Source organism: Primulina eburnea, chromosome 4 (genome assembly GCF_022965805.1).
Source record: "Primulina eburnea isolate SZY01 chromosome 4, ASM2296580v1, whole genome shotgun sequence".
NCBI classification, from domain to species: domain Eukaryota; kingdom Viridiplantae; phylum Streptophyta; class Magnoliopsida; order Lamiales; family Gesneriaceae; genus Primulina; species Primulina eburnea.
This window is the reverse complement of record NC_133104.1, coordinates 35,502,335-35,574,423: the sequence shown is the minus strand read 5'-3', so window position 1 is coordinate 35,574,423 and position 72,089 is coordinate 35,502,335. Positions and strand designations below refer to the sequence as shown.

The 72,089-nt window shown below is 36.1% G+C and overlaps 2 protein-coding genes and 1 long non-coding RNA gene across 7 annotated transcripts; all 3 read left to right on the top strand.

Annotated features, from left to right (window-relative positions):
* Positions 1 to 4,618: 4,618 nt before the first annotated feature.
* Positions 4,619 to 6,856, top strand: LOC140829830 (uncharacterized). The gene is made up of 3 exons (XR_012117554.1): positions 4,619 to 4,766; positions 5,877 to 5,959; positions 6,556 to 6,856. It is a non-coding gene; the product is annotated as an uncharacterized lncRNA (long non-coding RNA).
* Positions 6,857 to 38,071: 31,215 nt separating this feature from the next.
* Positions 38,072 to 41,365, top strand: LOC140831006 (protein KINASE OF THE OUTER CHLOROPLAST MEMBRANE 1-like). Of its 5 annotated transcripts, none has more exons than XM_073194658.1 (6): positions 38,083 to 38,202; positions 38,396 to 38,480; positions 38,829 to 39,195; positions 39,280 to 39,371; positions 39,465 to 39,938; positions 40,225 to 41,365. In XM_073194658.1, exons 3-6 carry the CDS (start codon positions 38,833 to 38,835, stop codon positions 41,153 to 41,155), a joined length of 1,860 nt encoding a protein of 619 aa, XP_073050759.1. In that variant the 5' UTR covers positions 38,083 to 38,202; positions 38,396 to 38,480; positions 38,829 to 38,832; the 3' UTR covers positions 41,156 to 41,365. The 5 variants fall into 5 exon arrangements, with proteins under 5 accessions (XP_073050761.1, XP_073050762.1, XP_073050758.1 ...); XM_073194659.1 differs by having other exon boundaries at positions 38,084 to 38,202; positions 38,407 to 38,480; XM_073194660.1 differs by lacking the exon at positions 38,396 to 38,480 and having other exon boundaries at positions 38,072 to 38,202.
* Positions 41,366 to 52,361: 10,996 nt separating this feature from the next.
* LOC140830238 (uncharacterized) lies at positions 52,362 to 55,349 on the top strand. The gene is made up of 7 exons (XM_073193521.1): positions 52,362 to 52,897; positions 53,048 to 53,144; positions 53,274 to 53,348; positions 53,412 to 53,651; positions 53,796 to 53,867; positions 54,681 to 54,899; positions 54,999 to 55,349. The coding sequence occupies exons 1-7, from the start codon at positions 52,362 to 52,364 to the stop codon at positions 55,347 to 55,349; spliced, it is 1,590 nt and encodes a 529-aa protein (XP_073049622.1).
* Positions 55,350 to 72,089: the final 16,740 nt, after the last annotated feature.

Genomic DNA, 72,089 nt, shown 5'->3' with positions numbered 1-72,089 from the left:
TAAAATTTTCTGTACATTTTCAGCTATTCTCTTATCAAGCCTTCATTGTACCATCCGAACTCTACCCGCCCTAAGCTCACACCAGCTTGGACCTGCCACGAGCCCAACCACTTAGGACCTAGACCAGACCCTAAGGACCTGTTAGATAGATATTACCCTGGATATGTTGGATGTCTTGAAACACGAGCAAAGCGCATGAACTTGAATCACGAACACAACGCAGCAACAATAAGAGCAAGTCGAGGCAAGGAAGATCCTTTCTCCGCAAGACGAATTGCCTGTATAAAGTGCTATACGTTGCAGGCAATCGTCCCCAAGATACAACGACTTCAAGTCGAGAGTTTGCAGCACTACAAATCTCGAAACCAGCGAACAAACTTATGCTTGAACTTGCAAGTATTTCGACAATCAAAAGATGCAGCAATATGTGAAGAAGAAGTGCAGTGAAAAAATCAGCAGCCTTGGAAATGGTTGGAGGGATTATTTATAGATGATCATCGGTTGCGTTGAGGAGACACGTTTCTCTAGACCGGATGCTTCGAATAAACACCATTCTAGTCAAGGGATACATTGGTTGGGCGAAAAATTGATTCCATTATAGCCAAAAGACGTGCATGTTTTCAGAAACAGCGCAGCGCGCGCAGCCGCACGCAAGGTACTGTATTTGCGTGCTGCGCGCACAGTAAGGCACGCGTGCCCGCACGCCTTGCTCTGTGTTCGTGAAGTAGGGCGTGCGCGCCCGCACGAGAAGCGGCACGGTGTCGCCCTGTTCTAGGCGATGCCTTCGAAAGTCAACAACAATTGCGCATCCGCGTGGGATGTGGCGCCCCCGCGCGCCTTGCACTGTCCAATGCATCACGGCCGCATGTGCGTGTGCTTCTTTCTGAAAATATTTTCCAAATAAATTTGGTCCAAAAAGTTTAATACTTGTCAAAGACCACACCACACCGAACCGGGCCGAGCCGAGCCGAGCCGAGCCGAGCACGCGCGTGCGTGTGTTTCGCCAAGATATAGCCTAGTAGCGTCTCCCCCCTTCTAAAAACTTCTGGTACCCCTTGGGGCCCAAACCCCCATTCAAACTTGGAGTTTATAAGGAAGACTTCATTTGGCTATTTTCTTCATGTGGGACAACTCCCACTCCCTTTTCTATTCAAAAACTCTTTATTATTCATTTATCCAACAATCCCCCCACATAAATGAACTTAATGCATGTATGCAGATTTACTTGAAAGCTCTTGTGATTCATTATTGCATTAGGATATGTAGCTTTTGACTTTGAACCTTCCTTAGGAATATACTATAGGATTTACTAGTTGAGTAGTGACATGATGTCTTGAACTAGTCAACCGTTTACGTAAACCAAGTCAATAGTATTTACACAATAATAATTCTCACATATTCTTGTTCTCATGTTGTGTCCGTTTCGGCCCTAGACCATATCTTAGATTCATAAGTGTTTTCCATTGAAGCGGCCATTACTTTTCACCTATATAGGTGATCTCCTATTTAGAGTATCCTGACATACTCTACCTCTTAGGTATATGAATCATTAAAAGAAAACTTAACCTCACCACATGTTGCAGGTCTTTTCTACTTGGATTTTATAGGAATGAGCCTTTAATTATTCCAAGTACTCAAACTAATATTTATAACTTAGTTGTCCCATTGAACCAAGGTCATGGGATCTCTACTTCACAAGGTTGGGTTACCGCTATAAATATTTTATTTTGTGAGTTTTAAGCCCATTCCTCTCAACAGTTTGTACATTTGATCTCTAGTTATTCTTTTAGTAAATGGATCCGCCAGGTTTTCCTTTGATTTTACATATTCAACATAAATAACCCCATTCGAGATCAATTGTCTTATGGTATTATGTCTCTGTCGAATGTGACGAGACTTACAATTGTACATACTGCTTTGTGCTCTTCCTATTGCCGATTGACTATCACAATAAATGTTAATGGAAGGCACTGGCTTATTCCAACAAGGAATATCTTCTAAGAAGTTTCTTAGCCATTCGTCTTGTTCCCCAGCTTTGTCTAAAGCAATGAACTCAGATTTCATAGTGGATCAAGCTATACATGTTTGCTTAGACGATTTCCATGACACCGCTCCTCCACCTATTGTGAATACATATCCACTAGTGGACTTGGAGTCTTTTGTGTCAGATATCCAATTAGCATCACAGTATCCTTCTAAAACTGCAGGATATTTTGAATATATCAAACCACAGTTCAATGGATATTTCAAATATCCAAGCACTCTCGTTAAGGCTTTCCAATGATCCTTACTTGAATTACTTTGCTAAATGAACACCTAGATCTATAGGTGTTCTAGCAGGACGACTGTTTAAGGTACTGAATCTTTCAAGCACCTTTTCAACATAGTGAGTTTGTGATAAAACTATTCCTTCAGGTATCTAGAGATTTTAATCCCTAATATAATATCACATAACCTCAATTTTTTCATATCAAAAGACCTTTTCAACATATTCTTAGTATTTATAATCAACTCATGATTGCTTTCCATGATTAACATGTCGTCTACATAAAGGCATACCATAACATAAGCATTTGTATTACCTTTAATATAAGCTCATTTATCACATTCGTTGATTTTGAAACCATTTGACTTCATTGTAGTGTCAAATTTTTCATGCCATTGCTTAGGTGCTTGATTGAGCCCATATAGTGAGTTGACAAGTTTACACACCTTCTTTTCTTGTCTGGGTACAACAAACCCATTGGGTTGTTCCAAGTATATTTCTTCTTCCAGTTCTCCATTCAAGAAGCATGTCTTCACATCCATTTGGTGAATCTCAAGGTTATGCAACGCAGCGATAGCTATGAGAACACGAATGGATGTAATCCTAGTAACTGGAGAGTATGTGTCAAAGAAGTCATATCCTTCTTTTTGTTTGAACCATTTAGCCACCAAACGGGCTTTATATTTATCTATATTTCCATCTTCTTTGTTTTTCTTTTTAAAGATCCACTTGCATCCTAAAGGCTTACAACACGGAGGGAGATCAGTCAACTCCCACGTATGATTATGCATGATGGAATCTATTTCATCATTTATTGCTTCTTTCCAGAAAGGTGCTTCTGGATTGGATAGAGCTTCTTGAATAGCTCTTGGTTCATCATCTAACATATAAGTCATAAAGTCAGGACCAAAGAACTTTTCAACTCTAGCTCTCTGACCACGTCTTGGTTCTTCATTGATTTCTTTAGAATAAATAGTAGATTCATAAGATCGTTTAATGAAACCTTCTTTTCTTTCCTTACAAGGAAAGCTGTTTTCAAAGAATATTACATTCCTTGATTCCATAATTGTTCCTTCATTAATATCAGGAATCGTTGACTTATGCACCGAAAACCTATATGTACTACTATTATATGCATACCCAATAAAAATGCAGTCAATAGTTTTGGGTCCAATTTTGACTTGTTTTGGCTTTGGTATCTCTACTTTAGCCAAACACCCCCATACCTTTAGGTATTTGTAAGATGGTTTGCGACCCTTCCATGATTCATATGGAGTTTCATCTTTCTCTTTGTGTGATATTTTATTAAGAATGTGGTTTGCAGATAATATTGCTTTCCCCCACAAGTTCTAAGGTAAGCCATAATTTATCAACAACGCGTTCATCATCTCCTTGAGAGTACGATTTTTACGTTCTGCAATTTCATTGGACTGAGGTGAGTATGGTGCTGTAGTTTGATGAATTATGCCATTGTTAGTGTAAAATTATTCAAATGTAGCGACATAGTCTCCACCTCTATCACTTCGAATCATTTTGATTTTTGTACTCAATTGATTCCCAACCTCATTCTTATAATTTTTGAAAGCTTCTATAGCTTCATCTTTAATATTTAGTAGATAGACGTAACAGAACCTTGTGCAATCATTAATGAATGTTATGAAGTACTTTTTGTAGAACCCGTAAATTAGACTGCGTATAAGCCATGCATAATTCTAATATTTAAAATTAAAATGATTTTTATTGTATGAGTATTTAAACTCTTTTCTTTAAATTTATTTATGTTACGCAGTAGTTTAATCGTCATCTTTTCAGTATATAAGTGAGGCCGGACTGGAGATGGAGTATTGAGATAAGTTAATAAAGTCATGTTTAATTATTTTATGCATAATTCATGCATGGTAGGATTTGCTTCACGAAATTCTAAAAGTTCGTGCATTAGAATTTTAAGTTGCATTTCACGTTCGATCGAGGAACGGAGACCGGAGAATTTTCAGAAAAATTATTTTATTACATGATTTATTTTTATAAATTAAGTTAAAGCATTTTTAAGTGCATTTTACAAAAATGGGAATTTTTGGGGTATTTTAACCCGCAGGACTTTATTTTTTTAACGGTACGATAATTTTAACGAATCGGGGGACTTTTTAATGGTTCGGCTATTATTTTCAAAATCTTTCCAACTCGAAATATTTTACGGGAGGGTGTTTGGATTTAATGGGCCTACTTTTAAGCGTATTGGACTTAAACCTCTTTTAATTCCTTTTAATTTAAAATTTGAGCCCATTAGCTAATTTTTATCTATATATTCAACACCTAATTATTCCCCTAAGCACTCCACTAAACCTAATTATACTACAACAGCCGCCCACCCTTCCCCACTCACAAACCTCCTCGTGGATCTGCTGCAACAAAGAAGTCGGCGCCCCATCTCATTTCAAGCAAAAGCTTTTCCCTTCGGCCGTGATTCCTCGCGTGGTTATCCCATATCATTCATCATAAGGCACGCTCATATTCATTTTCTCATCACACATGTCATTTATACTGATTGTATATATATATATGCACGTAACTTTCGATTCCAGCATGAACCATGGAGAGTTTCGGTTTTTTTTTTTTTGGTTCAAGATTCTTGCTTTACTTCCAACTCACGGTTTTATTGATGTGCTTGCAAGGGGGCTGTCCTGAATGGATTTCTGATGGTAGTTAGGGGCTGTAAAAGGTGTCAAGGAATTGTCTTGGGAGTTTAGAACCACTGTCAGATCGGGCAAGAAGAAGCACCGAGAGCAAGGCATAAATGGGGTGGCTCGACCTTGGGTTTCCAGCGTGCAGGGTCAACCAGCACTGCAGGGACCTTGATGAGGCTTAGATCAGACCCTGGTGGGTCTGAGACAAGGCTTGGAAGGGCTCGGTTTGTGTTGGAACCATCCCAAGCGCTGTGGATCGAGAGGGTAGAAACTTGGCTTCGGTTGAGGCGTTGAGGAGAATAACGAGTCGTAAGAGGGCTGCGGCTTGCATGGGGTGTTTTGCGTGGATTCTTGGGGTCTAGAGAAGTCCTTAAGTAGCCGAGGTGTGATTGGTTGAGGGCTGTTATCGGTGGGGGAAGGCTAGCACAATAACTTAGAGGGTGAGTAAGGGGAGACGTGTCTTGTGGGAGGACCGAGGATCAGAGGTTTGCTGGATTATAAATCGTGAATTTAAGGGGCTAAGATTTAGGATTTGGGAGATTTTTAATGTTTGTAAGGTGTGTTAAAAGTTGGGAAAAGATTGAGTAAGTTTCGAGTCGGTTCGGGTTAAAACCGGGACCCCGGTCCAACTTTTAAAACGAACCGATTAAGTTTGAGATTTTGGCTCGAATTTACGTTTAGGAATGCTTTGAAAAATGTTTTGGGATATTTTAAGGAGTATGGTAAGCTTCGGGTCAATTTTAGAGGTCCATGGGTAAAATGGTAATTTTTGGGTTTCTAGGGGCAAAATGGCCATTTTGCACCCGGGGTGAGATTTTAGTCCTAGCAGCGGCCCGAGCACAAATCATAATATTTTTAAATGTTCATGCATCACGTTTACGATTTTTATGCTATTTTAATAATTATGGTGCATACTTAATTTAAAGGAATTAAATGAGGAAGAGAAGAGCACTCCGTCTCCGTCGCGCCGCGTCGTTATTTTGTTTGTTTTCAGTCAAAACAAACCAAGGCATGTTTATATCTTCTTTCACTCTTCAATCAAGCCATATATATATTTTTAAATATCACAAGTACATGATTTTAATAAAGATATTTCATTATGCCAGTTAATTATTTTACGTGCAATTAAATAGAAAATGATTATTTTTGAGATTTATGCGATATGGCTTGTGGTGCATTCACTATGTGGGAGTATTATTTATACGGTCGCCAGTGACCGCTCAGTTCAGGTTGGTACCACCCGGTCGCCAGTGACCGATCAGTTCAGGATGGTACCATCGGGTCTTCAGTGACCGCCAGCTCAGTTCCAGGCTCCCCGGTAGTCAGTTACCGATCAGTTCAGCTAAGTGCACTGGCCACAGGCGTAAAACATAATCTCAACAGAAAATTTTATCAGTTATTTCAGTACAGGGCTCCAAGGAGCAAATATTTTTACTGTGATTATCAGTTCAGTTATGCACGTATTATAATTGCTCAGTACAGATTATTTTCAGTATGCCTCATGACATGATATTTTACCCCATGCATATTTTTACTCAGATTTTACTCGTTACCTGCGATATATGCATGCTGAGTCTTTAGGCTCACTAGACTTGATTGTTGTAGGTACTGATGAGGTCAGGGCCGAGGGCGGGGACCAGTGAGCCAGCTTGGGTCGGCAGTAGTGGCACCCGAGGACCTCAGTGCAGCAGTGTTTATTTTATTCCGCAAACAAATTTTTATCAGTCATTGGACATTTTTTAAATTGTTATTGTGGACAAACAATTATTTCATTCCGCTGCTTTTATTTTAAACATTGAACTTGATTCATCAGTTGGTTTTATGAGTAAGGCCATTTAAGTTCTTTTAAAAAGAAAAAAATTTAATTTTCCGCAAATTTTGAAGCAAGCAGTTTTAGGGCCTTCACACTTTTTCCCACCTCGAGTTTGCACAAACTTTAAATCACATACGTCGGTGTGAATTAAATCAAGTGGATTAATACTTCTGGTCACAGAATGGAATGGAGCTTTGGCCATCTTTGCTTCAACACAAATCTCACATTTATCTTGTGGATTTCTTTTAAATGCAGGTATTACATTTAAATTTGCAAGTCTTTGTAATGTGTTGAAGTTAACATGTCCTAATCGTTCATGCCATAAATTAGAACTTTCAAACAAGTAAACAGAATCATTTACTTTATTCTTCGCCTCTTGGGTGTAAACATTCATTATATTCATTTTGAAGAGACCATTATCTTGGTACCCTTTTCCAACAAATACACCATTTTTGGTTAGGACAAACTTGTCCGATTCAAACACGAGTTTAAAGCCAGCCTTACTCAACAAGGATCCAGAAACTAAGTTCTTTCGAATGTCTGGCACATGCAGTACATTCAAAAATGTTCTCTCTTTTCCAGAAATCATCTTCAACACCACTTTGCCAATTCCTACGACCTCAGACGTTGTAGAGTTTCCCATAAACAATTTCCTATCACTTACAATAGTGTAGGATGAGAACATTTATTTTTCAGCACATATGTGGCTAGTGGATCCGGTATCTACCCCCCATTCTCTTGGATTATCCACCAAGTTGGTTTCAAACACAACGGCGGATAGATCAAGTTGTGATAGGTCTATTGGTACATTCCTATCTTTAATGACATTGGCTTGCCTTAGATTCTGATTTTTGTTGTCTTTCCTTGGAAGACGACAGTCCTTGGCCATATGATTTGGTTTGCCACAGTTGTAGCAAGTTCCTTTGAACTTCTTGGCCTGCACTTGTTTTTTCTCATTTGTAGGGCGCTTTCTCTTGTGAATAGTGCTAGATTCTGTCAGGTTTGCCTTGGCCTGGGCCTCCATTGCTCTCTTGTGTGTTTTGGCTTCAGAAGATCGGCTATTTTCCTCAATATGAAGCCTCACAATCAGATCTTCGAGTTTCAACTCCTTGCGCTTGTGCTTAAGGTAGTTCTTGAAATCTTTCTACATCGGTGGAAATTTCTCAATATCGCCGCCACTTGGAATGGTTCATTGATATCCATCCCCTCTGCCAATAAGTCATGAATAATAATTTGAATTTCTTGTACCTGGCTTATTACAGATTTGGCATCCACCATTTCGAAGTGTAGGAATTTGCCAACCACGAACTTCTTTATGCCTACGTCCTCTGTTTTGTATTTCTTCTCCAAAGAATCCCAAAGTTCCTTGGCAGTGTTAACAGAACAGTAGACACTATATAGTGTGTCATCGAGTCCACTGAGAATGTAATTTCTGCATAGAAATTCATTGTGATTCCAAGCGTCAAGTGCAGACCTTCGTTGGGTGTCTGTGTCGTCTGTAGCAATGACAGGGGGTTCCTCCTTAAGGAATCGAGACATGCTTAGTGTGGTAAGGTAGAAGAGCATTTTCTGTTGCCAACGTTTGAAGTCAGCACCAAAAAACTTGGGTGGCTTTTCGCCATGAGCGGGAGCAGCAGCAACATGAGTGAATGATGTAGTCGACATATCCAGAATAACAATGATAATAAGTTTCGTCTTGCGATTGTTAGATAGATATTACCCTGGATATGTTGGATTTCTTGAAACACGAGCAAAGCGCAGCAACTTGAATCACGAACAAAACACAGCAACAATAAGAGCAATTCGAGGCAAGGAAGATCCTTTCTCCGCAAGACTAAATTGCCCGTATAAAGTGCTATACGTTGCAGGAAATCGTCCCAAGATACAATGACTTCAAGTAGAGAGTTTGCAGCACTAAAAATTTTGAAACCAGCGAACAAACTTATGCTAAAATTTCAAGTATTTCGAAAATCAGAAGATGCAGCAATATGTGAAGAAGAAGTGCAGTGAAAAAATCAACAGCCTTGGAAATGGTTGGAAGGATTATTTATAGATGATCGTCGGTTGCGTTGAGGAGACACGTTTCTCCATACCGGATGCTTCAAATAAACACCATTCTAGTCAAGGGATACATTGGTTGGGCGAAAAACTGATTCCATCACAGCCAAGGGACGCGCATGTTTTCAGAAACAGCGCAGTGCGCGCAGCCCACGACAACACGCGCGGCCGTGCGCAAGGTACTATATTTGCGCGCACAGTAAGGCGCGCGACCCGCGCAAGAAGCTGCACGGCCGCGCGCCTTGCTCTATGTTCGCGCACAGCAGGGCGCGCCCGCCCGCGCGAGAAGCGGTGTGGTCGCATCCTGTTCTGGGCTATGGTTTGGAAAGTCAGGAACAGGCGCGCATCCGCACGAGATGTGGCGCACCCGCGCGCCTTGCACTGTCCAATGCATCACGGCCGCATGTGCGTGTGCTTTTTTCTGACAATATTTTCCAAATAAATTTGGTCCTAAAAGTTTAATACTTGTCAAAGACCGCACCGCACAGCACCGCCCCGAACCGGGCCAGGCCGAGCCGAGCCGAGCGCGCGCGTGTGTGTGTTTCACCAAGACACAGCCTAGTAGCGTCTTCCCCCTTCTAAAAACTTCTGGTGTCCCTTGGGGCCCAAACCCCTATTCCAACTTGGAGTTTATAAGGAAACTTCATTTGGCTATTTTCTCCATGTAGGACAAATCCACTCCTTTTTCTATTCAACAACTCTTCATTATTCATTTATCCAACAGGACCTACCAGACCCACACCACAAACCCATGCACAAGAGGAACCGCGTCCCACGCTAACACTTCAAGAATGCAAGCTCACTGCCTCTCCTCATGGCCACTCTCGATCTGTCCCAATCGCGGCACCAGTAGTGCTCAGGCCTTCCTCAGCCACGACTCAGACCCCACATGTTCTGGTCCAGGCCGTGGTTCAGTCCCTGTACGCTAAAACCAAAGAATCCAAGCCACCCTTTAAGAAACCCCTCACTCGGACCTCACCTTGCTGCGTCCAGCAACAAACCCGAGCCCCAAGCCAGCAACTTGACACCACTAGTAGATCCTATACATTCAAGACCGCAGCCCCTTGCACTCAAAATTTCAGAAAACGTGAACAAGAATCTTATGATGCATGAAAACACATGGAAATCGAAAATCTTTCATGTAAAGGCTTAGATCGAAAATTTTCAAACATGAACCCATTCAACAACATATAAACGTGTATGATGCGAGAAAATATGGTAGAAAGCGTGCCTGAATATGATAAACGCGAGGAGATAGAAGAGAGGATCGCCAGAAGAATTTATCTACGCAAGAACTGAAATGGCCGAAAGTTCCTTGAGCTTTGCTGCTGAGAAAATCGAGAGGATGCTGAATGAGAGAAGGGGTGTCGGCTGGTAATGATGTAAGTTTAGGTTAAAGATTAGTTTAGATGGTAATTAAATAATTAAACAATAGTTAATGTGCCTATTATCAATTAAAGGTTTAAAAAGTTAATTGAGTCCAACAAGATTAAAAGTAGGCCCATTAAATTCACACGCACTCCTGAAAAAAATTTCGTGTCGAAAAAGTTTTGAAAATATTAGCCGAAACCTCAAAAAGTACTCTGATTCGATAAAATATACGTACCGTTAAAAATAAAGTCATGCGGGTAAAATTACCCAATAAAAATCTCATCTTTTAATAATACACTTAAAAACACCTTAAATTAATTAAAAAAATTAATCAAGTAATAAAAATAATTTTTCTCATAATTCTCCGGTCTCCGTTTCTCGTTCGGACGCGAAATGCAACTTTAATTCTGATGCAAGAAACGTTTAAAATATTATGAAATAATTACTACCATGCATGAATTATGCATAAAATGTATAAAAATAATTAAAAACATAATTAATAAAATAAAAAATGCATTTAATGCTTTAAAACTATTTAATAAAAATACAAAAGAAAATTAATAAATTGCATGCATGTGGTACATGTGGACCTTCAAATTTTCGGGACGTTACACCATACATCCAAAAAATCTTCAGATGAGAAATTTATGATTCTTTACCAAAGGCAAGCTGCAATGGGGACTATTTATGATATGCACTTGGTCTGATGCGAATTAATGTCACATCATGTAAAATTGCATGTCTCCATATAGAAACAGGGAGTTTTGTTTTGATAATTATTAGTCAAGCAATCAGTTGTAGACGTTTAATCAATGATCCAGGTAATCCATTTTGTGTATGTACATGAGCAACATGATGCTCAACAGTGATTCTCATTGACATACAATAATCATTGAAAGTCTAGGAAGTAAATTCAACAGCATTATCAAGTCTAATTTTCTTGATTGTATGATCGGGAAATTGATTCCAAGATTTTATTATTTGAGCAAGTAATCTTGCAAATGCCATATTCCGAGTTGATAATAAACATATATGTGAGCATCTGCTGGTGGCATCGATCAATGCCTTAAAATATCTAAATGGTCCACATGGCGGATGAATTGGCCCACAAATATCACCCTGTATACGTTCAAGAAACATAGGTGATTCGGTTTGGATTTTAGCTTGTGATGGTCTTATAATAGGTTTTCAAAGAGAACATGCTTTGCATTGAAACTTATTATTTTGAAATATCTTCAAGTCTTTCACCGGATGACTGTGTGTATTTTCTATAATTTTTCATATCATTGTTGAACCAGGATGTCCTAATCGATCATGTCAATTAATCAATATTGAAGAATTATCAACTACCATGTTTGATTCAATTGGACTTATATATATATAATGCAATCCAGTATGGAGCATTTGTAGTTTTTCAACTACATATTTCTTTCTTGATTTATATGTGGTAAGATACATATATTTCCCATTTCTTTCATTTATTGTGTGAGTATCATACCTATGTGAATATATGTCATTAAACCTCAAAAAATTTCTTTTCGATTGTGGTGAATACAAAGCATCATTTATCAGAAATTTTGTACCATTAGGTAACAAAAAATGTGCTTTACCACAATCTTTTATCAAGTCTACAGGACCTGATATTGTATTCACCATTGTTTTGGTTGGTTTTAGTTCCAAGAAATATATTTTATCTCGGAGAATAGTGTGTCTGTGTCGTCTGTAGCAATGACAGGGGGTTCCTCCTTAAGGAATCGAGACATGCTTAGTGTGGTAAGGTAGAAGAGCATTTTCTGTTGCCAACGTTTGAAGTCAGCACCAAAAAACTTGGGTGGCTTTTCGCCATGAGCGGGAGTAGCAGCAGCAACATGAGTGAATGATGTAGTCGACATATCCAGAATAACAATGATAATAAGTTTCGTCTTGCGATTGTTAGATAGATATTACCCTGGATATGTTGGATTTCTTGAAACACGAGCAAAGCGCAGCAACTTGAATCACGAACAAAACACAGCAACAATAAGAGCAATTCGAGGCAAGGAAGATCCTTTCTCCGCAAGACTAAATTGCCCGTATAAAGTGCTATACGTTGCAGGAAATCGTCCCAAGATACAATGACTTCAAGTAGAGAGTTTGCAGCACTAAAAATTTTGAAACCAGCGAACAAACTTATGCTAAAATTTCAAGTATTTCGAAAATCAGAAGATGCAGCAATATGTGAAGAAGAAGTGCAGTGAAAAAATCAACAGCCTTGGAAATGGTTGGAAGGATTATTTATAGATGATCGTCGGTTGCGTTGAGGAGACACGTTTCTCCATACCGGATGCTTCAAATAAACACCATTCTAGTCAAGGGATACATTGGTTGGGCGAAAAACTGATTCCATCACAGCCAAGGGACGCGCATGTTTTCAGAAACAGCGCAGTGCGCGCAGCCCACGACAACACGCGCGGCCGTGCGCAAGGTACTATATTTGCGCGCACAGTAAGGCGCGCGACCCGCGCAAGAAGCTGCACGGCCGCGCGCCTTGCTCTATGTTCGCGCACAGCAGGGCGCGCCCGCCCGCGCGAGAAGCGGTGTGGTCGCATCCTGTTCTGGGCTATGGTTTGGAAAGTCAGGAACAGGCGCGCATCCGCACGAGATGTGGCGCACCCGCGCGCCTTGCACTGTCCAATGCATCACGGCCGCATGTGCGTGTGCTTTTTTCTGACAATATTTTCCAAATAAATTTGGTCCTAAAAGTTTAATACTTGTCAAAGACCGCACCGCACAGCACCGCCCCGAACCGGGCCAGGCCGAGCCGAGCCGAGCGCGCGCGTGTGTGTGTTTCACCAAGACACAGCCTAGTAGCGTCTTCCCCCTTCTAAAAACTTCTGGTGTCCCTTGGGGCCCAAACCCCTATTCCAACTTGGAGTTTATAAGGAAACTTCATTTGGCTATTTTCTCCATGTAGGACAAATCCACTCCTTTTTCTATTCAACAACTCTTCATTATTCATTTATCCAACAGGACCTACCAGACCCACACCACAAACCCATGCACAAGAGGAACCGCGTCCCACGCTAACACTTCAAGAATGCAAGCTCACTGCCTCTCCTCATGGCCACTCTCGATCTGTCCCAATCGCGGCACCAGTAGTGCTCAGGCCTTCCTCAGCCACGACTCAGACCCCACCTGTTCTGGTCCAGGCCGTGGTTCAGTCCCTGTACGCTAAAACCAAAGAATCCAAGCCACCCTTTAAGAAACCCCTCACTCGGACCTCACCTTGCTGCGTCCAGCAACAAACCCGAGCCCCAAGCCAGCAACTTGACACCACTAGTAGATCCTATACATTCAAGACCGCAGCCCCTTGCACTCAAAATTTCAGAAAACGTGAACAAGAATCTTATGATGCATGAAAACACATGGAAATCGAAAATCTTTCATGTAAAGGCTTAGATCGAAAATTTTCAAACATGAACCCATTCAACAACATATAAACGTGTATGATGCGAGAAAATATGGTAGAAAGCGTGCCTGAATATGATAAACGCGAGGAGATAGAAGAGAGGATCGCCAGAAGAATTTATCTACGCAAGAACTGAAATGGCCGAAAGTTCCTTGAGCTTTGCTGCTGAGAAAATCGAGAGGATGCTGAATGAGAGAAGGGGTGTCGGCTGGTAATGATGTAAGTTTAGGTTAAAGATTAGTTTAGATGGTAATTAAATAATTAAACAATAGTTAATGTGCCTATTATCAATTAAAGGTTTAAAAAGTTAATTGAGTCCAACAAGATTAAAAGTAGGCCCATTAAATTCACACGCACTCCTGAAAAAAATTTCGTGTCGAAAAAGTTTTGAAAATATTAGCCGAAACCTCAAAAAGTACTCTGATTCGATAAAATATACGTACCGTTAAAAATAAAGTCATGCGGGTAAAATTACCCAATAAAAATCTCATCTTTTAATAATACACTTAAAAACACCTTAAATTAATTAAAAAAATTAATCAAGTAATAAAAATAATTTTTCTCATAATTCTCCGGTCTCCGTTTCTCGTTCGGACGCGAAATGCAACTTTAATTCTGATGCAAGAAACGTTTAAAATATTATGAAATAATTACTACCATGCATGAATTATGCATAAAATGTATAAAAATAATTAAAAACATAATTAATAAAATAAAAAATGCATTTAATGCTTTAAAACTATTTAATAAAAATACAAAAGAAAATTAATAAATTGCATGCATGTGGTACATGTGGACCTTCAAATTTTCGGGACGTTACACCATACATCCAAAAAATCTTCAGATGAGAAATTTATGATTCTTTACCAAAGGCAAGCTGCAATGGGGACTATTTATGATATGCACTTGGTCTGATGCGAATTAATGTCACATCATGTAAAATTGCATGTCTCCATATAGAAACAGGGAGTTTTGTTTTGATAATTATTAGTCAAGCAATCAGTTGTAGACGTTTAATCAATGATCCAGGTAATCCATTTTGTGTATGTACATGAGCAACATGATGCTCAACAGTGATTCTCATTGACATACAATAATCATTGAAAGTCTAGGAAGTAAATTCAACAGCATTATCAAGTCTAATTTTCTTGATTGTATGATCGGGAAATTGATTCCAAGATTTTATTATTTGAGCAAGTAATCTTGCAAATGCCATATTCCGAGTTGATAATAAACATATATGTGAGCATCTGCTGGTGGCATCGATCAATGCCTTAAAATATCTAAATGGTCCACATGGCGGATGAATTGGCCCACAAATATCACCCTGTATACGTTCAAGAAACATAGGTGATTCGGTTTGGATTTTAGCTTGTGATGGTCTTATAATAGGTTTTCAAAGAGAACATGCTTTGCATTGAAACTTATTATTTTGAAATATCTTCAAGTCTTTCACCGGATGACTGTGTGTATTTTCTATAATTTTTCATATCATTGTTGAACCAGGATGTCCTAATCGATCATGTCAATTAATCAATATTGAAGAATTATCAACTACCATGTTTGATTCAATTGGACTTATATATATATATAATGCAATCCAGTATGGAGCATTTGTAGTTTTTCAACTACATATTTCTTTCTTGATTTATATGTGGTAAGATACATATATTTCCCATTTCTTTCATTTATTGTGTGAGTATCATACCTATGTGAATATATGTCATTAAACCTCAAAAAATTTCTTTTCGATTGTGGTGAATACAAAGCATCATTTATCAGAAATTTTGTACCATTAGGTAACAAAAAATGTGCTTTACCACAATCTTTTATCAAGTCTACAGGACCTGATATTGTATTCACCATTGTTTTGGTTGGTTTTAGTTCCAAGAAATATATTTTATCTCGGAGAATAGTGTGTGTTGTATCACTATCAGGTATGCAAACTTCCATGAGATTTATTCCTTGTTTAGCTTTGTTCATAGCATTTTTCATATTTGAACTTCAAAAAAAATATGTAATTTTAAAAATTACTGACAATATATATGTAGTTTTGTTGGAACTTTTCAAGTTCACAATTTTGATTTTGCTGTTAACAAAACTTGTTATATTGTTACTAATAATTTAACTTAGTGTGTCGACAGCTAAAACTGAAATAATCAGTTTACGAAGCCACAACTGAAGCTATCGGAGATGCCAACTTATTGAACCAACTGATTGCGGAAAATTGAATCAGCTAAACTAGTTTATCAACAAACAATTTAGTTGACTGTCCAGCTAATAAGTGATTCAGCGGGAAGACCTCAGAAGCCTGGCCAGCCGATGCTGTGTCCAACTGTTGAAGAGCCCAACCGACCAGTTCAACTGAAGGAGTGAAATCAGTTCAACTGACGAGTCAACTGATTTCACTAAGCCCAACTGAAGATCAGTCAAGCTGACCAATTCGCAGCATCATTCAGAATCTTTCAGCTGCAGATCAAGACAAGCTTATTCAAAGTGGATTCCAGCTGTGCGTGAAGGTACAAAGCCAGTGTTCAGTCAAAGGACAATAATGGACGTTGCATCATAGCATTAAAGACAAAACGCTTCAGAAGGGCAGTCGAAAAGTCGAGACATAAAGTCCAAGAAGCCGATTCAAACTGCAATGGATACAATAAAGGAGTCTCACTGTAAGATCAATTTTCCCGTCTATATAAAGAGAAGATTAGTGGAGACTCAATAAGAAAACAAGAAGAAGCTGAAGAAAAAGAACGATATACAAAACAAAAAACTTCTTCAAGAGAGAAAAGAAAGGGCACGCACCTTGCATATCAACGTTCAGAAGCAATAAGCCCAGAGGGATACCAAAGATATATCAGCTTAGAATAGAAGTCATTTTCCCTCAGTGTGTGTGTGTGAGAACATCCTTGTTCAGTTCTCACACACAAACTCTCTAAACCACTCATATACCGTCTCGCACAAAGACGTTAAACTTGTGTATGTAGTCTCTGACACATAGAAGTTAAATAAGTGTTGGCTGGAAGGTGCTGCCTTCAGTCATAGCTAGGAGTTCAGTTTAGGCAGTAGTGTAAGTCCTAGCTGAGTGGGTTTGTACAAAGAATTGTATAAATCAAAGTCTTCTAGTGAATCCTACCCGAGGCGGTAGAAGGGGTGACGTAGGAGTAGTTGAAGTCTCCGAACATCCATAAACATATCTTGTGTATTTAACTGATGAACTGTTGTTTTTAAACTGTTTGGATCAGTTGGAGTATTCGTCAGTTCAGTTGTCATCATAACTGAACTGATGAATGCAAAATCCAATCTACCCTTTTTCGGTTATTAATTTACATAAGTTAAAATGTTTTCTAATATAAAAATTTTCTTCACGAAGGATTACTTCGAGTTTCTTCCGCTTGGTTTTTAACCGAACTCGATTTGATTCATCGGTGTTAATATTCTTAGAACACGAGCTATTGCAGCTCATTGGAGAATATAGTGTTCGAAATGCCTTCGAAGGCACTAGCACACTCGTTCCTTCAAATTTATTGAAAAATACAATGCATATCCTAATTATATAATAAAATATTAGCATATAAGCAAATGAAAAATAAAATATTTTACATTTCTATTCCACCAATATATTGATTATTTTCAGAGAAATCATTCAGAAAATCTGCAGCATCAAAATGAGTTGAATCACTCAAACGACCACTATGTTCAGTGAAGTTGGTCTATTTTTCTTTCCCTTTTATCGATTCTTTATATATCTTACAAAGGTTCTTGGGGCCTCGACAAATACGAGGCCAATGTCGTGGAGTGCCGCATCTAAAACAAGAACTTTCAAATTGTTTTGAGTGATTTCCATTAACACTCATGTTCTCATGATGCCTTTTCAGTTGGAGGTTCATGATGCCCTTTTGTGATGAGTTATAGAAGTAACTATCTCGATTATTTTCAAAACCACGGCCACGACCACTTCCACATCCATGTCCACAACCATGACCACGATCTCGACCTTGACCACGACCTCGTATCTGAATTTGATTTAGGTTTCCAGGTTTAAATTCATTTTTAGTTACAGCTGTTGATCCAGTGGGTCGGAACTGATGATTTCTTATTAGCAGCTCATTGTTCTTTCTGCCACATGTGGAAAATATTTTCTCAAGCATTTCCGATTCCGTAACCTCATGTCGACAAAATTTTTAATTGGGAAATTATTCGATATATCGCCATATTGTAATCACGGGCTTTCTTATAATTTTAGAATCTTAACGTATTATATTAATCACGGGCTATCGGAAGTATAAATTCTCTTATATGTTCAAATATTTCTTTTAATCATTTCCATAAATCCATGAATCTTTTTCAATGAGATATTCACATTTTAATCCTTCATCAAGATGTCAAGGCAAAAATATTATAGCTTTTGCTTCTTTTTCTTTTTTTTTGTAATATTGAGATACCATTTTCTTTAATGGTCTTACTTAGACCCAATGACTCAAGATGCATTTCTACATCGAGAGTGCATGACATATAATTTTTTCCCTTAACGTCGAGTGCAACAAATTCGAGATTTGCCAAGTTTGACATGGTGGCATTAGAAAAATAACAATGAATTTTATTAGTTACGTTCTAAATCTATTAATATGACAATAAAAAGTAACAGATAAATTATTAGTACAAGCATCTTAAAAATAAAGAAAAAATGTGAGACATATATTTTCTGATAAATACAAGACTAGTGAATATAATAACCAAAATAATTATAAAAAATAACCTTGAAAGAACCATCTTCTTCTTCTTCAAAAATATTGATTAAGAAAATTTTTAGGGAGGAAGAGTACGTTTTATGTGATTGAATGTGTTTGTTAAGTCATATTTATAGGGTAAAAACTAGTCGTTTATGACTGTTTATGACGGTTACAAAATCTTAAAAAAATAAATGTATGTATATGTAAATTTTATGATAATAATATGATATATATATATAATGTTAATTATTTTTAAATAATTATGTATTTCATATCACAAAATTATAATGAGGTGTCAGAGGCTCCTTTTATATAATACGTGATGTGATTATTTCACTGTTTATATATTTTTATTGTGTTATATATTAATTATATATAGATATTTGTATAAGCAGTGTAATAATATAATCATATCACGTTATTATAATGAGGTGTCATAGTCTCCTTTTATATAATAACATGATGTTATATATTAAATATATACACAATAAAAATAAATAAATAGTAAAATAAATATTCTTACTTTTGAATATTGTTAACTTTTTCTTGTGTTTTGGAGCTTGGAAAATATGGAGAAACGAACCTTCGAGTATCGTACTGATAACGTGTTAAAGTAAAAATTTACCGTAAAAAGTAAAAATCTCGAACTCACAAAATATATTAAATTACACACTTTATAAAATTTTCTCTCTACTCAAGTGTGTGTTTCTTCACAAATTTAGAGGCATAGAATTTTTTTGGAAATAATTCAAAAATAAATATATCATCACAAACTAATTTTCAATATTTACAAATCATATTTTCAACATGCAGCTTTTTATTTTCAACATTCAACCTTTTTATTTTCAACGGTCAATAAATTTTCATTCTAAAAAAACTAACCAAATTCTTGATTCATACAAATTTATTGAATCAGATTAAATTTTCAAATCTATGAACTTTTTATGTCTTCATTAAATTTTCAAATCAATAAACTTTTCATGTCTTATATTTAACTTATTATTTAAAAGTAATTTGAAGATAAATATTTCTAAAGTCAAGTTTGTTTTTACAAGTGATGATGTGAGTACCTCATATCGTAATATCGTAAATCATATTTTGATTTTAGATAATACCTGAAATTGTCATATTATTAAGTGTATAAAGTATATAATTGACAATGAAAGTGAGAAAATATATTGTGATAATGAAATATTGTACTAGTAATTGATTTATGTTCGAACAATACATTGAACCACAATAGAAAAATGACATATAAAATAACAATATTATCTGAGTATTATTTCAAAAGAAATGAAACTAATTTCACTAGAAAGCTAATACAAAGCACTAAAATTTTTTGTTTTGAGTTTTGTCCAAATCTATATTAAATTAGGGGCAAAATCATCCCGAAGTATGTTTGTGTATCGAAGTTCCAACACTAACACATTTTAGGAGAATGAGCATAACTTTCGTGTCCGATGTCCAAATTAAGTGAAGTCAATAGCAAATGAAAGGCAAGACATAAATCTAAAATTTCATGTTGATGACTGTTCCAAATTCAAAGTGTAAAATATATTTTCGTACATAAAAAAGGTCGTACCTATGCAGGAAGTGGTGCACCTGTGCGCCAATCTCTGTCAAACTCCTTCTGGACAGGAACAGGCGTGCAGCTGCACTAGATCTTGTGCACCTGCGCACACCGCCTTAGCTGCACATATTTTAATGTTGATAAACATGTTTCTACGAAAATTCTTTCTTTCTTTCCATCTCCACCTGCGATGAAAGGTTATGAAATCAAGTTCTATCATATGAACCTACCTCAAAACATTGTCGAAACTCAAAACAAATTATATATTTGGAATCCTCGTATTGAGAGCATTCTTTTGAGGTAATTTTCTTCTCGATTCAGAACTTTTATTTATTGAATTACTTGAATAGCATGTATTTGAATTCGAAATCAATATAAGTGATAGAAAGGCGACGAGAAATTAACATTCACAGTCGGAATTGAATTATGTTATGATTTCAATTTTATATGAATTTTCAAAGTTTCAAAACAATTATGGAACTTGAAGTTTTTTATTGTAAATGAATAGATGTATATGAATGATTTTATAACAATGAGTAATGAATTGATATATTCAAATACTCTATTAGAGTTGCATTTGAATGAATTCATTGATTGAAATGAATATTTTGATTATGTAGATTGATTTTCTGTATTGAAATCCTAATTTTGGATAGAGCTACGGTAAATTGGGGACGAAGAATTGAGATATGTTGCGACAGAGTAACATATAACATATATATGTGTCATATGATATATGATTGATTGATTTGACTGAAAATATATGTGTCTATATGCCTTATTTGTTGAGTTGATGTGGAATACATTACATTCATGATTGGTAGATCAATTTATAAAATAAATATTTTGTTAACACACATCATTTTATATATACATCGATACATTACATGCACGTTGAGCTATGATCCTTAAATAACTTTATATAATTGGATTTTGATTATGGGGTTTTGAGCACGATGCTATGTTTGACATTATGTATCCCATAAAAACATAGACATTTGTGGCCCTTATGGTTGATCGGTTGAGATTTGGGATTTGATACCACTTTGCTGATGCTATCATACGAATATTCCCTTATACTTGAATGAGACCGGTGTGCCACCTCGAGCATTGATTTGACAGTGATTAGATTGATTCTGATACATGCTCAGTGGATGTGCATTTGACCTGATATCTCAACGACATGCATGCATTGCATATCATATATAATTTTGTAGATACATAGTTGTTGGAACATTTCATGTTCGCAATATTGATTTTGATGTTAAAATTTATTTTTATTGTGTTTCTAATATATTTACTCATGTGTGAAGTTATTAACACAAGAAGCAAGCTGAAACTGAATTCTGCACAAATTGAATTTCTGGCAATATTTTGTATTTTGATGATATCTCTCAACTGGATAATTCAAATGACATTCCTCCAATTGAACTGATTAGCAAACTCAATTTGAAACAAGTCGTATTTCACGTCAGTTGGGCAAAATCGGATGTTATCTAGGTCAAACTATTCGTAACTGTTGTATTTATTATGGTTGATCCATACAGAGCGTTTTCTCAACCCCAAAGAAGGGCTATTGTTGTCTTTGTATGTGGACAATGACAGGTACTCTAGGTTACCAGGAGATCAGATAGGGCACCTCTGGAGAGAGTCACGTCTGAGTTGAGGTTGAGTGGTCTATCCCAGCGTATATATGTATCTATATATCGGAGCATGTCTCAAGGATATGACTAGTTTGTATATAGTTGGTTCAGTATGTGTTGGCTTATTTTATGCTGTGATGTGTTTAGACGAGACTTTATTATATACTATTTTTAGTATTATAATTATAGTTGGCATATTTTAGGCTCATTGTAAAGAAAAATTTTACTCGTTTTCCATTGTAATTAATAATTCTAATCAAATTACATTGTAATAACAATTATGAGTTAAGAACCCCACATATGTTTTCAAATTTTATTTAGCATTGCTTTAATGCTCATTTTTATTCATGAATTAAAAAAATTGATCTATTACATAAGCATTAGGATATATACAATAGACAACAAAGTAAATAAAATTCTCAAACGACTTGAGAATAAATTATTTTCATACTTTTGAGATTGTTATATTATATTAAATTTAAACTTATTGGCTAATAAAATTATTTCTTTTATGTTATATTATATTTTTTATTTAAATTATTTGATGGATTCATTTCCCTGTTGTTTGGTTTGTTGAGAAAATAATGGGTGTGTGAAATTATTAAAACCGAGGAACTTTTAACAAAGGCAAGATGCACAAACTTATCTTATGTTGGGATCAGATTATAGTTTAGAAAATGAGTGAATAAATTCTTTTAAAAATTTCTAAACTTTGAATCATTCTTAACAGTTTTCATGTCGTTAAAATATTATTGAACGACTAGATGCTGGACTACTAAAAAGTGAGTAAGTGCGGAACGATCCGAATTGATTAGTTATAAATTATATTTGAAACTATAACAACAAAAGATTTGAAATATGATTTGCAAAAATATAAAGTGTGTAATGAAATAACATAAGTATTTTTATTGATTTACATAGATAAAACTTTTTCTTCCACTTAAGAAGGTTTTCACTAAAAGACTTTAGTTTTACAACATCTTGTAACAACTCATTTCAAATAGAACTTATCACTTCCTAGACTGCAACTTTTATTTACCACTTCAAAAATATGGAGGAACTCTCGGTTCACTAGACAACAATACAAAAACCCAACGATGATCAGTTTCACAGCTTGAGTTACTGGTGTAGCAATAAATGATCTTTGATGATGTGATATAAACTTATAAGAGTATACTAAGTAAGCAACTTGAGATTAAAAGATTAAGTATGCTTGAAGATTTGAAATATACATGTTTGAGAATTGTTCAGTTTGTGTAAATGATCGGTGGTGATCAATGATCTTCTTCTCTTCAGAATTTTTTTATATTTATTTGAAAAGCTCCAACCGTTCAGATTTTATTTTCAATGATAGTCTGTACTTTCACCCAAAAAAATAATACATGTCGCTTTCAGTCGTTGTACATGTCATTAAATGCTCATTTAATGTTCCTTGTGTTTTTGTGAATTTAAGCTCTTGATTTTCATAAAGTTGACACATCATGTCCGAAATAGGTAGCTTTCTGTCATTTTAGTGTAGTTAGAATACTATGTAATCATTCTAATTATGGCAGAAGTTGAACGACTTGACTTTTAGTATCTTATTTGAAATAACACATTTACCCGTAGCAGTGCGGTTTGATCTTCGATGGCTTGAAGATGTGTACTTCTTTTCAATTTGACTGATGATACCTTGCAGCTGGAGTTTAGATATTTTGCGGCTTTAATTACTGCCAAACGGCTTGATCTTCTAAAGATCTTGTCTGAACAGCTTGAAATGATAAAACAGTTTGAAAACATGAAAATACAATATAAAAGCGGTTGGACCTGAAAAATCTCGATGTTATTATTTTGTCAATCACCAAAACTAAGGATTAAAGAATTATTCTAATAATTTTCTCCTTTTTGGTGAAGAAAAACCAGGCTACAAATCTATATAATAATTTTCAGTTAAGCAAGATAGGAGATATAAGAAAAAGAGTGTATTTCATTATGTAAATGTAATGTCATTTTACAGGTGCAATAAAAATATAGTCTAAATATACCTACAAAAAAAAATACAAGAAAACATTTATCTTTTGTGGCTAGCACCTACACCACTACCACCTCCTCTTCTTTTGTCATCCTCTTCCTTCCTCCTCTTTTCATCTAATATCTTAGACTCTTCATATCTTGCTATATCATCCAGATGTTTCTGCTCTTCTATTTTCTTCTAGTCCACCATTTCCCCCTTGTCAACATCATGTTGCATATAATAAAGAATTTCTTGCAATTGGCCGCCCATAGTATCAAATTTCTCGTTCATATGCTGTCTGATTTTGAGCAACTTGAGCTTACATTTTAGTCAACATATGATGTTGACTTGGAGAGATATGAGCTGAAAGTTCGGCGTTCATGGCAACGACTTGATTTTTAATTTTGGTCTGATCTCCCTTGGTCAATCTGAACTGAGATTCAATGGAAGATAGATTCTTGACTACTTGAGCCATGAAACTTTCGAACTGCATTCGATGGGCACATTTTTTGAATTCTATGTCTTTTATGTCTTGAGAGATTGTGAGAAGCTAACTGTGTCATAAGATGATCGAAGGGAGTCTTCGTTTGAGAGTTTGATCTTTCGGTGAGAATGTTTTGGAGGAGGGGAGGAGGGACCGTCTTCATCTGCCATAGTACCACCCGCTGGACTTGAGATGATGGTACGTAGAGATCAGTTATTTTTCATGATGTCTGACAAAGGCATCTGATGATATGTGTATGATTTATTTGTTTTTTGTTGATTTATGTGATATTATATGTTGACTAACATATTATCAGTTGGTAATTGATGTGTAAAATAAATAAAATATTTCGTTTGTCCACACACATTTTATTTTAGTTAGAAACATCAATACTACTGAACATATCATATTGAACCTATTTATTATTGATATCCAGTTATATTTCGATTGAGATCTGTTATATATATGATATGATATTGTGTCATGGAGATATTTGTTCACTTTGATTTGGTCCGGCTTAAGTAGTTGCTGGCTTCGAGGTTGGGCCATATCCCAGGCACGGTCCACTGATTCATGGACCAACTCGAACATATATGTAAGATTGTTGATATCGATTATTTGACTCCTGATATCTTGATATATTGCACCTATTCATGCATTGAATTTATATGTCATAATGTCTTGTACCGGGGTTTCTGACACCGAGAGGGTGTTATCGTGTCTTTTTTGTGTGAACATGACTGGTGATACATGTGGTTCGACCTCAGGTGCTCGAGAGGAAGCATCAGAAAGTACCAGGACTCATTGAGAATGGGCTCAATTGTATTTAGGTACTGTGTAATGTTGTCGTCTCCGAGATATTATGTATATTTTTGGAGGATTGTATTATGTTAGTATCGAGCCTTGTAGGCTCTATGATATTTTGGTTTGTATATGTCATGATTGTGTCTGGCTGACACATGTTTATGTTGTTATGTTTATTGAGGGCGTGTTTTATTTTCTGGTATGTCCTATTTACTCGAAGGCCATGCTGAAATTTTTATATGCTCAAACCAAATTTTTACTCTCTTTTACGTTGTTTACTGATTAATCATGATTGTATGTTAATAAATCGTAATTAGAATAATGGGCCCTTACAATTGGTATTAGAGCGTAGACTGAGATACGCTCGTACTAGGTTTAGTACGCTTGAGTTTAGGCACAAGAAATTTGTGTGAATTTATTTGATTATTTTACATTACTTGTTCTTTCCTTGCATGAATTACATTTTAGTATATTAGGGATATGACATATAGACTACAAATTTGGGTTTTATTTCAGTTTTTTGGATTATATTGAGGTTAATGAATATTTTGGGAATTTAACTTTAAATTCTCTAGAATGACAACTAGAGGAAATAAATGGAAGGAAAAAAAGTGGCCCAGGAGTATGGGGAATAGAATATCTGAGGAAATGAAAGAGTTTCTCGAGGTAGACACAGGTGTCCTGCTGGAGAGGCAGCCGATAAAGCTGATGTAAAGGTAGAATAAATGGTGCATAGAGCAGATGAAATGAAATTGGTAGTAGCTCGATTTCAAAATATGCATCCTAAGAAATTCTTTGGGAATGAAGGAAGTGAGCGAGTAGAAAGATGATTGAAGCACATGGAATTCCTATTTAACACGGTACATTATAATTTTTATAGAAGGTTGACTATGGTAGTTCTCCAACTACGAGATCGTGTACAGTGTTGGTGGGAGGCTACTACCAATGTACTGCAAAAAACAAGTAGTCAGATCACTGAGGAAGTGTTTCGTGCCAAATTTATAAAAGAATATACTCCACTATCCTACTATTCAGCCAAAGAATCTTAATTTCATCGATTAGTTCAGGGCAAAATGTTTGTTGAAGAATATGCTTGAAAACTTTTTGCTCTTCTCAATTAAGTACCACATGTGGATGTAAGTGAAAAATGGAAAATTTCAAAATTTATGGAAGGACTAGACTATCAAATACATGCAATGGTCATGGCTGAATCGCCCCACTTATGCAGAAGCCATGGAGAAGGAGATGGGAATTGATGCAGGATTGGGACGAGGTAGGCAACCACAGGTTCCACAGATACCTAGCGGCGGTTCATAATTTTCATCGAGTACACCGTCATTTCTAACTCAACAGTCATACCAACAGTAGAAACTGAAATAGTTCAAACCGAAAGGAAAACAATTCAAAAACAAATATCAGTCCAGCTTATCTATTTCTAGCGGTTCACATAGTGTGACAGGTGTACAGTACCTCATGATTTTCTATGATCGATGTGGGGGCAGACATCCTACTGCACAGTATAGTGGAGTACATGGATTATGTCACAGTTGTGGTCAGCTAGGGCATTAATGATAAAGCTTGTGAATCCACATGTGGGGACCCGGACGCTAATCAAGTTCTTAATCATCATTGGGACTAATTAATCAATTATAAAACAGGGTCTAAATTTTTTTTTAAAATGCGGAACGTAGTGAAATCAAACTAATATACATATCAGTATAAAATACAATACAAGTCCTGTACTGCATGCATCCAAAATATACTAAAGTTCAACATCTAAATATCAAGTGTCAAAACCCTATATACATCCAAGTCCGAAGTCTCCACTCTATCACGATCTCTCCTCATCACCTGGACCCTGATCCTGTCCCACCTGTTGTCATGTACACATACAGACAAGACAACAGCCGGATAACTCCGGTGAGAATAAATCCCAGTATAAATCAACGAAACATGCAATCATATAAACAATATAAAGCATGTAATCAGGTAACAGATATATGTATCAAAATCTGAAACATGATCAATCATAAAACTGTCAACCATATACGTGACTCCACGTCTCAGACTAGACTCAATCCTAGTCTAGGGATCCCGATTTCCAAATGTGGTGTTCCTATATCGAATTCCGTAATAGAAGGAACTCCGTTCCTATTACTCGATATAACCAAATATGATGTTCCTATATCGAATTCCGTAATAGAAGAATTCCAATCCTATTACTCGATATAACCAAACATCCGGTGTCCTGACCTATCCGTCATGGACTGTAGCTCTATCGCTAATATCATTATCTTGAGACATCGTGCAATGTTCCCGTGGTGATTCCACCACTATCAGGAACTTCTGTCACAAGATTACTCATCTGATACCTGCTATCTATAACTCAAGAAACAAGTACATCAGTCAAATCAATGCAAATATCAATGCAATAAAGTAAAGTATGTGATTTAGGGAAACTCAAGTCTAATCCGACTCAAGTCGATCTCCCAATACCACATTGACTTATACCTTTCTTTCGTCGGTTTCTGGCTCAGTCGAAGTCCTGAACTCACAATCTGTCTGGCAATGACAATATCAATAATCTCATGTCAATATACCTTCCAAATCAATAACAATCTGATCAATCTTGATTTAATTCAAAATCAACGGCATAACGGTACAAACTCAGTATCCCCGTCAATACAATATCCTCATATCACAGTTACAATCCGTAACCCATATCTAATACAATCCGTAATCCAATCACAATTCAAATCTGTCTGGTATAAATCAATATACCCTAAAAATTCATAACAATTCCATAATCAGTTCGTTTCTTAATCTGACTTCGATTCTATGATGTCTAACATGTCAAGAACAACATATATGAGTTCTATTCAATTCTGACAATATCATAATTTCAAAGCATGTCAAAACGTAGTAAAACTTACGTCCAGTTGTAGCCTACGTTGCCAGGAACTCAATACCGAAGTCGGATTCAAAATCAGACGGACGGATTTCTCGCAAAATGCGTAAGGATTTTCAGCAAATTCCTTCAGACCTTTTCTCGATTTCTGCTGAATTTTCGAAGGCGTCCTACCCTATATATATCATTGCATGCATGTCATGAGGTGTCACAATTTTCAAAAACACGTCGCACCGCGGGTGCGGTCTCGTTAGCACCGCGGGTGCGGTATTGTTCTCACCGCGGGTGCGGTCTCAGTTTTTCAAAAATTGCTACCCTACTGGAATTGCACCGCGGGTGCGGTGTTGCTTCGGCAACACATGCTGAAATTCAAAATAAATAGCCGCACATTCTCTTAAATCGTGTCTCAGTTGGCCCTTTCGTAATCACGTTAAATTATAAGTCAATAATCCTTGATTAACAGTGATTAATTCTCGGGCATTACACCACACCTGTTGGTGAGCGGTAAATCCTTGAATACAATGCATTGGCTTTTATATATGTCGATATTACACCTAAACTCGCCACCTGATGACTTTCGCGGTGCCGGTAAATGAGTCAAAGTTCAGCACTAGTATGTAGAGCCTCTATTTTGTCTAAAGGTCGTAAGGATTAATTGTGCACAACCGTAACTTCTGATTTATTCACTCGATGAAAAATAACCACTTGAAAATCCGACGGAGGGTTGGTCAGTGAACTCATCACATGGACACTTATCATGTATGATTGGTTATCTCCATGTAACTACCAATGATACGTGGCACACAAAATCATATATCTTAGTCTCGAGCTCGAGCGACATTTATCCTTATTTTATGCGACTGAATCGACTAGAAACAATTTTAGAATAGAAAGTAACTTTTAAAATGTGGTTCATGATCGCCATCATACGTACGACCTCATTGTACCATAATATAATCAAAGTCTTTATCTATGCCGCTTACATGTGTATAAATATAAAGTTAATGTGAGAACGTATAAAACATAAATATTATTAAAATAAAGATTGTACATAACATAAGAGTCAATAAAGCCCAAGCCACAATTTTTTTTTTGGGTACCTATTGATCGCACTTTTTTTGCACTATAAATTCCCCAATAAAATCTTTTTAAGTTCTAATGAATCGCAAGTGTATGAGTTAAATTATAATATAATGTACAAAGCACGAGTATCGATCTTACAAAGATTGCTTAGACAAATTTAAATTAAGTCAAATTCTTTAATTAATTAAAACAATAATTGAACTAATAAACTAAATTAATAATGAAGCAAAATGAGGAAACAAAACAACATAAATATCTACTATGAAAATTATAAATAAACAATTGTTAGGATCTCAGTTCACCTTCCTCTTAATCTTCTATAATAATCGAATTTCAATTCTTAAGCCATGTTTTTTTATGAGATTTCTTAATTTATCAATATATTATGTCGAGTTTTATTAATCTAACTAACTAAATACAATAACCAAGTGATTGTGTCAATTATAATCTCATTAACGAATCATGGAATCCTCTAACTTTCGATTTTTGGTCTTTGACTATCAACATATACCCAATCACATGTGTCTTATGTAATTTGTAGATCCATGTATTATATTATCATATCACATTATAAAATCCCATCTCTATATAAAGTAACATTTAAAATCACTTCAAAGTTGATCAAGCTCCAAAGATGCAATCAAAACAATAACATAATCAAGAATGCTTAAAAACGAAAATTCAATCTTCAAAAAAAATTCAACACAAAATTTTTTTGAGGGTAGGAACCCCTTAATTCCAAAAAATATTGAAGAAGAGAAAGAAGAAAAAGGTTATGAAGTTCTTGTTCTTCGGTTGAGATCTCTCGCTCTCCTTCTCCTTGCTTGCAGTTACTGCTTGTGTGTAAAAGTGGTCAATGATTATTGTTTTTCATGTACTAGGGCTACCATTAGATATAACAACATCCAAGAGTCCTCAAAACTTGAAACAAAAGGTGGAGATATTGTTTCCTTACCGGGTCGCGCTGAGATAGGTAAATTCTACCACCCTAGCGCAGCCTGCACGTAATTATTTTTTCTTTTTTACGTCAAGCACATAGTGTGATAGGAAAAATCACCCGCCCTAGCGCACACTCTGCACAAATCTGTATTTTTTTTATTCATTAGCACACTATATCGGGCTAAACCACCCATCCTACTGTACCCTGCTCTCACTTCTAGTCAACAATTCCTTATTTTTGATCCCATATACCTGTATATGAACCCGAAACATGTGAGAAATAAAGAATAAGCATAAATGATGAGTAAAATGATGAAATGCAGACACGATGCCCTAAACACATGCAATAATAGACTAAAAACAACAAAATAAGACATGCAAAAATGACATTTATCACCTATATATCTAGCATCGATGGGTTTTGGGTTAGCCTTGATTACGTTTTTTGAAGCTTAAGGCATCAACAACTTGGTCAATGCTTCAGATATTAGCTCTATGAAAGTAATTTTTATATCTGCAATGAAATTAGAAGATAAGTCCGAGGTCAAGAAAGCCTCAACCAACGCAACCAATAAGCCAGTGTCTCTGAATAAGACACAAAGGAATGCGTCGAGCACAGCAATGGGAAAGAAAGTTTCTTCAAAGAGGACAACTTCATTTAAGAAAAGTTATTCCAATTAGTCTTCGCATAATCAAAAAAAAAATTCTTGTTCGAATAACATAGAATGTAGCTAAAGAAAAAGAACATATTAGACCACCCAATCCTCCAGAGCAAACTGGTGAGTCAGTAGGGAAACGAGTAGAGCAGCATAAGTCTGAAATAATCATATAGCATGCTCTTAATAGTATATCAGAAACATAAATTATTAATAATGTCACAACACTCCCACTAACTTTTTTTTTACACACAAGGTTCCTCAAGATTATAAATATAATCAAAATCTTTGATAGTGTTTTCAAATCTAAGGTTGCTAACCCTTTATGCTTATTAGAGACCATAAATCAATATCTGAAGTTTGCATATCTTATGCTTATTTCTACTGATGTGAATCCTTCAGGTTGAGACATATAAGTCTCTTTCTTAATATAACCATTAAGGAACAATGTCTTCACATTCATTTGACATATTTCATAGTCATACCATACTGCTATAGTCAGCAAAATCTTAATGGACTTGAACATTGCAATTGGAGAAAATGTTTCCTTATAGTCAATTCTCTGCCTTTGAGTATCTTTTTAGCTATCAATCTAACCTTGAAGGTCACTACATTCCCATCTAACCTAATTTTTCTTTTGTTAATCCATTTGCATCATATGAGAACAATTATCTCATGTGGATCTCCTAATGACAAAAATTGGTTCTAATACATAGAGTCCATATCATACTGCATTACTTCAAGCAACTTGGACGAATCTGCATCAAATATTTCTTTCTTGAAGTTCTTTGTATCACATCCAGGAATAGGCTAATCTTGGAATTCTTCAAGAAACATACCAAACCTCATGGTGGTCTCAAAATTCTTTTAGATCTCCTTGGAGCATGTATTTATTCGAATTGATGTTGGGGTGAGGGTTCTAAAATCTCAGGCTTGGGGTTTCTTGAAGTTCCTCAAGTTCTATCATTTCACCTTTTCTATCCATAAAACTCATTCTCTAAGAAGATGACAATATTTGTAACAAATAGTTTTGTTTCTTTAGTATAATAGAAGTATTATCCAACTGAATTATTTATATATCCTACAAAGTAGCACAAAACTGATCTATTATCTAATTTTTCTTTCTATGTCTACTTTACATGAGCGATACATCTCCATATTCTAAGATAAGAATATTTGGAAGGCCTCTCCATCCATATCTCAAATGGTGTTTTGTTCACTGCTTTTTTACGAACATTGTTCAACAATATTTATTTTTTGTTTTATGCGCATATCCCCAAAAGGGTGGAGGTGAAAATTCAATGAATCTCATCATAGATGGAAACATATCCATCAATGTTCGATTCAAAATTCTGAAACATCATTCAACTCTGGTATTCCGGGAAGAGTTCATTGTCGGATAATCTCATTCTTAAGATAGCCTTGAAATTCATTATTTAAGTATTACACACCTCGATCTCGATGTGTTTTAATATTTTTTCCAAATTATTTATCTACTCCAGCTCTAAATTTTTTGAACCTTTCAAATGATTCAGATTTGTATTTCATCAAATACATATACTCATACCTCGAGTAGTAATTAGTAAAGGTAATGAAGCAAGAATGCACATGTTTCATGCTAACAATTAGTAGGCACATGTCTATATGGGACCTTGATCATTTTTCCTTTCTGACATGACTCAAATTTGTTAAGAAAGTTTATATCTGACAAATCAAACATTTCATCTCCCACTAGTTTGTGCATACTTCTTTGAGAAATACTTCATTATATATTGAGTTATAATTGTGCTTGATTACGACTATCTTTTTTTTTTTTGTTGAAATCATGTTAAATTGGACATTGTTAAATGGAATATTTTTTCATTTTTAAGTTGTAGAATTAATTCGTCAGTTCCAATTAAATATCTATTCTTTTAAATATTGCAAACGCATTTAGCAAAAGAACAAGAAATTAATCTTTATCAAGCATAAAAACAGAAACAATGTTTTTAACTAAATCAAGAACATATAAAGCACATATAAAAAATTACATAAAATTATTGTTCAATAATAAGTAAATATCTCATTTGGAATTTGTAGGTACTTCAGCTCCATTGTCCATCCTTAAGAAGGTCTTACCATCACTAAGCCTCTTGCTTCTTTTCATCACCTGCAAATCATTGTAGAAATGAGATCTACATCCAATATCTAATCTCCAAGAAGAATATTTAATTGAGACATTAATTTCAATATAGAACATACCAATTATAGAGCTCTTTTGGGCTGGATAAACAAACTTTTTTAACTTATCGGGCTTTGTGGGACTTTTAGTAGTCTTAGGTGCTTGTCTCTTGTTAGGATTTTTTTATTATAAGAGGCAAACGCTTCTTTTCCTTATCATGTGGGTTTTTTTTTTATCACTGACGTTGAGCCCATTAAAAAAACAAGTTTTTCCTTTTTTATAGTGGCCTAGTAAGTAGTACGCATATTAACTAGCTCTTCAAGACTAGCCTTTATCTTATTAATGTTAAATTTCACCACAAACCAGTCAAATGAGGAAGAGAGCGACAATAGTTATATGTCCATAGACAGCTTGCTCGGAATGGCCATGTCCAAGCCCACTAGCTTTTTATTGAGCCCGATCATCTTTATACCTCATTCATGGACCGAGGCTCCATCTCACATACGTGTAGTCATGAGCTCCTTGAAAGTAGCATGCCTCAAGAGACATGTTTGTAAATCATACTAATTTCGCAGGTGTGCGTAAATGTCAGCAGCATTTACAGTATCCTCGTATTGCCTCTGCACAAATATTTCTCTTTTCTTTCAAGTCATTGTTCCATCATTTGTCAATCTTTGCTAGTTCCTCAACACTAGAATTGACAGCAGCTTCTTTTGGAGCAGGTGCTATATTTTTTGAGTTCAGAACCATTTTTAGATTCCTTAGCCAATCGTGATAATTAGGTCCGATTAGGTTGTGTTGATTGAAAATAACACATAATGAATTACGTGACCACATCACATATATAATAAAAATGGAAACATAATAAATATTACCTACTATTTAGAATATTTTATAAGACGTAAAATATGATATTTAATTTTATGAACTACCTCCCACTATATGACATTTTCACTACTTTTTGATGAAAATGAGAAATTGTATTTTCTTAGTGAGTACGCGATGTCAAATAAACAAACAATGATCTCGAATAATATCAGTTACTCACAATTCCCAAAAGGTAGAGCCCGATTGCAAATCATACAACCCCGTGTAATTTGTTTCACGTTTGATAAGAGCTCAATAATATTACGACATTTATCTTCCTGTATTGAGCCCGTCTCATTAATGTTGAATGGCAATGGACTGTCGCATGAGAAAAATGATCGCATGTAATATTCATCATGCGACCACTATTGATGAAAGACAAGGAAAATGTAAAATATATCTAATACATAATAAATAATACATAAATGATGATCGACCACCGAGAGCTATTTGATCCTTGAGATCCATACATAGATCTAAGTAAAAAAAAAATCTAGTTCAATATAGGGATGCAAATGCAGTATTTACATGTCTTGAATTTTCAAAACTTTTGATGACCTGAGTACACCATCTTCCAATCATGATCTCTCACTAAATTTTATATTTAAATTAATTTTCATGACACATTGAGATAAAAATGTAAGGGATGAAAAGGGGCCACAAACATGCTCACTTTAATAATTATCACATAATTAAAATTTATAACATTGTAAAATATACTAACATACACCTAACATAATGATCATGAGTCTCAATCATTTTTATATCTTATAATATCTCATATTATAGAAAAACAAATATCACATATTATCATCAAATCACGTATCTTGCAAATTTGTCAATAACAGCTATAATTAAAAATAAATCAACACTTTTATTTAATTTATATTAAGTTATTAATAATTAAATTTCTTGTAAAAAACATTTTTATCATGAATAATTAAAATCACATTTTAATTTTTTAATTTATAAGAGACTTTCACAATTTTATAAAAATAATAATTTGAAGGTTAAATCGGTCAAATTTTCAGCGACAATAGTTGTGACTATCACCCAGTCACAGGCACGGTTGTGCGCAGTCCTTCCTGATTTAAATTTTTTTATATAACTATATTGGGCAGTCTCCTTTACCCAATTGTTCAGCAAATTCCCACGCTTGTTGGCCCAAATTGTTTTGGGTAGCAACAATTTTTTTTTCCTGAAATAAAATTTCATACACGTCACAATTTTTCTGGAAAAAATCTTAGGCGGTTAGGAACAAATAAGTCGACAAGATTTGAAAAATAAAAAACTTGAACTATATGATTTGAGAATCTATGCTCCGATATTACTGTTGGTGTATCGTTTTCTCGCACCCAAAACACATCAGAATTCAAAAATTTATTGGGCATCATCTGGTTCTAAATCCATTCATATGGGTTAATTGAATTTTACTTTTAGAGTTTAATACTTGCCTCCAACTGTTCTGGATTTTAGAAACAACTCTTCTTATATATCTCTATGAACAATCAACTGATTGCGTTGTTCTACAATCTATAACAATTAGGTCTACGATTGCAAGTTATGTTCCTTGTTTAGATCCTACTATAAATCTAGATAAAATTTGCGCCAAGAATCAATGGAGGGAAAGCGGAGAAAATCCGGTCGTGGCATGGAGTCGATGTGTGGTGGTTGTGCGGTGGTCATCCTATTTCTTGGTTAAAACTGAGGAGACCGAATGGTCAAGTTTAGAAGAGAGATAAAATGTCTTGTGTGAAAATTTGACATGTAATGTCATATTTATAAAGTCCATAGATTATGTAAAATCCCATTAGGGTTTCTACTAGTAATTTTGACTAAATTCGAAAATTTAGGTTGGAGCCGTCGGGTCGATCCGTCCCACCACACAATTTAAGTGAGTTGGATTGAAGTTTTTCAACCTATTTGAATTCAGGCCTAGATAGGCCAACCCAAGCAGATTGGGGGCCTATGCGGGCCTGTCCGAGGTGGGCTTGGGTTGCCCAGCGAGTCTGGAAAGAAAATTAAAAAAAAACTTTTTTTAATTATAGATTTATGGTGATATATATATTTTTTAATAAAAGTTGTGAATTTTTTATTAATTACTTTGTATAAAATATAGACGTGTGAAATCAATAATTATAATTTTTTTTATATTTTTAAAAATATTTATTTATTTATGAAATGAAAATTTTAATTAATTATAATATTATTTATTTATTTATTTTTATTTTTTGGGCTGGGTTGGGTTAGAGATTTCCAGACCGTCGGGATGACCGGAGATTGGCTCGTTTTACAGCCATAGTTTTGACCAACTAGGACATTTAATAGTAGGTGTTTGAGTGGGATGCTCTGGCTCAACTGGTTAAAACTTCTACTGATAGATTTATCTAACTAGGATATTTTCTAGACAATCTAATTATATATATATATATATATATATATATATATATATATATATATATATATATATATATATATCATATGTAGATAATGTGATCTTATCTAGTTATAAATTTATTAGGATACTCTGGTCCAATGAGTTAAAATTTCTACTAGGTGTTTTGTTTTTATTAGGAAACATACTAGTTAGAGTTTTACAAGAATACTCCAAGTTTATTCCATCAAACAATCAATGATCATGTTTTTATCGTAATCCCGATTAACGATCGAAATCACTGATGTGTCGAGGGTACAAAGATCCTTATAATGATGCAAAGTCAAACTTTTCGAAAACCACTGAGCTAGGTATAATTTTTACTAACTCAATTTTGAAAGCTTCTAATTTTGGAACTCTTCAACAAAATTTCAGGCAATTTCACTCTCTTCACAAGTTTAGTAATCATGCTAACCCTCAAAACTTCCAAATATAAAATCCACTTATATACCTCTTTATAAGCCAAATGTTTTATCTCCATCAAACTTAGTCATCAAATTCAACTTCTTGAATTTGTCTATCTCAACGAGAACACATAATTCAATAATTGTATGACCCTCAACGATTAAGAGATACAGCTAGTCGTGGGTTCACAACTCATATAATTCGAGACAACACTTATCTCTTATACGAGCTTGCAATTGTTAGCCCCATTGTATGTATAAACCTCTTGGTCACAAGAAAGTCAGACATCATGTCATTTACACCCCTCGAATCACGATAAGAACGCCTAGTAGAATCTCCCCGTGATTCCCTAGATATCACTTATAGTGTATGCAAGAACCAGTAGGTCATGATTTGCGTACAATACGGTCCTTTCAACTCATATATCTCAATCGAATCTGCAACCATTGGTTTATCAAATGTTGCATACGAATTTGATAACGATGTGATGTATATTTGAGTAATCATATATCGTATGTGCAACTAGGAAACCACTTTACTCTGAAGCGCATTTCTTATTCAGGCCAGATATTCATTTCACTACTAGTTCATCAGATCATATAGCATATTATAACCACAAGTGAGCGGTGAATCCCTAAGTATAATGCATCGACTTCTATGTATGTCGAAACTGAACTCAACCTCGTCACTTGATGACCTTCACGAAGTCGGCAAACGAGTCAAAGTACACACTAGTACGTAGAGCCTCTATATTGTCTCGGGTCAAAGGACTAATCGGTAAACGATTCAAAGTACAACACTGGTACGTAGAGCCTCTATGTTGTCTCGGGTCAAAGGACTAATGATGTGCAACCATAATCGCATATTTATCCGCTCGATAAATGATAATCATTTGAAAAGTCCAAGTGAAAGTTATTCAGTAACTCATCATATGAGCATTCATCATGTATGATGAGACATTTCCATGTCTCTACTAATAAACGTGGCATATAACATTAAAGATGTTAGTCTCGAGTTCGAGCGACCTTTATCCTCAATTTAGGCGGTTGAATTGACTATGAATGAATTTAGAATATAAATATTTTTTAGATGAGTTTTATGATCGTTGTGACTTGTATGATCTCATTATATTATATTATATTATAATATATTCAAAAAAATTATCTAGACAGCTTGTATGAGTATGTATATATAAGTAAATGATATAATATATTTATATGTAAAATATTATTTACATAAAAAAATTCATTATATAAAAGTCAATAAAATTCAAATCACAATTAGCTTCCTACTGTCACAAATTGAACATAATTTTTCTCACTAAATCAAAATGGGATCATCCATTGAAAGAAGAGCAGTGTGCTTCACCGCTTAGACAAATGCTAGTGCATCTAACTCTACCATCCAACTTGTCCATCCAAAGTTAACAACATGTGACACTTCCTCCTTAATAATGTACCAAAATATATAAACCGTGGTTTTGGGCTATTGGCATCAACGTCCCAATAATCTCAAGTTGCAATGTTAGTTTCCAAATTTTTTTTAACAAAAATAATAATAAACTGTAATAAGAAAAATAAGAGGAAATTAAAGAAAAAATAATAATACTGTAATAAGAAAAATAAGAATAAATTAAAGAAAAGAAAAGAAAAGAAAAGAAATGCGATATATTCGTTTGTGCAGCGAAGAATTGGCGTACGTAGACCACACCGTTTTCATGGAGATGACTTCTTACTCTCTCCCCCCCTGTTTTCTTTATATATATGTATATAATTTAGTTACGTTGATTTACTTACAGGTCTCAATTTCTTGAAATTAATTTCTTGTGTTTCTTTCATTTCATCCTTTTTCATCTCGATCTTTTTCTGCTTCCGACAATCGCTCGGTAAGTGATCTGGACTGGTCGATTTAGTCTCGCTTATACTCTCACATTGGTATGCCTCTGTTTTTTGTATGTTTATGGGTTTGAAATTTTTTTTCCATGGTTGATTCTGGAAATTTACACCGGGGCTTCGAATTTTCTGTTTTTTTTAATGGATTTGGTTGCGAACGGAATGCAAAAAATGATGGGTTTTTAGCTAAATAGCAGCGCATAAACATGAATTTCTGATGAAACCGAGGAAGACGACTGTGAGCTAGAGTTGAAGATTGAGTTATTCCCTGGTATGAACGCTTTCTTTACCAAACTCAAAAAGGAGAGATGAATTTTGGAGATTGTGGTTATAGGAAAAGGATCTTTGTTGGGTCTTGCTTTGCTGTGTTTTTCTTGATTGCTTCCTCTCTTTTTTTTCTTTTTTCTTTAAATTTCAACACCTGAAGTATATATTTAACCATTCGACCAGAAGTAGTAGTGGATCGTTGGCGTTAAAATGGGGAAATCCAAGGACTATGTTTTATTATCCATACTAATGTTACTATAAAACTTGGTTCTATTAGTTTTCTCTGTATTCCAAGCTTATGGCTACGGCAGAGATGTCAGCTCATATATATTTTTTGTCATCAATATTCTAGGACAATGGCTGGACAAGTTGCTAATCGACCAGCATCTCCATTTGATTTTGAGATTATTGAAGGAGATCCTGGTGACAGCAGTACCGTCATAAGATCATCTAACAGGATAAATCCATGGATTGACCCTGCCAAAATAAAACTCGGGCACAGAATTGGTAGAGGGCCTTTTGGTGATGTTTGGCTGGCAACTCATCATCGTTCATCAGAGGACTATGAAGAGTATCATGAAGTTGCTGTTAAAATGTTACGGCCCATCAAGAAAGATAGCATTGGAGATGCCTTGAACAAGTTGGATTATCTGATGTCCAAATGCCAAGGACTGGAAACAGTTATTTGGCTTTATGGACTTTCTGTTATAAATAAGAAAGTGAGTTTGTTGATCGAACTTGCATTATAATGCCTAGAATCTGGTTAGTCACGATATAATGTTCAGTGTGTTCATTTCTTCTAGATATGCATCATCATGAAATTTTACGAGGGCTCACTTGGAGACAAAATGGCTCGACTTAAAGGGGGAAAGCTGTCATTAAGTGATGTTTTGAGGTTATATCTATATTATTAGGAAATAATCTTTTAATAGTGTTGCATGATAGTGTTTTGTAACTTTTCCGTCTTCCCCCGTTATTATTTCTATAGATATGGAGCAGATCTTGCTCAAGGAGTAATGGACCTGCACGCTAAAGGGATTATTATTCTGAATCTTAAACCTTGTAATTTCCTTTTAAATGGGAATGACCAGGCCATTGTTGGGGATGTTGGTATACCATATGCGCTGTTAGGGATATCATTGCCAAGTTCAGACATGGCTCGAAGACTTGGTACTCCCAATTACATGGCTCCAGAACAATGGGAGCCGGAAGTAAGAGGTCCTATATCTGTTGAAACTGATTCATGGGGATTTGGTTGTAGCATATTGGAGATGCTAACTGGAGTTCCGCCTTGGAATGGAAAATCTGTTAATGAAATGTACAAACTGGTTGTAAACAAGCAAGAAAAACCTCCTATTCCCAGTGGGCTTCCTCCTGCAGTTGAGAATGTCATTATAGGTTGCTTCGAGTATGATTTCAGGGGTCGCCCTGTAATGGCAGATATTTTGCATGCATTTAAAAGGTATCTTCAGTTATTGTTGCTCGAATGAAAATATTCCTCTAGGGCTTTCAAAGTACCTTACATGTGCTAAGATTATTATCAATCTCTGTTATACAACATTGAAGTGCCACTCATGCAAGGAGTCTGGTAGAAGAGTTTTAATGTCAAGTGAATCTGTAGGACCTTTTTTTTTTATTAACTTTCAGATAAATGTACTTGCGTGAGCCTATCTCTGCTAAATGTTTTTCTCTTCCTAGTGATATTTTGAAATATTTCGAAGCCAACTTCTATTTTGCTGAATTAACAGTTCACAGAATGCAGTCTATCAGGATGGAGTCTGGACAGGTATTGGAAGTAGAATGATTAGGGATAAACCAGGTGGTGTTGGTTATACTGAATGGTTTCTTGCGAAGGATCACCTCCAAGTGCTTGACACCGTTCGATCAAGGAAATCACCTAACTCCCACAACCTGGTTAATATGAATATCCCAGAGGGGTCTGTAGTTGGTCTGGAACGTGACAGTGACCAAGATGGTTATGTTTTAGTGAGGGTGCATGGCATCCATGACCCGATAAGGGTTCATGTTTCGACATTAGAAAGGGTCACATTTGGACTGGCTGCTGGAGATTGGGTTCGATTGAGGAAAGAAGATAAGAAGCATTTACGTGTGGGTGTTCTTCATTCCATCAACCGTGATGGAAGAGTAGACGTTGCATTTATAGGATTAGAGACTCTTTGGAAGGGTAACTACTCGGAAATACAGATGGCAAAACCTTATTGCGTGGGGCAGTTTGTGAAGCTGAAATCCAGTGTGTTTAGCCCTCGGTTTGAATGGCCTCGAAAAAGAGGTGGGGAGTGGGCAACAGGGAGAATTTGTCGAGTGCTTCCAAATGGCTGCCTCATAGTCAAGTTTCCTGGTAGATTGACAATTGGTGATGAGGAGAGCAGTTTCTTGGCTGATCCAGCTGAAGCAGAACTAATTTCATTTGACACTTGCCCCACCGTGGTTAAGAAGTATCAACATCTAGAAGATTTTCACTGGGCTATCAGGCCTATACTAATTGCATTAGGTCTATTTACTGCAATGAAGTTCGGCCTTTTCGTTGGTAAGAAAGTGGGGAGATCAAAGGCAAAGAAAGAAAAAGCTGGGGTTCAAAATGAGAACCAAACTCTGGATGGACAGAATTCCAGCAACACTGCATGGCGTCCTCCAAAGGTTGCTAACATCTTCAGATAAGGTGTCACCATATCTGAAAAACGTCACTTATTGTACAGTTCTTATGTATTTTTACCATGAACCTTCTCTGCTTCGGATCCCAGCTCCCTTTTCTCTGCGGTTCTTTACTTTGGACTGGAGTGGTTAAAATAGTGAAGTTGTAAATTGAATGTCTGTGTTTCCTTTACCTCTACTATGTGAGCTTGTAGTAGTTCGTGTGAGCGCTTTTTCAATTTCCTGTTAGTTACTGTCAGCTTTATTTTGCACGTACACGACTAAAATAAACGAATTACAGTATGTTTTCGGACGTTTTGGAGCCCAATATAGAATCGTTTCTGTAAAAATTAAGTCAATAGATTTTCATATGCATGTAATCTCATTTACCTCGAGATTCTTATGTCGAGGATGTTATTGCATATGCTGGCACATGGAGTAATTGGCGATTTGGTTTTCAATGTTTTGGAAATTTTCAGTTTAGGCCTTTTCTTTCCCAGTGTTCTAATTAGTCCTTTTAGTTACCAGTTATGTCCAAATTATCATTTTACTTTTTATTTTTAACATCATAACTTTGTTTCGTTTCCTATCTCAAGATATATGATAATGAAATTAATTTTGAAAATAATATGAGGGGTTAAAAGTTTGGTAATTTTATTCGGATATATTAATATTATTAAAATAGTAACTTCATATAAAAGGAGAGAAAATTGTTTAGTTACTTATTATATAAAGAGAAATACGACAAATTTATTTGAAAGAAATGAAGAAATGGTCGGTAACTTCAACTTCTTTATGCCTTACATTTATAGAAATCCCATCGGATTTGAAATTCAGACTTCAAACTTGTGAATAATTTTTTGAATTATTGATGCTATTTGTGGCCGCCAATATCTTGTAGTGAGTATACCACTTAGTTAGTGGTTCATCCACCATTTAGTGGAGTTGTTGGCTCATATGTTTCCTTTAACTTTGTCGAAAAATCTTTTGCTTTGTTGTGGTCATTGAGGAATACGTAACTTATGTGCTTTAACTTGGAATTGTATCCGCATTATGTTTTTTGTCTAATCTGGACCGAAAACCCTTCCCAAATTCTGGCTTTTTTGATTCGGGCATTCTAGGCCGATTTTTTTTGCTCATCTTCCCACATGAGTCATGTTACATAATTTCCTAGCGATTTTTTCCTCTCTCCGACAGCTTGCTATTCCATAAAAGATTTATTTTCTTTTCAAATATATATTATGCAAAATTTGTAGTCTTTCCTATCATAATATTCAAATTTTGATAAAATTTAAATGGAAACTTGACTTTGTCAATCTCAGTGAGGCGGACTCATAATCCTCATGATCTTCTGGTGGAGATTTCGTCTTTAGTGAGTGGTGAAACAAGATATGTTTCATTCTCTGGAGGATCCTTGATGAAATTCTGAATATTCATGTCTGTTCTACTTAGCTTGATGAAGTGCAAAGCTTCGTGTGAGCATTTTCTCGCTGATTCTGGTGCTGCCTAAAAAAATAGAGTTCCAGATATGGACAAATAATTATTATTTGCCAATATTTCATGAACAACTTCCTGAATCCACTTAGATAGTACATATATTTATGGCGAAATTGGTTGATGTGGTATAGAGTGAGGCAAGAGCTCCAAATTCATATCATAGATTGACATCTTTAGCATATGAATTTGTTTTCATCTATATCCTCACATATTTTCCTAATATATCAACCCAAATATTGGTTGTGTTTATTTATGTTCTGATTTTTAATTTCTCTCAGTTCTGCTGATATGTTTGAAATGGAGAAACTGAAAACTCATTTGTATTAACCTTAAATTTTTCCTCGTCTATTTGAGGTGTAAGGTTGATCTCTCCTTCTTCAATCCCTACGGTGAATGATTGATTGAAAGCTCCAGATAAGGATCGGAAGATTCAATCTTGCTCGATCCGACTCATCTAAGGATGATCCCGACTTAGAACTTATTCCAGGGGTACTTGAATTCCCTACTCTTGTTATAGAATTCTGTACTCGAAAACTCTTTTTTTAGAAGCCAATGATTTCTTAATAGCTTGGATGATATCATTTTGCAGTACACACATAACTGAGCATAAACTGTAAACATGTAATTCGATCAGAGATAGTGCTCTTATCAACTTGTTGTAGTCTACCCACAACTTATGAATTTATGAAAAGCTTATTAAAATCGTTTTGGCATATCAGTAAGCTACGTGAGTAGCTTCGTAGTCATTCCAGGGTAAGATCATTGGCATGATCTTAAATGGATATTTTGATATCTTAAGGGCTCTCTTAATCATGGTCTCAGATTTAAAGACATGAAGGATGAATCAAGAACAACCACTGCTTTGTTGACTCGGACTTTGCCGGCAGTATTGATTAAAGAAAATATCTTATTTGATATATCTTTACATTGAATGATACCGCGGTTAGTCGGAAAGCCATGTTGCAACCGGTTGTAGCACTATCGAGTACAAAGACAGAAAATATAGTTGTCATTGAGGCAGTTAAAGAAGCAATATGGTTTAAGGGGTTCATGAAGGATCTGGGACTAAATCAGGATCGTGATGATATTCACTATGACAATCGAAGTGTTGTCCATCTATCAAATAACCATGTGCTCCACAAACAACCAAGCACGTGGATGTGAAACTACATTTTGTGAGGGACATAATAGATTCCAGAAGTGTACATGATACGATGCTGGGAAGTGGAAACCAATAAAGGTTAACACATATGAAAAGATGATTAAATAATAATAGAATGAAATGTTAAGCCTCATTGTGTATGCAAGCAAATAATTGTGTAAAGCGTAGAAGAGAAAACATGATTTTACTTCTAAGGCAATTAAAGCAACAAACTTTGTAATGGACTATAAATAGTGAAATTAAAATAAGGAAAAAGAGAGAAAATAATTGTTGACTCTACTCTCAGATCTTCTTTGTTCTTCTTCTAAAATTGTCTACTCCCTCTGTGAAGTCTTTTTCCTTATCGTGTTAACAGCTCGAGATCGAATCAACTGAAGTGGTGCTCTAACATTGGTGCTCTCGTCTTCAATGGCGGAAGGAACTAGGTTTGCTTGATTGGAGGAAAATCTAGGGAAGCTTGATGCACTTCAGGAATCACAGGCGATTTTTATTGAAAAGCAGAATTTGAGTCTAGATTCATTGACAACTTCGGTGAAGGAGCTTACAGTTGGATTACATGCACTCTACGGTCCAGGAGCGTTAACTCCCTGAAATTAGTCTTCATGCCATGGCTGGTCAAGTTTGTTCTAGGACTTTACGACTTAAAGGTAAGATTTCAAGGCTACCGGTGCAAATACTAGTTGATGGGGGGAGTACACACAATCTTGTCAAGTTTTTGAAGATTCCTATTGTTGCTTCATCTTAGTTTTCAGTTTTGATTGGCCATTCAGCCCTTTTAATTGTGTTTAATGTCATTCAGGAGACCATAAACATGGCTGAAAATTTTGTGTAATCCCCACCTTTTCTAACCTATAAACAACCTCCCCCCAAGAGTTGAAGGAAACCACACCAAAACAAGGCACAAAGTTAGCCAATTTTTGAACTCCCTAGCTGCTATTTTCAAGCCTCGGTTTACCTCCGTCCTACCCACATTCCGTCCCAAATTTTGAGCTAAAGTTGCTGCTCAAGTGCTGCCACTATCCTAAATCCATTCATAGTGTTCGAAATTCCAGAAACTTGCTTTGGCTTGCAACAACCAAGTCTTGTACGAGTTCGAGTGGAATTCCTGCCACAAGTTCCTCACGGTTTAATCCAAAGAAGAGAAAAGTAAGTAGGTTTATTACTGTTTTAAAAATGATATACGTATGTCTTTGAAAATTCGATCGACATGATATATTCGTTTCTATTTGTTATGAAAATCCTCGAACAATTTGTTGTTTGATATTAGTTATAATATTTGAAAGCATGTTCGAAACATTTGAAATGTACAGTAATAATTCGAATTAGAAATGGCAAGGAATTCTTATATTTTATATGTTTTGTTTAGGCCTTGATGCGGTGGGAGATAGTAACCGTTCATTTGGCCTCACCCATAGAAGAGTAACATAGAGGGGACTGATCAGTAAACCATGAAAATAAGATGATTTTCAGTGTTATGTTTGTATTTTGTTCATATTCGATTCAACATGCTTATTATTGAAATTATGATAATGTATCTGTATAATTATAACTTTTATATTTGTTATGCACGATCGACCCTCATTTACTGAGTATTTCCCCAAATACTCACCCCTTACATTCTCACCCCAGATAAGAGCGAGAAACAAATCGAAGATAAAGAACAAGAATATTTTTGGGGATGGTGATAAAGCCAATACAATTCAAGACCAGACTTGTTATTCTGTCTTTAGTTATATTATCGTGTTTTACGTTTCCGCATTTCATTTTAATTGCATTGTAAAGACGATTATTGATTTATGTAATAGACTAGTCTTTGGCTATTTGATGTACTACGTTGCTTGTTGTTATATTATTTTAAATTGTTAAACAATACCGATTGCACATCTCGGTTTCGGGCATGACATTTTAGTGGTATCAGAGCCGCCAGTTCCAAAATCCGACTGGAATTTTCCCGACGTGCATATATTACAAATAAAAATGATATCAAAAGAAAAATCTAGTTACCAAGTAACTTAGGACTCTTAATTAGACTTTTCAGCGCAATGGGCGCTGGGGCGGTATAGTTTGACCGCCATGGCGCGTAGGGTTCTGGAATCTACAACTTTAGACAGCACAAGGGGCACTGGGGCGGTATTTTTTGACCGCCCTAACACAGAGGGTTCTGGAAATCTGTGATCTTGGACAGCGTTTGGGGTGCTTGGGAGGTATTATTTGGCCGCCCTAGCGCGGAGCTCTCAGGTTCAGTCTTGTTTTGGCCTTCTTTTCATAATCTAGAACATGAATAACATTTAAATATCTTCCAACTTCATTGCTATGTATGATGAATTCTTTGAAGACTCGAATCCTGCTTGTACGATCTTGACAACGCAACTGTCTAGCGTGCCCGGCCAGATTCATATAAAAAATTTCTAAACTTTCTATTCTTGGAAATTTTCTCGAGAAATCCTACCGGGTGTCGAAATACTTTAAACTATCCGTTAATGTTGCTATAGATCTAATTCTATTGTTCTAAGCCTTTCCATCTATTTTTATTTTAGGAAATGACTTCAAATTCTTCTATGCCTTGCACTCGGACCACCGCTCGCATGAATGTTATACCCGTCCCTGAAAAGGATACCATTAAGGACCTCCGAGCATCTCTCGCCCGAGAACAAAAAAACAATGGGAAACTAATTGCAACTCTACATACTCTGCAAGAAGAAAAGCACGAGATGGAGGAACATACATCTCATCTCAAGGCTCTCTTGGAGAAGACCTCTTTTATAGCGGTCCAACAACATCAGAAGGATACAGTGATCATTCAAGAACTGCTAGATATGGTGCAGCATCTGGCTATTCATAACGAACACTTACAGAATCAGGTTCAACAACTTCAGGATGCCCTTATCGACTTGTAACCTGAAATAGAACCAATAGAAGAGCTGATGGAAGACGAAACAGTAGGAGATGGCGAGATTTTAGATGATTGATGATTTAGTGTCGTGAGTATTTGTAATAACGATTTATAATCCATTTGCTTTCTCATGAATTTTCTCTCCTTTTGTGCTTCTTAAAACATTGATTTGTATTGCTTTCCATTTTTTTTTGAATCAACAAAAAATTTATTTGGTTTAATCATTGGCCGATTCCATTTCATGTTCGAACCACTAGGATTCCGTGATAATTATTGACTTAATTATATATATTAGCAAACAAATATCTTAGAAACTTGTAAACTTGTAGGACATGGACGGAAGACCAATACGAAACAACCGCAACCCGCGCTACGGAAATAACAACAACAACCAGAATAACAACGAAAATGAAGGGAATCCCCCCTCTGCCACTACCACCAGGATTGGGCCTAAGTCAAGCTGACTTAATGGCTATAGCAACTACTGTGGTCACCAAAATCCAAGGGTTGGGAAACATAAACGCCAATGGCAATCTGCCACCACCACCGGGACCTCCAGCACAAGGGGTCTAATGATTTTACCTAAGTGTATAGAAATTGAAACTGATCAGGACTCAATCTGATCAGTTATCGACCAAAAACTGAAGCTATCAAAGAATGCAAACTGAAAGTGTTAGGATCGGTTAGGAGTGAAAAAGTGTTTAGAAGAGGGGAGGTTGAATTAACACTTGACAATTTTCACAACTTTTTCAAAAAATGAATCAGTTTAGTGATAAACTGAATTCAAGAATCTTGTAGACAATGTCAATCAGTTAACTTGATAAAAGTGCAGAAATAACTGAAGGACATATAGAATAAAACTGATAAGGAAAAACACAAGATTTGTGGATGTTCAGAGATTTCACACACTCATGGTCCTTTCTATCTCGAAGATAGGATATTCACTAAAAGACTTTGATCTATACAAAGATTTGTCCAAACCCACTTTAGTTTGGACTTAACACTGCTAAGACTGAAACTCTTAGTATCAATACAATTTATCAGTACTCAACTAATGTGTAACTTCTTAGCACAACTAATCTCTGCAAGATCGAATAATACAACAATGAGTGTTTGCGCTTTAAGCTTAAATTATAGCCTGAAAGCTATGAATGTGTATACTAAACGTTAGATTTTGAGAGCTTTTAAATTTGAAAGAATATGCGCAGAGTTCTTGACTGTATTGCTTGATATCTTGGGCAACTCCGTAACTTGATTACTCTGCTTGAGCATATCTTCTCGACTATTTATAGGCTTTGCTTCCAAACGTAACAATGAATGCATTTCGAATCTTTATATCCGTTGTATATCCATTTCAAAATTCTTCTGAAAATATACACTGTAGCTTTTCTGAAATGTGGCGTTCCCACTATATGTTGTAGTCTGCTCTTGTACAATTGTCAGTTGATAGCTATGTTCCTTAACTAATGACGTGTCCAACTGATTTATCTGTTGACATAGCCGATAGGATTAACTAATTGTTGTGTAACTGATCATCCAGTTGACTACACAGTTCAGTTAGCTAAGTTCAGTTGCCTTTGATTATACACACATTAATCTTCAGTTCGGGTAACTATCAGTTTACGAATTTTTAGTTCAGTTACTTTCAGTTTTCTTGACCAGTTGTTCAATGTTTTCACGCTCAATTTGTTAAACTCCGAAATTAAGTTTCCAATAATTTCTCCCTTTTAGGTGTTTGAAAAAACTTAGAATTTACAAACTGATCAAACTAAACTCTCCGTAGATAAATAATCTTTTATTGATAACTCTTTCAATGTACAGATTCGTACAAAGAATGAAAGAATAAAAGAATTTTTGAATGAAAGAATCTTCTACTGACTGGCTGAAAAAAATCCACCAAATTTCTCAACTGAATATAAATAATGTCTTCTAACTGATCTAGACTTATTCATTTTTTTGCTATTTTATCAGCTGGTCCTTGATCAGTCGGTAGGTCTCTTCTTAGATAGTGTCTGATGTTTTCCTTCCTTTTCTCCATTTTTGTCAAACTCTTCAACCTAGCTGGATAACGCATGGACTTCCGAGGTGACATTAGATATTGCATTTATTATTTGTTCTTGCATCAGATCCATTCTTTTTATAACTACTATTTCCAAAGATTCAATGCGATTTTTGAACATGTATTGAGTCTGGAAATGTTCTTGAACCGTCACTCGATTTTTCTTTAATTGGTCTAGTTGGAGAAAATAAGGAAGTGAATCCTTTGTAACCTAGTGTAGGTTCTTCATTGTATTCTCCTTCATAGAAACAATCTTCAATGTGTGCAGCAATTTGGTTGACTTGATATCAGAATAGATGAAATCAAATGGAGAAGGTTGGACTGAATGTGTAACGTCCGAAAATCAGTCCATGTAAACCGCGTACATGAAAATGATTAAATTGCTAAAATATTTTAATTAAATGGTTTTGGATGCATGAATGATATATTTCGATTGAATAAATGATTAATTTTGTAATTTATTTGATTTCATGATTTAAAGATTTTCGGACGAATATCGGTGGTTGACCGGAACGGAGGACCGGAGATGATTAAGGTGTTAAAGATTTAAAAACTAAATTTTTATTTTTACTTAAGATAATATTTATTTTAACTATTTTAAGAATTATTGTATTTTTAAGGACAAGTTTAAATTAATTGGTGGGACAAAGGAATTTTATGTATTTTATAAGGGGATTTTGGAAATATATATTTTAAATCTTTTAATTTAAGCCTAATGATTCTATTAATTTTAATGGGCTTAATTTATTAATTAAAAATTATTGTTGATTAAGCCCATTAATTAAAAGTTAAAAAGCCTTTTTATATTTTTATTTATTTAAACCTAAACCTAAACACACACACACACCTAAACACTTACACAAACAAACATAGCGAAACACACACTAAGTTACGTAAAAATTTGGAAGAAACCAGCGGCCGAAGAAGGGAAGGAAGAAAAGGAATTTTTTGATTTTTTTCTCCTTCGTTCTTCGACTTTCTTCCTCGTTTTTCCTTCCAATAACGATCACTTGACTCCCTTGCATCCCAATGTGACATTTTGGTGGGGTTTTGACAAGAAAAAAAGGTTAAAAAAAATAAAAAATGTTTTCCGTTCGTCACCAACTTTCACCACTGATAAATTATCCTTATAATTCAGATATATTGTTAGTTTTCTTGGGCAGAATTATGCGTTTTGTTATCTTTGGTGTGTTTGCAGGAGTCTAGGTAGACCCATTACATGGGTGTGAAAAGGGAGCAAAACGACGTAGGAGAAAACAAATGAGCCATGAAGGAAGCAAGAGTCGCGCATATGCGTCGCTCAAAAGCGCGCACATGCGCGCTAGACGAGTTTCAGAAGCAACAATCAAGAAGACTCCGCGCATATGCGCCACACAAGGCGCGCGGCGCGATCTCTCAGATTTAAATAGGTTTCAGCGTGAGTAGAAAAGGGGGGTTCGGAAAATATTCTTCACAGCCGACATCAGAGAGTGAAAGGGAAAAGCGAGAGCCAACGACGGAGCGCGAAGAACAGAGATAGATAGAAGACGCTGGATCCGGACACGGAGACGCACTTTCATCTCTCGCCAACACGTTCTTGATTCGGTTTCTTACTTTTACGTTTTTAATGATTACAAAAAGGTTTTGTCTTGATTTAAATTCGAGTATGAACTAATTCTATTTTCTAGAGATTGATGTAGTCTTGGTTTACCTTATGTTATTTACGTTTTGACTTTTCATCTAATTAATTTATCGTGTTTATTTGTGATTTCTTGTCATTAATACTTGTGAACCATAATTCGATTGATCAAATAATTAAGATCTAACACTCGAGAGAGGGGATTGAAATTAGGACAGGAGAAATCACATCGTTAGATATTTATAACGTGCAAAAGACGTATAACTCTGACACATCCATAAGAAGATCCAGGTTGAATTTATTACGTGTTACTTGATTTTGAATAGACATATTAAAATCAGTAATAGGTAATACAATTCTATTTAACACTTGAAAAAGGAAATAGGGAACTTGCGAGTTCTTGGTTAGTAAACACGATGCAATTAAATGATATGTTAGTTAATTTTAATTTAGCATAGGGGAAACCAGACGAAATCATATCTATAGATTTATTTACTCAGTGAATTTCTACTGGGTGCTAGAGTTACAGGATTTGTTATTTTATTTGAATTGATTATAAACCAACTATTTGATTTGTCTAAATAAAGTCGAGCTATGTCAATTATGGTAATTAATATACAATTTTAAATAATTACTCTTCGTGGGATCGATATCTATACTCAAACCAGTACTAAAACTTGACACCGTACACTTGCGGTAGTGAAAACACGCAACAAGTTTTTGGCGCCGTTGCCGGGGAGTAAACTATTTAATTGCATATTGATATCATTACTAAGTAGTATTGATTTTAATTTAGACTGTATTTTATTTTATTTACTTTGTTAATCTATAATCTTTTTGTTTTGCAGAGCATGCGAAGATTTCAAAATCCCGACTTGCTGATTTTTGATCCGGAAATCGAAAGAACTGCCAGGAGATTAAGGAAAGAAAGGAGAGACGAAATTAAAGCAATGGCTGAAAACAGAGATAATCAGAATGAGCTCCAAAGAAAGGTGCCAATCCGGGAACATTTTCGCCCAGTCATCAACGCTCACTACTCTGGAATAGCTCGCGAAACCATTGCTGCTAACAACTTCGAGCTAAAGCCCGCGCTCATTAACATGGTTCAGCAGAACCAATTTGGAGGAGCAGCCACTGCAGATCCCCATCTTCACCTACGAACTTTTCTAGAGATTACGGACACGGTAAAAATTAATGGTTTTTCTGATGAAATTATTCGATTGCGCCTGTTTCCGTTTTCTCTTAGGGATCACGCAAGGAGTTGGCTCTGATCTTTACCTTTGGGGAGTATTACTACATGGGCAGATCTGGTTACGAAATTCTGTCAAAGTATTTTCCTCCTGCCAAGTCTGCTCAGTTGAAAATAGAGATCACCAATTTCAGGCAGAGAGAGCTCGAAGTGTTATATGAGGCTTGGGAGCGATACAAAGAATTACTCAGGAAGTGTATGAATCATGGATATGCAGATTGGGTACAAATCGAGTTATTTTACAATGGTTTGGATGGGCCAACCAGAAGAAATGCGGATGCAGCCGTCGGAGGTACAATTTTTTCTAAAACACCTGATGAGGCCTATGAATTGCTTGAACAGATGACCATTAACAGTTATCAGTGGCAGAGTGAGAGATCTGGATCAAGGAAACCTGCTAGAGTGTATGCCGTAGACCCGATCACATCACTTAGTGCACAGGTTTCAGCATTGACCGCACAGATTTCAGCAATGAACAAAGCAAGCCAATCTACGTCTGAAGTAGCACTGGTGACTGCTGAGGAAGAGCCAGTTATCGAGGAAGCTCAGTACATCAACAATCGTGGCTTTGGAGGTTATCGAGGTAATCCTCCCCCTAATACTTATCATCCAGGGTTGAGGAATCACGAGAATTTCTCCTAAGAAAAAAACAAAACGTGTTGAATCCTCCACCGGGGTTCAATACACAGAAAGGGGAAGGAAATCCATCTTTTGAAGATCTAGTTGGTACATTTGTGACTGAGTTTGGGAAGAGAATGGCGAGAACTGAGTCTCGTCTTGATAACATGGAGACACACATGGGCAATATGGATGCCACGATGAAATCCTTGGAAACACAGATTGGGCAATTATCAAATGCTTTGAAAGATCAGAATAAAGGACAGTTCCCAAGCAATACAAAGGTGAATCCTAGGGAGCAATGCAAAGCTGTCACATTGAGAAGTGGCAAGGAGATTGGAATCCCAGATCCTACTGATGAGAATGCAGAGATTTGTGTTGAGGAAAATGATGGAATGGGTGCAAGTGTTGGAGAAGAGAAAGTGGAGGAACCTAAGAAATTGATTGAGCATCAACCGTTACCAAAGTTAAATCTTCCATATCCACAAAGGTTCAAGAAGAAAGAGCCAGATGATCAGTTTGCGAAGTTCCTGGAAATTTTCAAGAAAACACACATTAACATCCCATTTGCCGATGCATTGGAGCAAATGCCCAATTATGCTAAGTTCATCAAGGATGTGATGTCCAAAAAGAGGAAACTTCAAGAATTTGAGACCGTAAAACTGACCGAAGAGTGCAGTGCAATACTCCAAAGGAAACTACCACAGAAACTCAAAGATCCAGAGAGTTTTACTATTCCTTGTGTTATATGTGGTTCTAGAGTAAATAGAGCTTTATGTGATTTGGGTGCTAGTATAAATTTAATGTCTTTTTCTATTTATAGGACTTTGGAGCTTGGTGAGGTGAAGCCTAGCACTATTACTTTACAGCTAGCGGACAGATCACTTACCTATCCACGAGGGATAGTAGAGGATGTGCTGGTAAAGGTAGACAAATTCATATTTCCTGCTGATTTTGTCATCTTAGATATGGAAGAAGACCAGAAGACTCCGCTTATCTTTGGAAGGCCATTATTAGCTACCGGGAAAGCCTTGATTGATGTGCACAAGGGTGAGCTCACATTGAGAGTAGGTGGAGAGGAAGTCGTGTTCAACATCTACAACACCATCAAAGGACCAAATGAGGTGAGTATTTGTAATAGTATTGATATAATTGATTCATGTGTATCTCATGTTGGTGCATGTAAGTTGACAAAAGACTCTTTGGAGAGATGTTTGTTGGAGTTAGCTTCTACAGTGGATGAAGAGGATTGGGATATGCGAGAGGAATTACTTGCTCTCAATGTGCTGCCTAAAGAAAAGAGTGATGCTCAGCATGAAGAGTTGCTTGAAGATGCAAGTAAAGAGATACCAAAAGCATCTCCTGAATTGAAGGATTTACCGAGTCATTTGTGCTATGCATTCTTAGACGAGAGTTCGTCACATCCGGTAATTATATCTTTTGCTCTTACTATTGGTGAAAAAGATAGGTTGTTGATAGTGTTGAGAGAATTTAAATCTGCGTTGGGATGTACAATTGCTTATATAAAGGGGATTAGCCCTACTATTTTTATGCATAAAATATTGATGCAGGAATCATATTCCCCCTATGTTAATCATCAGAAGAGGCTTAATCCAGTCATGAAAAAGGTTGTGAGGGCTGAGGTATTAAAATTGTTAAATGCCGGTGTTATTTATGCTATATCTGACAGTTCTTGGGTTTCACCAGTACAAGTAGTGCCTAAGAAGGAGGAAATAACTGTAATAAGAAATGAGAATAATGAATTGATTTCAACTCGTCCAGTGACTGGTTGGCGAGTGTGTGTAGACTACAGGAAATTGACTGATGCGACTAGGAAAGATCACTTCCCTCTTCCCTTTATTGACTAGATGCTTGATAGAGTAGGTGGTTATCACTAATATTGCTTTCTAGATGGTTATTCAGGTTACAATCAGATTGTCATAGCACCGGATGATCAAGAGAAGACTACCTTCACTTGCCTCTAAAGTACATTTGCTTTCAGGAGAATGCCATTTGGTCTTTGCAATGCACCTGCTACTTTTCAGAGGTGTATGATGGCCATATTTTCTGACATGATCGAGGAAATAATGGAAGTTTTATGGATGATATCTCTGTGTTTGGTTCATCATTTGATCATTTTTTGCAAAATCTAAAACTTGTTTAGCAGAGATGTCAGGCAAAGAATTTAGTGTTGAATTGGAAAAATGTCACTTCATGGTCTCAGAAGGCACTGTGCTTGGGCATAAAATTTCGGTTAGAGGGATAGAAGTGGACAGAGCCAAGTTGTGGCAATTGAAAATCTCCCACCGCCGAAGAATGTGAAAGGGATCCGAAGTTTCTTGGGACATGCCGGGTTCTATCGTCGTTATATTAAAGATTTCTCTAAAATTACTAGACCTTTACGTAATTTGTTAGAAAAAGATTCTACATTTATTTTCAACGATGATTGTTTGCAGGCGTTTAACAGGATCAAGACAGCGCTAATTTCTGCACCCATCATGATAGTGCCTGATTGGAAGGAGCCCTTTGAGTTCATGTGCAACGCTAGCGACTATGCTGTGGGAGCAGCATTGGGACAAAGACGATACAAGATGTTCAAAGCTACCTACTATGCAAGGCGTACACTCAATGCAGCCCAACAGAATTACACGACTACTGAGAAAGAGATGCTAGCAGTGGTGTTTGCATTCGACAAGTTCAGAACATATCTCATTGGCACAAAGGTAACGGTTTTCACTGACCATGAAACTCTTCGTTACTTGTTTGCCAAAAAGGATGCAAAGCCCAGGTTGATACGTTGGATACTCCTACTTGAAGAATTTGACTTTGAAGTCAAAGACAAGAAAGGTTGTGAGAACCAGGTGGCGGATCACTTATCACGCCTAGGGCTGGAAGAAAGAACTGAAGGTGGAGTGATAAATGAGTCGTTCCCAGACGAACAACTCTTCAAGGTAAATGTTACACATCCTTGGTTTGCAGATATAGCAAATTTTCTGGCCACGGGGGAATTACCTTCAAATTTAACTTATCACCAAAAGAAGAAATTTCTTCATGATGCCAAGTTTTATCTGTGGGACGATCCTTTCTTGTTCAAGAGATGCACTGATCAAATAACACAAAAATGATTCAGGCAGTCTATTTTTTATTGAATAATTTGTCAATTGTTAGCCCTTTGAGCCTGAATGAGAATGAGATGTGTGATTTGTTTAGTGTGAATACCCGAAAAAATGATCTGTCTGTGTTTGTTGATTGGTAAATTGAAAGTAGTCTAGAACTTGGTTTGGACCACTCTTCGAGGCAAGATACGGGTATTGTGTGACTTAGGGATGATTTAGGCGATTTTTGGAACGTTTGAGCCTTTCAAGCCTACCCATAACATCATATATACCCTAATGTCCCATGTTTGAGCTTAATGAAAATCGAATGGAGTGTGCCAAAGCACACAAAAGCCCCCATTCGTATCAATTCTAAACTCCTACGTCAACTACTAACTTTTGAGCATATACACTAGTACCTACCGAAAACTGAGAGAAAACGAACCTGTGTATCACTACAAAAGTTCTTCTCCCTTGTGTGCGTATAAGAATATCATCGAAAAAAGAGGAAAAAGATGAAAAGAAAGAAAGAACTGCCTATGAAAAGAAAAAAAAAGAGATGTTGAAAAAAGGGAGAAGGAAAAAAGTTGAATAAAGAGTAAAAGAGTATGACATGTGATGTGAAAAATATGACAAAATGGTGAATATGTTGTGGCAAGGCAAGTGAAAGTGAAACAAAAGGAAGGAGACGCATGTTGAAAAAATAAATTGGTTTGTTTTCTCTCACTTTTGATTCTCTACCTTCATTTGTAGCCATTAGCCATAGCCTAACCTTATAAGCTTAAAAGACCTATTTACCAAGTCACACGTACCCAATATACTAGTGGAGAAGAGTTGTCAAAGTTAAGCCTATGGACACTTGAAAAATGCCGTCAATAGACATATAATTTGATTGTGTACATGTGCGCATCTCATGATGTTGGACTTTATTTGGTTAATTATTTTCTTCTGATTGTCATTTTGTTTCAGCCAAATGTTACCCTATAAGTCCTGTTGATTTGGGAAGGTAAATGTGTGCCTCAATAGTTTTGCTGATTACATGTGTGTCGAGGAGTCCAGAATTTTATGAAATAAAAAGTTTTGAACTTATCTTGACATTTGGATTGGGTAAACAAGAATAACAAAACACACACGCACGTGAACTGTGAGTAATGTGGCATGTGTAGTGGTTATCGTTTTATTCCACAATTCTTGTTCGTTTAGTTACTTTCTTTAGGATGTGTTTAGTCTAGTTAATGTTTTATTTATTTTGTTTTGCTCGGGACTAGAAAAAGTTTAAGTTTGGGAGGATTTGATAAGTGCATTTTGTGCACTTAAATTATCCTTATAATTCAGATAGATTGTTAGTTTTCTTGGGCAGAATTATGCGTTTTTGTTATCTTTGATGTGTTTGCAGGAGTCTAGGTAGACCCATTACATGGGGTGTGAAAAGGGAGCAAAACGACGTAGGAGAAAACAAATGAGCCGTGACGGAAGCAAGAGTCGCGCATATGCGTCGCTCAAAAGCGCGCACATGCGCGCTAGACGAGTTTCAGAAGCAACGATCCAGAAAACTCCGCGCATATGCGCCGCACAAGGCGCGCAAGTAAGATTTCCAGATGCCTAGAAAAGAGGGCTCCGCGCACAAGGGCGCAGGTGCGCACCGAAGCGTAAACTGCCCAGCAAGACCGAAAAGTGCGCGCATATGCGCCGTTCAAGTCGCGCATATGCGCGCGACGCGATCTCTCATATTTAAATAGGTTTCAGCGTGTGTAGAAAAGGGGTTCGGAAAGTATTCTTCACAGCCGACATCAGAGAGTGAAAGGGAAAAGCGAGAGCCAACGACGGAGCGCGAAGAACAGAGATAGAAGACGCTGGATCCGGACACGGAGACGCACTTTCATCTCTCGCCAACACGTTCTTGATTCGGTTTCTTACTTTTACGTTTTTAATGATTACAAACAGGTTTTGTCTTGATTTAAATTCGAGTATGAACTAATTCTATTTTCTAGAGATTGATGTAGTCTTGGTTTACCTTATGTTATTGACGTTTTGACTTTTCATCTAATTAATTTATCGTGTTTATTTGTGATTTCTTGTCATTAATACTTTTGAACCATAATTCGATTGATCAAATAATTAAGATCTAACACTCGAGAGAGAGGATTGAAATTAGGACAGGAGAAATCACATTGTTAGATATTTATAACGTGCAAAAGACGTATAACTCTGACGAATCCATAAGAGGACCTTGGCTGCATTTATTACGTGTTACTTGATTTTGAATAGACATATTAAAATCGGTAATAGGCAATACAATCCTATTTAACACTTGAAAAAGGAAATAGGAAACTTGCGAGTTCTTGGTTAGTAAACACGATGCAATTAAATGATATGTTAGTTAAATTTAATTTAGCATAGGAGAAACCAGACGAAATCATATCTCTAGATTTATTTACTTAGTGAATTTCTACTGCGTGCTAGAGTTACATGATTTGTTATTTTATTTGAATTGATTATAAACCAACTATTTAATTTGTCTAAATAAAGTTGAGCTATGTCAATTATGAAAATTAATATACAATTTTCAATAATTATTCTTCGTGGGATCGATATCTGTACTCAAACCAGTACTAAAACTTGACACCGTACACTTGCGGTAGTGAAAACACGCAACAACCACTTCAGTATTCGTATTTTGAGCGTTTTGAATGCAAAGACATGCTTCTAAACTTTTTTTTGCACCATTCAAATCATATTATACGTGTTTAATCATGTTTGTATGAAAAATATGAAATCCTCGTTTTATTTTCGTTTTATGGCATAACATGAACAAAACTTGAGTTTTGTGTTTCTAAACTCATTATTATGATGCATAAAAGAGCTGTCATGATAGGGCTATGAGAAGGGACGATTTTCAACATTTTTAAGGGTCCATATAAGTTTGGCTAAGGGCTGGAACAAGTGAGGGCAAGGGCTGAATGAAAATTTGTTTGATATAGGAATTAGGGTTCGATTTTGAGGGCTAGGAAAGAGCAGGCCATGTGCAACTATTGAGACATGTTCTGTGATCGTGGGTGGGCTGTAGGGCTTGGTCCAGTAGCTAGTATAGGGTTCGGTCTTGGTCCTAGGATGGTTGGTTAGGGGCTGGACATGATATTTAGGGCCTAGGATTGAAGGAACTCAAGGTTGTGCAAGCTAGGGTTTTCGAAAATGATCTGAATTTTCCACCATGGTTCTGGGCTTGTTCAATGGCTTTAATTGGCTTGATTTGGGATGAAAAAGGGTTAGTAAGGTGTTAGTAAGCAATGGTTCGAGTTTGGTAAGGTTTGGTTAAGTTTTGAGACTATACGAGTTAAAACCAACACGCACGGTTAAGTTTTAAAATGAATTGGAAAATTAGTTGAGGAGCTAAATTTCACGTCTAAGAAATGTTTATGGGTGTACTTTAAGATGTCATGTTAAGTTTAGGGATGAAAATTTTATGTATAAAATTTGAGAATAAAATATTAAAGTTTGAATTAATCCGAGAATTTAACGTTTCACTATTTATTAATTAAGGAATTAAATCGAAAGCCTCGAAATTCAGTTGAATAAATATGTTAAAAATTTAATATAAGCTTAAATAATTATTTGGGATGGTCTAGAGTGAATAAAAGTAAGAAAAAAAAAATGCTATTTTTGAAAATCATGATATTTTACGCTTCAAGAAGAAAATGAAAAATATTTTGAGGGATGTGAATTGACTGTGACAAAGGATAGAGGATATGTGGCGGATCAGTTTTAAGAATGAATGGTGACTTACAATTTTATGGGAATGTCATTTGGGAGAAGGCCCCAGAGGGAGCCCGTTTACGGGAAAAATCTTCAGAGGGAGCCCGACGATTGTATTTCCATGGCGGTACCTAGTGCCCGTCCCCATGGGCCATCTCGAGCTGAAGACTGACCAGTCGACCAGAGGATAAAATTCTAGTCACTTTCGAGGATCAAATTTCACCCAAAATGATAAAGGATTGAAAGCTTACTATTAAATGATTTTACGATTTACGATTTATTTATGCATAAAAGCTATTTTAAATAAAAGTATGATTTTGAATGCTTGTGATTGTATATGTATTATTTATTACTCATGTTTAGAACATGTTGAGTCATTAGACTCACTAGGTTTGAATGTTGCAGGATTTGATGATATTGAGGGAGGTGCTGATGATGGAGTGGATCGAGTACGGCAGTACATTCCCGAGGGACATTTATTTTCCACATTAGCTTGATATACAAAAGATTTGAAGGATTTATGTTAATGATTTTATTAGGGATTTTATTGCTTTATTTTGTTGTTAGTTGATATTTTTAAAGGTTGATGTAGGATTTATTGTTAGTCGATGATTTAGGGATTTTTATGCACTTTATATTCGAATTGTTAAATTAGTTTGATTAATGGAAAGGCTAAGTGGTTTTATTTTTAATTTTCGAGTTTATGATTTATAAAAAAAATTAATAGTGGACGTTTCAGAATGTCTTCTATCATGGAATCAGTGGTCATTGGTATCTGAGGAGACAGAGCTTCCGATGAGTCTGGTTCTTGCTCCTTGTCTTCTTCATTAAAGATTACCAAGACCCTATTTGTTGATTCAGTCACAACTGTAACCATTTCTGGAACAATTTCTTCAACTACTTCTTGTTGAAGTTCTTGAGGAGGAGTGGAAATTTGAGCAGCTGTTGAGCTGGTAGGCTCTTCAGTTGGTTTATCAGCTGATACTTCAGTCGGCTCTTCAGTTGGCACTTCTTCAGTTGGTTCTGAGTACAATAGAGCCACTTCAGTTTCAGCTTGAACTACTTGTTTAGTCATGGCAGGCAACTGAACTGGTTCTTCAATTTCTTGTAAAATAGCCTTTGAGGCTGGTTGTTCAGTTTTGCTCGGGTCTTCAACTGATTCTTCAATTAAAACATTCAACTGGATATCAGCGGCAACTGATTGTATTACTTCATTGACATTTGCCAGTGACAACTCAACAACAATATAGAGTTGAAGACCTGCGGAAGGAGATTGAAGAGCAGAAGATGACGGTTGAGCATCCTTTAAAGAAGGAACAACTACTTGCTCAGTTAGTTCAGCAACTGCTTAATGGGATGGCTTTGGGGGTTGAGTTGATGGTTTAGCCTGCTCTTCTGAGGATGAACTTTGGGAATATTTTGAAATAGTTAACTATTGATTCATTTTCTAGTCTTTGATCTTCATCTGTAATGATATGAGATCCATGTCCAATTGGTCATAAAATGCTTTGTCATTGAAGGCAGTTGGACTGGTAGGATCATAGTTCTTGCGTATCTGAGCGATGACTTGCGCTAGCTTTTTGGCAAGCATCAAATCAAAGAAGTAAGTCCTCCTCTCCAGTTCTTGAGAAATTGTGGCAGCTTTGACTACCTTTCGGACTATAGTTTCCAAGGCGATGAATTTATTCAAAACTGATGTCTTTTGTAATCACTTGGAAAGCACTTCGGTCCTAAAAGTGACCCATTCATTGTGTGTTTTCAACTTCGATTCAGAAAACTCATTTACCTATTCCCATATTAAGTCGATGTGAGTCTAAATCGGGTTGGTCGGTATGGGCTCTTCAATCATCTTGCCCTTACCTTTCGGGTCAGTGGAGACATGAGAAATACTTAGTCCTAAGATTGTTGAATCCACCTTTTCATGTATCATTATTCCCTTGGGTCTGGCAAAAGGTAGTGTAGTTGGGCCGATGATAGTGATCAGTGGGGCTTTCACTCCAACTTTTTTTTTGTTTATCACCAGATTCGGTGATAATCTTCTTTGATGGAGCAGTTGGAGGCGGTAACTAAGTTTCAGTTGATGATGAAACTGGAACTGCCCTGATTGGTATGGCACTGATAGACTGTTCAGCTCCAGTTTGCCTCAATCTTTCAGCTTTGATGGTTTCCAAAGCAGCTGCAGGTTTGGTTTTCTGGGTTCTTGCTTTTTCAAAATGTTCAGAGAAGGGGTTTTCTCCAATTCAATTTCAATTTCACCAACAATCAATTTCCTTTTGATTGTTTTCTTTGACTTAGACAAGTATTTTGTCTTCTTTAAAGTTTTAGGAGCTGTCTGCGTCCCAATCTCCTTTTTTTATTTTCAAAAAATGCTCATGGGAGATGTCTAGTTTTGTTTTTGGTGGATGAACAATCTTGGCAGTGAAGACTTTGTATTTGGATGACTTCTCAGAAGAGTCATCCACCAAACCATTGTTCTTCAAAAGGTAGTTGAGTGGCACAGCAAAAACTTTGGATTGTTTGGAGGACTAAATCATGTTCTTGAGAATATTGAAAATGATAGCTGACCACTTCAGTCTCCGTCCAACCATGATAGCAGTCATTACTTGAAACTTTTCAAGGGTCAGGGCAGCAAACGAGCCTGCCTTAGCGAGTACACCCTTGGCCAAAATATCAGCCAGTAACTGAATCTCTAGCTTCAGTTATTTCTTTGGATCGAAAAATTTGATTTTCCGTCCATCAGAAGATAGAAGCGTCTGCATCTCCTCATCATCAGAAGCCTTCACTTCAGAAAAGTGAGCCAAGACAATAGAAGGCAGTTAAAACAGATTGATGAAGGAGTCTTCTTCAATGATCAGTAACTGAATATTGACTGTTGTTGTGATTTTACCGTCAGAAGAGATGAAGCTATTGGCATAAAGATCCTGAATCTCATTGGGATAAATTTCTTGAGTTGATAACCTCATAAATTTCTTCAATCTAGCTGCTTCCAGCTTGAGAAAGAAATTCTTGACAGCTTCGTCCTTGACAGATAGGACTGAGCTGAAGTCAATAGCCATTGCATTAAGAATGTATGCGGGAACTTGACTTGCCATTTCTGAATTGTTTTGAGAATCTGCGTAAGAGAGAAAGCTCTGTGTATGATGTGTTCTTGAGAATAGAAATGCTCGTAAAGAACTGAAATGAAGCGGGTTCATTTCTTAAGTTGGTGACTGTTTGAATTTTTGGACACGTGTCATTCCAAGATTAATTGAGTTAAAACGTGTGAATGTGGTGTGTAAATTTGAGGAAAAAGTTGTTTGGAGCTCGTGGGGCCATGTTATCAATCACTATATAATGATTGATAAATACATTATTTTGACAGTCTCATCATTTAATATGGAATACTTATCGAATAATCGGTTAATTTATTAGATAAGATAAGTTGGGCCAATAACTAAATGATTAGTTCGGAACTGAATGGTTCAGTTGAAGACGAACTAATGATTGTCTTATCAGTTAATTAATTTAAAAACGATATTCCTCCTAATTAAATCCATATAAGTAAAAAAGAGTAAGAGAATCTCATTCTGGATAAATTAATTGCATTATGTTGACCAATGTCTCTTCGTCTTCTTTTGTTTCTTCAGTTAGAGTCTGCCTATAAATAAGATCAACTTCATCAGATACAGAACATTTACGCAAATAATAACAATTAAGCACAGATGGATAGATCAATCATTTCCAACAATCCTAATCATGCAGCAAGACTTCCACGCATGAAGAGTTGGAAGAAAGACATCGAAGATTTTGTCTTCGAAAATGTCATGTCCACCTGGACGAAGATACATGACTTGCAGACCATGGGATAATTTGCAGCTGAACATGTCTCCATGCCAAATTTCTTAAGCAGTTCCTTCGTGTATTTTGTTTGACAGATAAAATAACCAGTTTCTAGTTGTTTCAATTGCAGACCGAGAAAGAACGTCAGTTCACCCATCATACTCATCTCCAATTTTTCTTGCATTAACTTGGCAAATTTATCACATAATTTGGGGTTAGTTGACCCAAAAATAATATCTTCAACATATATTTGCACAATTAAATATGATAATTTTTAGTAAACTTGAACAATTTTTTATCTACTTTTCCAACACTTAAATCATGATCAGTTAAATATTTTGATAAGGTCTCATACCAATCTCTAGGAGCTTGTTTAAGTCCATACAAAGCTTTGTTCAAGTAATAAACATGATCAGGAAGAGAATGATTAACAAAACCCGGTGGTTGTTCAACATATACTTCTTCATGTAGCTGACCATTCAGGAATGCACTATTGACATCCATTTGGTAGACTTTGAAGTCTTTGAATGAGGCATAAGCAAGGAACATTCTAATTGCTTCTAGTCTTGCAACTGATGTATATGTCTCATCGTAATCCTTCTTCTTTCCTATATCCTTGTGCTCCAAGCCTCGCTTTAGTGCACACAACTGAACTATCTTCGTTCAGTTTTTCATGTATACCCACTTTGTACCTATAATGGTTTTAGAAACTGGTCTTGGAGCTAAATTTCAGACATTTTTATGGATAAACTGATTTAGCTCTTCTTGCATAGCATTTATCCAGTTAGGATCAGCAAGAGCTTTCAGTTTTCTTTGGTTCCAGTTGGGAAAAAAAGCTGAATGAATAAATAAATTAATCATTTGATTCCGAATTCTTATCGGATAAGATGGAATTATTCTGGTGGATGCGATTTCTTCCATCTGTATTCAGCATTGGTTAGATCGATGTCAGCAACTGTTTCAGTTGGTAACTGAATGTTCTCTTCAGTTTCAGTTGTTGCTGCCTCAGTTGGTATTTGATTTTCATCGTTTTGTTCCACCAACTGATTATTAGGAACATTTCCTTGTTCAACTGATTGATCCAGTATTTCTGATTCTAGTGTTTGAAGGAGATTTTGATTGATATGAACTTCTTCTTCACTATCTTCCTCCAAACTTATATATGTAAAGCGATCAACTAGCTCAACTAGATCACTAGGCTTATCAGTTAGTACAGATTCATCAAATACAACATGAATTGACTCTTCTACATTCAAAGTGCATTTTTTCCACCAACATGTATTGACTCTTCTACATTCAAAGTACATTCAAAGTGCATTTGTTACTAACTGATGAATAACCCAGAAATATTATTTATGTAGGTTTTGCATCAAAAAATTTCAAATGATTTTTGCCATTATTGTGAATATAATATCTGCAGCCGAATATTCTAAATAGGACATCATACTTCTATGTCCATGCCAAATCTCATACGGTGTTTTCAAATGATTTTTTTAATCGTTTATCTATTCTGAATGCAACATGCATCGTTTACTGCTTCTGCCTAAAATTTTTGAGAAATACCGGAATCAACAAGCATTGTTGTTGCAGCTTCTTTAAGAGTTCGATTTCTTCTCTCAGCTACACCATTTTGCTGTGGAGTTCTAGCTGTTGAGAGCTCGTGCTTAATTCCAGTATTTTCTAAAAATTTAGAAAGGTTTTGATTGACAAATTCAGTCGCTCGATTAGATCTTATTCTGTCAATTCCAACTGGTTTTTCATTTAATAATCTTTTGAAAAGTTTAATCAGTTGTGTAGCAGTTTAGTCTTTTGATTTAAGAAATATAACCCAAGTAAATCTTGAAAAATCATCAACGACTACCAAGTTGTATTTCATTCCTCCTAAACTCATGACTGGTATAGGACCAAAGAGATCCATATGCAATAGTTTAAGCATCTGGAGGAAGATTTACTACCCTTGTTTTTGAATGAAGATCTTACTTGTTTACCAAACTGACATGCTGAACAAATTTTATCTAGTAGAAAAATATATTTTAGGCAGACCAGTTACAAGATCATGGTTACTCAGATAAGCAATAGACATAGACATAAAGTTTAAGTGGTTCAACCTTTTATGCCACAACCAATTTTTAGAAGATTTTGAAGCTATAAAACAAACTGGTGCATTAGGTTGATTAGTCCAACTGATTTTATATGTGTTACCACAACGATTACCAGTTATAATGATCTCATCAATTGAATTCTTAACTGTGCACGTGTGTCTGTTGAACTGGACTGAAAAATTATTGTCGCATAACAGACTGATGCTAATCAAGTTATACTTTAAATTATCAACTAGTAAGACATCTTTAATAATAATGTTACCGTGGATAAGCTTACCCTTACCCACATTTTTAACTTTAGAGTTGTCTCCAAAACTGATATTAGGACCAGTGTATTTGATCAGTTGGGATAGCAAATTTGAATCCCCTGTCATATGTCATGAGCATCCACTATCCAAGTACCAAATTGATTTTTTTGTTGTACCTGTCACCGGCAATCACACACAATATATAATCTTTGTACCCACACTTATTTGGGTCCTAAACTGATTAGTCCTTTAGGAACCCGGACTTGGATCAGTCTAACTGTAGTGCCCAAATTCAGTACATGTATAACCCATGCATTCATTTAATTATTAGATCATTTAATTATTTTTAAATGAGTTTTAGCCATGCATAAGTTATGAAAATGCATTATTTTAAATTATTCACGTTCATTGTGATACACTTTAAAATGTCTTTTTCAAGATCATGTTTCAGGCGATTATTCGAGGCGTGATCGAGGAAGAGACCGGTGAAGATTGTGACAATTTAAAACATGGTATTTTATTCCAAGTTGAGGATGGGGCATTTTTAATAAGTTATTAAGTTTTAATATTTTAAAGCATTAGTATGCATTTAGTGATTTAAGAGTTTAAAATTTTCAAAAAATTGGTGTGAGATCATTTTAATTGGAGAGTTTTGAGTGAATTATTAAGTCTTAACTTTTAAGTAGTATTTTACATATTTAATTTAGCTAGAATCTCTCCTAATTAAAACACACACACACGTTACACACACTCACACACACTTACACGTTTTTACACACACTAAAACACACAACACACCCTACACATCTCATTTTCAGATTTTAAAAGAAAGAAAAACCTAGGGTTCTAAGGTAGAAAGTAGCCGCCCCCTTCCCCTTACCTTTCCAGAAAATTTCGGTGGATTTTTATTGCAAGAAAACGGTGACACGTTCGTCCCGGATCAAGCCTCGCTCCATCTCCGCTTCGGTGTCGTCGTTATGGTATCTTTAAATATCAAAAGGCACGTATATTCTGTTATTTCTGCATCGATCTTGTCATAGTATGCGTTGTGTATTTTTATGCGTGAAAATCTATGTGTGATGTTCGTCGTTTGAGCGGAAAATGGTTTGAATGCGTTTGAAATACTTTTTAGATCTGAAATCCCGTAACTCACTGTTCTGTTGAAAACTGCGATTTTTTTGTCAAGATTTTGAGAAAACGTTCAACTAGAAAATTGTAGAACTTTTCGATGCCTTCGATTTGATATAAAATTCGAGATTTTGGATGCAAATTGAGTGAGTTATGATGTTTTTTGTGGGACTGCTCAAACTGCGTTTTCAGAAAAGTTATGATATTGATGTATCCTTGAAGTTTAATTGTTGCAGGCTTCGTTGGGGATCGACGGGTGATCGTTGATGCGTATAGGTACCTTGTTTATGTTATTTGGACGGTCACTAATGGTCCATTTTGGGTCGATAGGCACTAAGTTGAATCAAGGGTCGTAGGAAGTAACATTGTGTTGAATTTTGAGTTGTGTCGTTGTTGTTGATGGTTTGTTACTCTTGGGGTAATGATAATGTTTACTTGGGTTTAGTATAATGCCTTAGTGTTCTAGGAACGACTCATGGTGTCGTTTCATGGTCCGTGTAATCGAGTCTGGGATGTTCAGCAAAGCATGTACAGAATTTTCGTAAGTTCGCGATCACAGTGGGTACACGGGCCCGTACACGGACCCTGACATGGGGTCCGTGCCTTTGTTTTCTTCTCGGCGACTTTTTCCAGTATCTACACGGACCCCTACACGGATGAGGGCACGGGGTCCGTGCCTTTGGGTTTCACTTAGTGTATTCTTCCAGTACCTACACGGATGTCCACCCGGACCCTGACACGGGGTCCGTGCCTTTGCTTCCTTTCGGTGTCTACTTCCAGAGTCTACACAGACCCCTACACGGATGTAGGTACGGGGTCCGTGTCCTTCGTTTTTCTTTGGGAAAAATAATTTAGTATGCTTTGAGGTTGGTGTAGAGCAAGGATTATCAAGGTCGCGCCATAGAAAATTTTAGAATGTCCTAAGTAAAGATTGAACTCGAGAGTAAGTATGATTTCTACGTTAAGTTATGCAAGTTCATGTTAGTGTGTGCAGCAACGGCCCCAGTCAAAGTCCAACGAATCCCTCAACGCCAAGTAAGTATGTATGACGTGCAAAGAAAATATTTTAAGTTTTTGAGGTATGCTAAATGTCTTGTGACCAAATTATGAATGGGTTTGGAAGTCGGTGAACGTGGCCGAGGACCTCTCTGCCCCGTTAAATTATGAACGGGTTAGATCATGGTTAGAAAGCGTTAAATTATGAACGGGGACCAACCAGTCCGTTAAATTATGAAAGGGGATCTCATGTATGCGGCAGTGGATACGTCCCTGTCAGCCCAGTACTGTGGTGTGTCTGATCAGGCGTTTATTATGCTATGGGTCACTTGCTTTGAAACATCCTCTACGAAAAATGATGAAGTCATGTATGTTTTAGTACGCTCAAGTATGCAGTTATGATTATGAAAGTTTCACGTGATGGCACGTCTATGTATGTATGCAAGTTCAAGTTATCATGCAAGCTCAAGTTTCAAGTTATGTACGTTCTATTTTTAAGATGCATGCGATTTTATTATATAGTAGTCGTTATCCCAGTTTATACGTGTTGAGTCTTTAGACTCACTAGACTTGATCGATGCAGGTGACTATGTTGATGAGGAGACGGGAGGTGGCGACCAAGGGGCAGGCTTGGACTGAGTGGGATGCTAGACCCGAGGACCGCCTACGTTATCTTAAGATTTTAAGCATGAAAACATTTACACTCTGATTTTATGATTTGAATGTTAGATATTATGAGGCAGCTTTTCTTTTAGCAAATTTTAGTGGACGATATTGATTTCAAATATTATTTTGATGAATGATGAGTGACGACCGTATGGATGTTTATATTTAAGAAAATTTTTAATTTTTCCGCAAATTTTAAGTATGAAAAGTACGGTTCGTTACACTAACTGACTTACCAGTTGTTGTATTCCAAATTATTTTTCTCAGCTTGTGTTTGTTAGGTGTGTGATGCGTGGATGAAACAGTATGATTGTTAACCTTCTTCAACTTCTTGTTTACCCGATATCTCTGTTGAACTGGCTTACAATTGTAATAATTGTAACAGGCATCCTTAGAGTTTTGATTCTTGTAGCTGAACCTTTTAGGTGACCAGCTCTTTGAATCAGTTGAGCTCTTCGGGCTATAACCCATTCCAAACCGTTTAGCTTTGTTCATATTTTCAATCGGTTGAACAATATGTTTACTTGGTTCAAAGATTTCATGTGCCACAGTTGATTTCACAAAAGTAATGTACTTTCCTTTGTGCTCATTCATCTTGGCCATTGTATCACTTACAGAGGATTCTTCAATGCTATAGAAGCCTGAACCAGTTCTATCAGTAACTGATTTTTGAAAATTTTGTATTTCAATCAGAGTGACTGATGACTTATTCCAAGCTTGAATCAGATCAGTTTGTTTTGAATTTTTTTTTCAACTAATGAATCAAGGATTGGCTCTCGATCATGTCAGCCTTTTGCTTTGCAATCTCTCTTTTTAGACTCAACAATTCAATTGACTCATCAATTTCAGTTTATTGTCTATGGGATCATTTTGCTCAGCTTTAGTTTTTTCAAATAAGCGAGAAAGTTTGTGATACTCATTTAGTGATGCTCATTTACCATGTCATCCAAAGTTTCAATGAGTTCTTCTCGTGTAAAATCAGTAGAGCCGAAGTCAAATACTGGTTCACTTGTAGACTCCAGTTCTATCTCAATTGCCATTAACTTCTTCATCATCATCACTAGAGCTGACTGAGATTTCTGAATCTGAATTTTCACTGTCAGTCACTGCCCATTTAGATTTTTTCTTTTCAGCTAGTAGTACTTCATGTTTCTTCTTGAATGATCTTTTATCATTCATGTCTCTTCTCCTGTATTCAACTGATTTCTTGCCTTTATCAGTTGAATGTCTGCTGTTCTTTTTTGGTTTTGGACAGTCAACAATGAAATGACCTGCTTTCCACAGTTGAAGCAAGAATTTGGTTCTTCCTTGTAATTGCTCTTCTGATAGGTTTGTTGGTAAGAACCTTGATTTCTCCTCATGAACTTTCCAAACTTCTTCACAAATAAGACATTGCGTCATTACTTAATTGATCTGCAGTTTTCTCGGCTGAACCAGTTGGTTCCAGTTTATGAGCACTAAGAGCGATTGTAGCTGTTGGTGTAAAAGGTTCTCCTTCTCTTTTTTGCGACTCAAACTCATAGGCTTTTAGATCAGCTAATAAATTGTGTAGTTCGACCTTATTCATGTCCTTTGATTCTCTCATGGCCATGGTCTTAACATCCCACTCCTTGGGAAGACTTCGGACCACCTTTAGCGCGACTTCTTTGTTTGAATACACTTTTCCAAGTGCATTCAGTTTATTTATGATGCTTCTGACTCTCTCATCATATTCGTTCATAGATTCTCCAGTCTTCGTTTTAATTTTGTCGAATTTCTGAACAACAACTGAGAGTTTTTTTTCTTTAGTCTGTTCATTGCCCTCGCACAACTGAATTAATTTCTCCTAGATTACTTTTTCTGTTTTGCAGAGCTTGATCTTACTGAATGTAACCTTATCCAAGGTCTTATACAAAATATAATTAGCCACGTTATCCAAAATGGCTTTCTTCTTATCTTCAGCTGTCCATTCTTCACGTGGTTTCTCGATGCGATGAGGAGCACATCAGTTATGGCAACTGCTGCATTTGCTTTTAGTATTTTCATTGTCCCGTCGGTTATGTCGTACCACATATCATCATCTTGTGCATCTAGATGAGCATGCATTCTTATAATCCAATCATCAAAATCTTATCTGGAGAACATTGGAATTTTATTGAAGGAAGACATGGTATTCAGATGTAAAGATGGAAATATTCAAGAACAAGATTCAACCGCTCTGATACCACTGAAAGCTATGAATGTGTATACTAAACGTTATCTTTTGAGATCTTTTAAACTTGAAAGAATATGCACAGAGTTCTTGACTGTATTGCTTGATAAATTGGGCAACTCCGTAACTTGATTACTCTGCTTGAGCTTATCTTGTCAACAATTTATAGGCTTTGCTTCCAAACGTAACAATGAATGCATTTTGAATCTTTATATCTGTTGTATAGTCATGTCAACATTCTTCTGAAAATCATACACTGTAGCTTTTCTGAACGTGGCGTTCCCAATATAAGTTGAGTCTGCTCTTGTACAATTGTCAGTTGATAGCTACGTTCCTTAACTGATGACGTGCCAAACTGATTTATCAGTTGACATAGCCAATAGTATTAACTAATTGTTGTGTAACTGATCATCCAGTTGACTACACAGTTCAATTAGCTTAGTTCAGTTGCCTTTGATTATACACACATTAATCTTCAGTTCGGGCAACTATCAGTTTATGAATTTTTAGTTCAGTTACTTTCATTCTTCTTGATCAGTTGTTCAATCTTTTCACGCTCAATTTGTCAAATTCCGAAATTAAGTTTCCAACAGAAAGTACCAATTGATTAATCGAATTGAACTAATTCAACTGATTGTCCAGCTGATAGGTGTTTCAGCAGAGGACCTTCAGAAGCCCGGCCAGCTGATGAAGAGTTCAACTGATGAAAAGCCCTGCTGAACAGTTCAACTGAAAGAGTGAAATCAGTTCAACTGACGAGTCAACTGATTTTACCAGCCCAACCGAAGATTATTTCAACGACCAGTTCAGAGCATCAGTTAGAACCAATCAGTTGCAGAACTCGACAAGCTTATTCTAAGGAATCCAGTCGTGCACAAAGGTACTAAAGCAATTGTCCAGTCAAAGGACAATAATATACGTTGCGGCAAAGTTCAAAGACAAAATGTTCCAGAATGGCTGTTGGGAAAGTCGAGACACAAATTTCAAGGAACACATTGAAGCTGCAACGATCACAAGTGATGAGTCTTGATGTACTATCGCATTACTGCTATAAATACAGACCAAGACCATCAACAAAAATATGAATGAGAGGTGAAAAACAAGAGAGAAAAGAAAGGACATGCTTATTGCATATCAGCTTACAATGAAACAATCATCCCAATCTAAGGAGCACTTCAAGTTACACGAGCATAGTGTAGAAGCTCCTTTCCCTCAGTGTTTGAGAACACCTTTCGGGCTGTTATCAAAGATCAGTTCTCACACACACACACACACACTCACCACACTCAAAATACCGTCTTGCACAATAACGTAAAACTTGTGTATGTATTCTTTGACACATAGATGTTAAACAAGTGTTGGCTGGAAGGTAATGGCTTCAGTCTAGACTAGGATTTCAGTTAGGTAGTGGGTAAGTTCTAAGCTAAGTGGGTTTGTACAAGGTGTTGTATAAATCAAAGTCTTCTAGTGTATCCTACCCGAGGTGGTAGAAGGGGTGACGTAGGAGCAGTTGAAGTCTCCAAACATCCATAAACATATCTTATGTATTAACTGCTAAACTGTGTTTCTTAAACTGATTAGATCAGTTCAGCTGATATCAGTTCAGTTCTAACCATAGCTGAACTGATAGAAGCCATGACTTCTTGTGTTTTCCGCTTGCTTTGAAACTAAACTCGATCTAATTCATCGGTGTATGCATTCTTAGAACATGAGCTATTGCAGCTCATTGAGAATATTGTGTTTGAAGCACCCTCGCAGGTGCCCGAACCAATCCATCATTTGGTATCAGAGTTTGTTGTTCTAAGAAGGACATTTGAAAACTGACTAAAATTATTTTATTTTAAAATAGTTTTCAAAGCTGTTTAAA

Excerpts from the sequence above, each read along its gene's own strand:
- LOC140831006 (XM_073194660.1), top strand. The coding sequence starts at position 38,833 with ATGGCTGGACAAGTTGCTAATCGACCAGCATCTCCATTTGATTTTGAG. Across the intron at positions 39,196-39,279 it reads TTTCTGTTATAAATAAGAAA|ATATGCATCATCATGAAATT; the intron begins GTGAGTTTGTTG and ends CATTTCTTCTAG. Across the intron at positions 39,939-40,224 it reads ATTTTGCATGCATTTAAAAG|TTCACAGAATGCAGTCTATC; the intron begins GTATCTTCAGTT and ends CTGAATTAACAG.
- LOC140830238 (XM_073193521.1), top strand. The coding sequence starts at position 52,362 with ATGGCGAGAACTGAGTCTCGTCTTGATAACATGGAGACACACATGGGC. Across the intron at positions 53,145-53,273 it reads GGATAGTAGAGGATGTGCTG|GGTGAGCTCACATTGAGAGT; the intron begins GTAAAGGTAGAC and ends GATGTGCACAAG. Across the intron at positions 53,349-53,411 it reads CCATCAAAGGACCAAATGAG|TTGACAAAAGACTCTTTGGA; the intron begins GTGAGTATTTGT and ends GGTGCATGTAAG.